Genomic DNA, 72,089 nt, shown 5'->3' on the forward strand with positions numbered 1-72,089 from the left:
CAAGATCAAAATTGGATCTTGGAATCAAAATATATTTATGAATATCAAAAGTGTATAAATCCTACTAAAAAGTACATAAAGGATATTTACATTACATGAGGAAACCCTAAAACCAAAGCTTGAACGAAATAGGAGAAAACCAAGTCAGTGGCCATTTGTGTTTTGTACTTGCAAGTTGGCCATAGGTGCTTCCTACAGTGTTGATACTGGGCGTAGGTACAAACCGCAGGTATCGGATGGAAAATTCCTATAAGTTCAGGTCTCAGGATTTTGGACTTCTGGCACTTGATTTGCCTACCTAAAGTCTGTAGGTCTTACATATTGTCCATCGGTTGACTTAGTAGGTGCCGGGAGTTATACTTTAATCTCTTCTTCAAACTTCGAACATGATTTTATCACGATTAAGTCAAAAAGTGTTTCGAACATCCATAATTTCTCCAAACTAAGGCAAAAATACATTTTCCCACCTTTTTTATGAAGTTATTCTGCAAAACAAGATTTCCTGCAATACATACCCAAAAGGCATCATATCTAACAAAATTACCTCAGAAACTTGCATCTTTTCCTCATTTTATGCATCAAAAGTGCTATATTTCTATAACACATATTCGAGTCTGATGATGCCTTATGTATGGCTATTATGTATATATGCTAATATGTAGTTAGGTATGATATTGATATTAGTGATACTAGATATAGCCCGAATATTGTAAAAATGATAATTAGTGAACTTATGAGAATTAGTGATAAATGATTATAAAATGATATAGTTGAGGATTAGTGATAATTAAGGATTAGTGGTGGATATTTTAGTGATTAATAATGAATAACTAATAAATGAGAATTAGTTGGTAAATGATGATTAGTTAATAAATGATGTTACTTGTTAAATAATGGTTATCTATTAAATAGTGATTAGTGGATATATGGTAAATAGTTGTTAAATGATGACTAGTAATGAAATGGATTAGTTAAAAGAGATGGTTAGCTATTAAATGGTGACCAGTGATTAACAATGATAAGATTGTTAAATAATGGTAATATATTGGAATGTGAGTACATTCTCAAATGTTGGTAAATTATTTACTGATTATAAATTGTGGAATGATGGTTAGATAATGAGTTATTTATTTGTAAGTGATGAATGGTTGCTTTATTCTATCCTTAATTGTACTCTCCATGCGCATGGGAGTCTATGATTAGTATTTACTTTCCACACCAATTGGGGTATGTGAGCCAATTTTATAGTTGTGATTGTTTGTGTGATGCCTTATAATTTGTTATTATTCTGGTTTGTTTACTTATATAGTACGGGAATATTTCATGTAGTGATGTCTTATGTTGTATTGTTATTAAGATTAAATTACTGATTTTGTACAATAATATTGGAGGTGATTCATGTTCATTTCTATAGCTTGACTTAGTTATGATATCTTCCATTTATCATACTTATATCATAATTTAGCTTAGTCGGCCGATGATTCCTACTGAGTACATGTTGTTTTGGTGCTCATACTATACTTTTGTAAATTTTTGGTACTGATTCGAGTACTAGTTGTCGTCATTGATCATTGATCATGTTGTGTTAATTATTAGGAGGTAAGGTAAAATCTTAGAGTTGGAGTCACGTATTTCCTTCTCACTTTATATATTTAGTCTTTTATTGTCGAGACAGATATTGTTGGCTATTCTAAGCCTTTAAGTTATATTATTATTAAATGCTTTTGTACTGGCTCTACCAGTTCATGGGATGGTATCTTTTATTGATTATTTTTATATATTTAGAACTCTTTTCTTATTTATAAGTGTTTTGTTTATTTTCGACTATGATTGGGCATTTTCCACCAAATTAACCCATTGCATTTAGCTTTAGGTTACGGCTTGGCTTACCTACTGGAAGGATGGAGTAGGTGTCATCATGACTCATAAATCGGGTCATAACAAGTATAATGTGCCATGTCAAGAAGTTAATCATGTCAGAGATAATATGGGGTTTGTATGCTGTGAAGACACAATGGGTAGACCTTAGTGGACTATGAATAGTACTGGTATGTTCACTACCAAAAGTGTTTAGGAACTACAAAGGCAAGAAGCTGATTAGAATGAAGAATTAAAGGAAATTTGGTATAAAGGTTTGCCTTTTAAATTGTGTTTCTTAACCTGGAGGATATGGCTAGGGGTGATAATAGTTGTTGCTTGGATGCATAACTCGAGCATTGAGATTACAAAGAATTTTATTTGTTGTAAGAATCTAAAAAGAGAAACAATCATCCACCTATCATGAAAAGTAAATCATTTGGGAAGTCAATGATACTATTACTAATTTCATAAAATTAGATTCAAAATGGATATAACAGGAAGAAAATAGGCTAACAAGTTAATGAGCTTAAGAAATACACAGCAAATTATTCTTATAAAATGGTTAAATGGATTTCTCCTAAACCTAGTTAGCTAAAGGGTAACACTGATGGTGCTTCTAAAGGTATTTATGGTCCTAGATATATTTCATGCTTCATAAGAAATCAAAATGGAGACGTAATAGTGGCACAAGGCTCCAGAATTAAAGATACCTGGAAAGTAGTTCTTGGACCAAGGTGCAAATTCTTAATCTACAATGGGAAGTCCCATGGAGTGTGTCAATGTTGGTCGAATCTATTAAATCATTGATGGAAAACATATTGTTAGAGTGGTGCATTACCTCTTGAAAGGTAACACTCTAGTTGGTTTTTTCTACTAACCTAGTTTTTGATTTTTACAGTTAATTTTTAGTACAATAGTTTAGAACAGGTATTAGTTAGAGGAAGTTCTATCATCAAACTAGACAAAAATAGGACCCCAAATATTACAAAAACCACACAAGATACGAATACAATAACAAAAACAACAACAAGTACAGTTGGCATACATCAGTCAAAATTAGAGGAAGAACGGAAGAAAACAGACAGGATTGCTATTTAAATGCTCAATGCTCATATACACAAATATGTAAGAGAAGTAAGGTGATACGTAGAACATGTAGATGACTAGAGTTTACTCCATCTTAAAGTACAATGAGAGTTAGGTTCTATTTAGCCTCATCTCCTAAAAATAAGAAAGTTTAAGTCGATTATAAACTAAACAAATCAGGGATTCCATAAAGAGATAATGGTACCATTTGTTGGAAATAATTTTCTTTGAATACAAAACTTGAATCCTATGAGATAATGTTGATGGTCTGAATATTCAAACAATAGCTATGTCAAATCTAAATAAAATCTCCAGAGATTGTTAGGAATAATCTAAAACACTGGCAAAGTCTCCGAAATCTAGCTAACTTTAATCTAATTTCTACCTTATGTGGTGGCATTAGCTTTTATAGAATCTCAATCCACCAAGCTAGTAGAGGGATAAAAGTAAAAAAAAGGTTAGAGACTTAACTTAAACAACATATAGGAACCTGGTGGTGACCTAAAAACCACATGAGGCGAACATGGAGTACATGGAGTTTGAAGGGTGAATGCAGTGAACATGGAAAAGATGAAAAGACAACAAGCGGCAAATGAGTAGATATTTTTTTTCCTTACTTTCCTAGTTGACCTAATAAACTCTTATGCCTCTTGATGTTGTTTTTGGATCTGGTTCAGGTCATTTTTGGGCCTGATCTGATTAATGTATAGATTTATTTATTTTTTTCAAATGGCCTTTAGCCTAGTTTATAAAACAATAGTTACTATGTGTCAGTCGGAGCATTATTTCAAATTTTCCATTTTATCCTTGAATTTAGATTACATTCTTGTAGCTTATTATGCTTTTATTATGATTTATCTTTGTTGACTGTTGATGCCTACGGAGTACCCATTGTTTTGGTACTTATGCTATATTTTTATATTTTTTCTAATTCAGATCTGAGTACTAGTTGTCACTGCTGATGTTCTATCCACCGTATACTCAGAGTTCAGAGATAGGGCGACTTTTGGAGCCAGAGCTAATTCTCTCTTCTTTTGTTATTTTAGACAGTCTTTACATTCGAGACTATATGTATATAGATAATATTAGGACTCTTATATTAATTTAACACTCCATTATTTGTATATGAATTACAAAAAATGAATTATAAATGGGAGGAAAAAAGTACTTATAGATTCAAACTTAATCGTCATACCATGACCATCACTGTCGTCAACGTTTCCACTCGATTTATAATCAGCTGCATTTGTTGATCATAGATTATCCTAATCTATAACTATGTAGGTGGTATATGCAAAACTACAAATATAATCTAATCATTTTTGTTTGTGACTTTATTATCGATCTTTTACCAGCTCCAATGGTACTAAAGTACAAATCTCTTATATTTTTAATGATAATGATATGCCCTTGAATATTTAAAAAAAACATAAAAAATACTATTGAAATAAGAAAAATAAATGAAAATAACATATTTTCAATTAAAAATTGGTTAAAGTTTGAAATCTATTAACAGGCACAGATGAATTTGCAAAATAAAAAAAAGAGTAAAAATAAGCAAAAATAATATTTATTGTAATTTTATTACAGTTTGAGATAATGATTGACCATAATTAAAACTTTGATGTATCGGGACATTGATGGGCTACTCGTTAGTCATTCATTTTCAAGTTTCTTAAAAAAGAGCATTCGTCATTATTCTAGATGAAAAAAAAATACTCCCTCTATTTTAAAAAGAATGACCTATTTTACTTGACATGGAGTTTAAGCAAATAAAGAAGACTTTTAAATCATGTGGTTCTAAACTAAAGTTATGTCAAGTATACCAAAATATCCTTTATTCTTGTGGTCTTAAACGTGCCACGTGGAAATTTGAAATTAAAGTGTTACAAAGAAAAAGGGTCATTCTTTTTCAATAGACCAAAAAGAAAAGTAAGTCATTCTTTTTAAAACGGAGGGAATAGTTGATTTTATTACTTGAAAAAAAAATCAAAAAATCACACACACATACACATGTATATAATGAAGTACTTGTCTTCTCAAATGCACAGTTAAAGAAATTGCCACTTGAATCCATATTGGTGTATGATGTTCTCAATACAACTGGATTACTATAACGACAAATGTAAGAGTTTTTTATATTGAATGTTTGAGATACTTGAGACATTGTAGTTATTTAAAATAAATAAAATAGAGATAAGGCGATAAAACAAGTTTTTCCTTTTCTTTTTTTTATACAAAAAAAACTCAAATGTTACCGTTGAAAATGTAACAACTTGTACTTTATTACCATTAAAATAGGTGAATACTTGTATTTTTTTATTGTCGAAAATAATTAATAGACCATCAATATAATCGATACATTTCAGTATCTGTAATAGATTCTAGACCAGCTATATCGACACTCTATCATTTGTAAGATATATACGAATCGATTTAATATTTCAAAAATATCCTATAAAGACCATCGATTGAGTCTACTAATGATCCTAGACTATAAGTCTAGTTTATAATATACTGGATGGGTATATAGTCTGTAACGCCCCAAAAATGGGTCCCGGGATGTCGCACGATTCTTAGGGCTACAAGTAGCCCCAAGCTAACCCTTTGAGCCTGTCACTTCTCATAATAACTCATTCAAGAAGAAATATACAAAACCCTGGCATAGTCATATCAAATGAAAGGAAATACGAAGGTAATACTTGGTCCAAATGACCATAATACTGGAAATCTCAACACAATCACAGTTTGAAACTAGTCTGACAAAGCCTCAACCACTCCATGAACTAGAGAGTCATTGGGACAAGTCCCCAACTGACTCAAACTGAACTAAAAGTAATGACATAAACACTAAAGTATTGAAATATCTAAAGATAGGCCCTCGAACCATGAGGACTCACCACTGGAGAAATATAGACAAAGGTACTCGGGAATCACTGACGAGGCTGGGAGTGAGCACCTGAACCTACATTATAAGACAATATAGCACATAGATGTAAATATGAATTAGCACTTGGGAATGTACTGAGTATATGAGGGGGTATGCATTTACATAAAACAATATCAATACTCTTTAATAAAATCATGCAGGCAAATAGGAATTACTCACATGGCTTGAATAAATATAAAATGTAAAGCTCATAAATCATATAGAATGAAGCTTGTAACACAAATCTCGTAAGTCATTATACTTTGGCTTTAAAATCTATACTCTTCTCTTATTCTCATTACTCATAGGCTGAAGGAATCTTTAAACAATACTTTCAACTTATGCATATATCTCACGAGGAGTAAAACTTCTTTAATGCTCAAGAACTTATAACTCTTTTGAACTCAAATGCTTGGAACTCGGAATCATATCAATTTCATTTGAAAACCGGTGATCAACTCGTATTAGTAGAGAAAACTAATTCATTCTTCGGAAAATACTCAAAGCAGTTCATTCATTTTAGAAAATATCACATCCCAAAGCTTTAGGAAAAATATTCTATCTCAATGGAAAATACTTTAGTTTAGGGAGGTTCTCTTATCCGACATAAACCATGCGAGCAACATGGAGTCCAACGTCTTGTCCTCCTAAGAAAAAAGCCTCACATTAGGGAGAGGAATCATACTCATGCCAAGGAGTATAACCTCAACTTAGTTATCACTTATCTCAGCCTTGGGCCCAATCATTTCAGCCTCACCCCTAAAATCTCAAACCTATAGTGGCACGTAGTTTTGGGGTAAGAAATAGTGGTAACTTACCTAAATCGATGCTAAATACTACTCCCTTAGTTTATCTCGCTTATCTCATGGAAATCCACTTTCAAAATAATATCATGGTTCATAAGAACCCAACAATCAAATCTGTAATCTAAGGTGGTAGAGTAGTTTTTAAAACTCTATGAACATTAGGTCAAAACATTTCTCAATAATCTCAAAATACTCAAATCATGAGTGCTTATAGCACAATAGTTCATGAAATTACAAGTCTCAAGTGGGGCTTAATAACCCATAATTTAATCTCAAGTTAAAACTCATCATAATGCATAATAGGTAGCATATAGATTCATAATTCATGTAGAAATCTGGAAGTTCAGCAATTTATCTCAAAATATCAATATTCTCATATGCTTCAATATTTCAAGCATTGCAACTATTAACTTCTCAAGGATTAAAATCATGGGGTATAAACCGAACTTTAATTTCTCAAGAAAATATGTAAAAATCATGCCATTAGACTCTTAATTCATGCATAACATCAAAACCTTACAACCAATAACAATGGGTGAAACCCCCAAATCAATTTCATGTAAATTCTCATAAATTACAGAAAATTATAGTTTAAATAAGCATTTGGGCACAAGGGTGAAAGGATTACCCTTGTTCAAAACCCCACATACCTTGAATTAGAAGGTTTGGATGAACTCTCTCTTTTGAGACTCTATTCGTACTCTTGAATGAGGGTTCTTGAAGCCCTTAACTTGGGAACCTTGAATTTTGACTCAATTTAGAAAATCTATGGTAGATTCTTGAGATTATTGGAAGAGGTTTTGGATACTTAGGATTTTTGTTGAGAGAAAACTTGAGAAAAACTTCATAGAATGCTTGTAAATGACTTTAAGTTGGTGTTTGTACGGTTTAAGAGGCTTGGAAAAAGTCCAAAGTTCCCTTTTTAACTTTTGTATGAAGCTGAAAAAATTAAACTGGGAACTCAATTTTATGGGCCACCACGACACGCCACTATCGTAGTGGCTCACTGAAAATTGGCAAATGGGAATATTAGAGTCACCATGATGTGGAGCCATCGTGTTGTCCCACTAGTAGGACCTGGAACATCAGCGCAACGTATCACAATTGTGCTAGGCCACTGAAAATTGACTATTCTAAAATTGGGGTCCTCCACAATGCGCCGCTATCGCGGAGTTCCGCTAGAATTTGACAATTGTCAAATATACCCTAAATAACGCTATTTTACGATTAGGATTTAAATTAGCCATAACTTCTTATCTGGGCATCAGAGTTGGGCGAATCTTATATTGACAGAAAGCTCATTAAATTTTCCATATGATAAAAAGTCAAAATTAGAGAATTTCTATATGGTTAAAATGATACTCACTTAGGAATTCACTCCTTAAACTTCTCGAGCAGAATTAAGCTTAGGAAAAATTTGGGGTATTACATAGTCATTACTAGTATATTGTAAGAAAGAGAATAATTAATTAATAATAAATTAAATTATTAAAATTTATACAATTAAAAGAGCATAATAAGTCATGATCATAAAAGAGTCCACATAATTTAGAGGTTCTGATCAAAGATGTATGAGAATGAATAATAGTTGAACAAACAACTTCCTTAGAGTAATGTTTGGCAAAACATAATTCTATTGTGAGGATTTCATATGTTAAACTATTACTCTTTCATATACATTTTTTATCACCATCCTCAGTTTACATGGACTTTTATATGATCATATGACTTGTTTGAATACCTAGAATTATATAAATTCTTACTATTTATTATTTTTAATTAATTATTTTTTAAAAAAATTATACTAGTTATGGTCTGTGAACATGTATCATAATCTATTAGGTATAGTATAGAGGTAGGTCTTTGTATAGGCTAGATTATGATAAGTCGATGATTCATCGTATAGATAATGATACATGTTTATAGATAATTACTAGTGTAGGATCTATAGTGAACTCAATCAATGATTCTTAATTCAATATATTTTATTTAATGTCACATTTTTTGCTATGTACTAACATTTTTAGATCATTATATCGACTCATACATTGAAAACCATCAATTATAATAATTGTCTAGCATTGACTATGGTACCATTCGATCATAGACTCTATAAACTGTTCATTTTGTCTAATATCTAACCATATAGTCGATGTTAGATAAGAGTCACTGTCCGTCATAATATATAAATTTGTATACACACATATATAAATATTATATATATATATAAAATATAAATAATATATATGTATATATATATCCATTAATTAATTATTAAAATAATAAACTATTTCATTCATCTTCTAAAAAAATTACAAAATTCAACAATCACATAATGAAGACTTTAACCGTTTTGCATAGTTAATTATTGAGTCATTGAATTGTTGCATTCAACTTCTAATAGATTTGGAAAATTCAAAAATCATAAAATAGAGGTATTTAACAGATTTGTAAAATTAATTACTAAAGCATATAACTACTGTATTTAAAAACTAATGTTTTCCTATGCCTTCCTATAGCATGTTCAACACTATAAATGTGATCGCTAATGTATTTGTAGATATGAAATCTACTCGAGCGATTATACTTCCTTGCCCGCCACATCTAGGCACAACTAGGAAATACATATATCATCTTGAATTATTTACTAAAACTCTTGAACGGAGAAAAATCAAAAGACGTCTTTACCTATTCTTCATCTAATAACATTTTTAGCTCTTTCTTGCTACCAAATATTTATTCTTTGTAGAAATTAGTTTTATAGAAGAAGGAATGGTTGGATTGTGATCCTGATCCACACTCCTCTTACTCTTCTTGAAAATATTTTAGATCTTCCATATTCATTGGATTATCTTTTATATCAGTTGAATGATCATCCATATTCATTGAAGAATCGTCTAAGCTCTCATGTTCAACCGAATCATTACCATGGATTAAAGTTGTGATTGTAAGGGTGGGCTGAATTCATTAGTTCTATCGGAGACCTTGTAATGATATTTATATTCAATATAAGGCTAAAGTCATCTGCAGCAATATCCAACATAGGCATAGCTACCTGCATATCATTCCATATGAATCTAAGATGTATTTTCCCTTCTCATTCATTACATAGCTAATTACCTAGTCTCTTAGCTCACAAACTAACTCCCCACTCTTAATTAGACTTGAAATCATGTTTTTGTATGAACCATTGTGACGATACATTATAATGGAAAATTTCTTCTTACTAAAAGATCTTTAATATTAATATTTGGGAGTCTCCTTCTATAGTCCTATATAATCATGACCAACAATAACAAATTCTACTACTATTATTATAGACTATATTGGTTAATCCTAGATTAAGGTCTCGATCTATATCTAGTCGATGAATGGTAAGAAATTTATACAAAAACATGAATGAATGAAATTAGGTTCTTATCAATTCTCTCCCAGTTACTGGAATTGCGATAGAAATTCATAGTGCTTCTAAACTACTGTATCTATCCAATAATGAGTTATAACGTAATTTAGAAAGCCTATCAAGCTTGTAACAATGGTAGAAAATATTTTTTGAAAATATTTGAAAGATAATAGGATAACAATGGAACCAATGAGCAAGATTATGATGATTTTTAGTTGTGAGAAGGAAAAAGTTACTAGAATCAAAGAAATTAGTTGAAAAACATGAGAATTTTTTATGGCTTCTTGGAGATTTTTTTTAGAAATTAAAAATAAGTTTTTTGTTGGAAGGGGGGGGGGGGGGGAGATAGAAATGTGTTATTGAAGATTTATGTCCTAGTTTTGTTGGTTTGAAAGTCAAGTTAATGACATCATAAATAGTATCTAACCACTACATATTTTTAAAACTTTTATCTACATGCTCAAATAAGTTTTCAAAGTGTCCATTTGGTCAACCTCCCTAGAAAGTGATGCCTTACATGTCTTCATACACATAACTTAGAAGTTTGATGAACAAACAGTTAGAAACTATAATGTCCCTCATAGTAAAATAAAAAATTTATATGTGTTGATCATTTCTTATAAAAAATTTATATGTGTTGATCATTTCTTCCTTCCCCGTGATTGCTTTATATCATTTATGAGTTATGGGGATAGTTCGCATAGTTAACAATAAGTCTGAAAGGTTTTTAAATAAGATTGTAGTTTTGAATACCCTTAAAAGGAGGCAGTTTGACTTTAGCCAATATTTTGTGATATGAGCCTCGAATGACGATTATGACAGTTCCATATTGTCTGAAAATTTGATTTTAGGTCAGTAGTGAGGTTAGTTTGGGTCTCAAGCCTTTATTTTACATGTTGATCCTTTATTTAAAAAATAGTCAAATTAGTTTAAAAGAAGACTCGGGGTTTAATTTATTGAAAATGATCATTTTTGAAAATTCAACGTCACCATTGAGCCATAATCATCGAAGATAGTCTAGTAGCATAATTTTTTTTATCCACAAAAATCCAAACAAACCTTGATGATACAGTCAGAAACTTTGCCTTTTAGCTAAGTTACTGGTGCAAGGCATTAACTAGTTCAGCTGATTAAGCAGTTAATTAGTTACTAAAGTGGAAGCCGTATAAGCGCCAATGAGTTGTTAAAGCGAACGGTGCTTTAGTTCCTAGGGGTTACTTTAGCGGTGACCTTTAAGCATTTCCTAACTACTTTAGCTGTAATTTAGCCACTAAAGCATCCAAACTGTATATATATATATTCCATTTTATAATTTTTCACCACTTTTGGACCTTTGAGCTTTGGATTTGGGCCACCTTTGAACTTGATTTCAAAATGGAATTTTAGGAGATTTTGTTGGTAAAGCATTAAATTATTTTTTTCCAATTTTTACCTCATTTTTAACTCATTTAAAATAGGGTTTCAATGGTAGACTCCTATAATCTCGACAAAATCTATTTTAAAGAAAGATTTTAATTTTACCACAATTATTTTTGAACTCATTTTTCAAATTCATTTTGGGCCTATTTTAAATATGATAAATATAGGTATCATTAGCTTTATGTTGATCGATAGATGTCATTTTTGAGTTGATTAGACATGTTTGGTGTTGATTTAATGGATTTGAGCTTCCAATTTAGGGTTTAAACGATGTTTGGATTTACGAATTATCATTTAAAGCATGTTGAGATGTAGTTGGACTTTTTCTAAAGTGTTTGTGTTGTATACTTGTTTTTTATATTTGTGTATAATTTAGGATTGGGAGTCCCACTTAGGTGAAATGGTGAGCATCTCTGTGGGCACCAGAGTCCTTGATGTATTGTAGTTATATAGTTTCTTATCCTAGTTAATCTTACTACTTACAGTTATTGTTAGAGTAGAATGCAGAAAGATAACCTAGTGATCTCGAATATTTTCTATTGAATTGCCTATTTTAGAGCTTGAAACTTGTTAGCAGACTTTATTGTGATGATTACAGTTTAGTACCTTGTTAGGGTGTAATTATGTTATTATCATTATTATTGATGGAATGATTGATCTTTTGGAGTATACATAAAGTATTAATAGACTTTCAATAGTTGATGACACTTAATATATGGAATAATCTAGGTTAGGATAGTCAATTTTATATTATTATTGGGATTTTTGTTTAGTTTTTGGTGCCTATTTAGGGCTTATGTGAACATAATTAAGAATTTGCATAATTGTTTATGTTCATATGTCCAAGTGGGGGCTTATATCCATATTGCTTTTTGATTTGAGAGGATATATTATTGTGACGCCCAGGTATGGGCTCGACTTGATATTACTGATCATATTTGTGCGTTTAATGCCTTATTTATTATTATGATACCCGAATAGGGGCTTAAATTGTTATCATAGGCCTTATTTGTGCATCAGAATGTTTTATCTATTATTGTGTCGCTCGTATTAGCGCTAGACTTGATATTGTAGGCCTTATAAGAGTATTTGATTGTATAATCATTATACTAATGCTTGAGTTGTTGAAAATGATAACATTAATGACAACATGATTAATTATTCTGATAGTGCCAAGTAGAAATTGATATCATAAAATATTAATACATGAAGTTAATTCTGAGTTTGCTTATACATGTATTCAATGGATTTCGATCTTCATACTGATTATTTAGGAGCATTACATCCTCATGTCACACATGCATATTCATGAGATATTGGTACCACAGAGAATTATAATTTTTTAAAGAAATGATGCACCTTATAAAATGCCTATATACTGAGAGATATACTGGTACGGTTTATTTGAGACATGATATTTAGATTATATGAGTATATGCATTGCGAATCTCCCATGGATCCTATCTAATAGTTGTGAGCTCAGTGCTTGTATACCTAAAGTTATGCTATACTTGCATTCTTTGGATTGCATTATTGTTCTTGTTTGATATTGTGTTAGTATTTACTCATATACTATATTTCTGTGTTAGGACCTTGTTTGTGATATTGTGTTTGAGCATTCATTTCACTTTATTACATCATCTTATATTATCATATACTAATTTGGAAGCTGAAATATTTTAGATATAAGGTATGGCTGAGGCTTGATAGGAGAAATATATATATGTATCCCCTATTAGTAATATGAGATACATTCGTATATATGTATATTATCTCTCTATTTTTATTCCTTATTACTTGGTTGATCATAATTTATTTTTGTTGTTAAATATAAATGAATAGTGGTGAATCACCTTGGTTAGTGTACCTGCCCTATTTTTAGCAAATCTATTAGTCATTGTGTTGGGTTACCTTGATTGGATGAAAGGATGTAATTTCAAGATATGTATTGATAGGTGGAAACCTTGGGTAGTTGGGATGGTGGTTCTCTCCATTGCTTTGGATTAGAGTTGGTTATCAGTGATGCTTGTTGAGTACATGTGGTTCTGTACTCACCCTTGTTTTTTTTTTTTCTTCTTATTTTCTTGCACTCCATGCAGGTATTGGACCAAGTAGTAGCTTGAAGATTGTTTCCTTCGATCATTAACATTACAAATCAAGGTAGTTCTAGCGGACTCCAAGATTATCCCAATCTCTCTTTATCTTATATTTACCCACAGTTAAGATACTTTAACTATTGTCATCATTCTATATTTAGAGGCTTATGCTAATGACAACCAAACCTGAGATTTATGTATGTACGTATGTATATATATATATATATATATGGGTTTATTCTCCATTCTTTTTCTTTTATACTTCCATAATGGTGAATTTTGGTTGGATTAGGCTTAATTGTTAGAAGGATTTGATAAGTGTCATAGCGTACATATTTTGGATTGTGATGGAAACCAATATCTATACATCAAATTAACAAAAAAATTTTTTACACCAAGATTACTTTAAAAATATAATAAAATATTCTCCATTATATAACTTCATTCCTTTCAGGTTTCTCAGTCAGTGGATTATATCATCCTAGCCATGATAATGCTAATGAAAATAACCCAAAACACAAGATAGATCATCTTCAATCTTTTCACATCATCCTCTAATTCAAAACTTTTAACAAATTATCATGATTAACATCCTTTATTTAATGCATCATTTTTGTCAAATCATTTCTTTCTTGAAAAATGATATCTAGAAGTGTTTTTAAATGGTTGATTATTACTCACCAGGCGGGAGTTCTTCTTCACACCATCCCCAATTACTATATAATAAGGTATGATTAAAAAAAATTAAAATATTCAAATTTCAAGAGATAGATCTCAATAATGTGCATACAACATTAATCTGAGTTCACGATATGAAGATATTAAAAAACAACCCTCGAAGGTACTGACACAATAATCGTTGACATCGGGAATAAATTTATTTTTTAGACATTGTAGTTCATTTTTTTCAAATATATAAAGATGAGAAAAAATAAAGGGATAAAGAACTTATTTGGAATGCACAATATGAACAGTTGAAGAAAAAATTAAGGAAGAAAGAAAAAAGAGTGAGAGCCCTACCTTGGATAAAAAAACAAAAAACAATAAGACAATGTATTTTTTAGCATAATCAGGTAATTATGGATCTTGAATTTTAGAATAGTTGAGAGATGGCTAAGATTCTTTTAAATGTGTCAAAAATTCATGGCACTGTTGTGATGTCATTTTGTTGTTAAAAAGGAAACTTTTAGACCTAAAAAGACGTTGAGGATGTTTCTACTTTAATTAATGGAAAGATATATAAACCATCAAGGTCATTTTCTTATTTTTCATTTTCCCCATTTGATCCTCTATTTAGCTTTAAAATATTGTTTGTGACTCATAAATCTGTGTGGTATGATTTTAGACCCGTTTGGATGTATTTTGGAAGAGTTATAGAGTTTTAGGAGTTTAAAATATAAGATGGTTAATCAAAGTAAATATTTGAGGTTAAAAAGGATGCTTTTGAGTTTTTTATGATTCTATTAGGTCTCAAGGGTGTTATATAACTTAGTGAGATTGTTGAGACCCCGTTGCACTCGTGAGTGATTTAGACCCTTGATTGATATTCTTAATTTTCCTATATTTGGATTGAATTTGATCAATATTTGATATAAACAATCTCAAAATAAAGTTTTTTGTCGATTCCTACAGGCCAGCAATGTTCTTTAGAACTAATTTGCTTTATTGGTTTATATTTGGGAATTTTGAGTGAGTTTTGAGTGTTTAAATCAAGTTTTGGTGATTAGATAAAACTTTTGATATCGTATGTGAGTGCAATAAAACTTTCTTAGGAAGTTTGCAATCACACTCATGCTGACTAACGTGGTCAGTGCCATTGGTGCACATGGGGAGAAATTATGTTCTATAGAAATATAGCACTTTTGTTGCTTAAAATAAGGAAATATGCAAGTTTCTTAGGGTATTTTGTTAGATATGATGCTTTTGGGGTATGTTTTGCAGGAAATCATATTTTAGATGATAGTTCATGAAATAGGTAAAAAAAGGTATTTTTGGCAACTTTTTGGAGCAATTATTAATATTTGGGATATTTTCCAGCTTATTTGTGATCAAACCATGTTCGAGAATCAAAGAAGAGATAAAAATATTACTCTCGACACTTACCAAGTCAACATATGGATGCATGTAGGACCTATGGACCGCATGTAGGCAGAGCAAGTATCAGAAGTCCAAAATCCCAAGAGCTGAACTTGCAGGATTTTACCTCCCGATACCTGCATTTTGTACATGTGCCAAGTGTTACTATCACTGGTATTACTTGTGCCCAATACTAGACCACAGGTACGACCCATATATGTCCACCGACCCTGGTTTCTCCTATCACTATTAAAAAAACTGTAAAAAGAGACCCAAAAGAGAGACCTTAAAAATAGGTCGCAAAAAAGAGACTTCATGAGGTCACTTTTCTTTTTATTTTTTTAAATGTTTTTTACAAATCAAAAACGACCTAATGAGGTTGGTTCAACAAAAAATAAATTTTACCAAATAATAATAGGAACCTCACGAAATCAGAATGAAATTCTGAAAAAAATAGCAACCTCATGAGGTCGCTAAATATTGTTTAATCAATTAAACATATATTACAAAAATATCTCACTAAAAAAAACTCTTACTAAAGATTACACTTCATTTAAAAAATCATTTTTCCTCCCACCAACCCACCCAAAAAAATACGTCAAAACCAAGCCAACCCCACCCTAACTCCACCCCCACCCATAAAAAAAACTCACTCTCTTTCCCTCTCACTCCAATGAACTTACGGCCACCATCCACCATCAATTTTTCCAGTGCCACACAATTTTAGGCTTTTTTTTAAAGAAAAGATTATTTTTTGCGAATTTCACCCCACATATCTTTAATTTGTGCTTAATGAGTTTCATATTAAAATTTAATTTTATTTTTGGCTTATAATTTTGTGATTAGGGCTGGTGTTTGCGAGTTAAATGGGAGTTTGTTAGCAAAGTGTAACAACTTGAAGTTCAATTGGTATTAATTTCCTGATCTGCATCTTTATTTCAGGTAATCTTTTTTTCTCCTATAAATGTTATTTTTCAAATATTTATTTCTTAATTATTTTGTTGTTTTGTTAAATTCTTTGAGTTTGTGCAACTAGCTAGTGAAGCAACTCATTTTTTTTTGGTTGATGAATAATAGGAATATTAGTTGAATGACATTTTTTCTGATAAACTGACAGTTTCTGCTAATGCATTTGTGTAATTTAACAAAGTAAAGTGTTTTTGGTGTGAATTTCCTTAGTTTTAATTTGTCTTGGTGTAAGTTTAATTGGGGTTTAGTTCAATTTGAGAATTGTTAATTGACTGTTATTAAAATTTGGTTCTTGAATAGGTGGATACTGATTGAAAATTCTATAAACATGTGCATTAGCATGTTTGGCTACACTTAGTTGTTTTGGTTGATAGTCTATCTGTGCTTCTACTTCATTAGTTCAATTTGTGATTTGCATGGAGAACATCACGATTACTAATTTAGTGAATTCGATGAAATTTTGGCACTGAAGCATAACTGGGAAAGTCTAGTTTAAATTACCCTCATGATCTGCAAAAAATTGAAGCATAATTTTACATGAATGAGATGAAAATAGAAAGATTATACATTTGTTTAAGAACAAGTGAACTTCATTTACTGAGAATGGTGTTTTGAAGATAGATGAGCTAGGTCTGAGAAGATATCCTAACTGTAATTTTCACACTAAAGGGCTATTGTTTTATCAAGATACAGTGAATGGTGTCAACTTGCTAAGTGTTTGTATAGATGTAGATGTAATCCAAGAAAATCTACCAATTAACAACCTGTTATCAAGTCGATATATCTCCATAATAAACAAATTTGTATCATTCAAGTAAATAATTTACATTTAATTGGTGAAGTGTTGCATCATTCAATCTAGTAAGTCATTTTCCAGTGGCACATCATTACTCTAGAGTATTAGGGGATACCATTAAAGCTTGTTCAGTTTTTTTTTTGTGTCATGCATCACACATCAGTGATTACTATCCTCGTTAGTGTCACCTTAGGCTTGAATATCCACTTTGATATTCGGATACATAAATTTGACAGAGATGTTTTCCCTATCTTCTTGAGGATATTAAAATATTTCAAGTCCTACAATCTACAAAAACTGAAACATATTAGAAAACACTAGTTCTAAAGGCATTAGTACGAGTGCAAAAATATTGTAGTGTTTTTTAAAATTGTGCCTAGATCTATGTGATTAATGGTATCTGGAGCCAAGTGTGACTTTTCGTTAGATCTTTCTTTGAGAAGGGAAGACTGGATCTTTCTTTGGTGATTTTTATTGAATTATGACTGCTTAGTGATTACCTTATCCTCAGACAACCGATAATTTTGGGGTATTTAACATGAGATGCTATAATGAACCGGTGCATTTTTATAGAGATTATATATATATCTTTTCAATAACCAAAAAATCTTGTAGTAGTGTTCAGTGTTTGAAACTTATATATGTGAAGGTATCAAGAGAAACTCAATAACTTATATACCAGAAAGGTTCTTATATATAATTGAACTAGAAAAATCCTCTATCCAGAACAACATTTACAGCTTTTCTAATAGCACATCTTTCCATTTTGTACATTTTTTCTCCTTTGGTAAGATAAAGTTATGGAGCCCTTTTGATATGTTTCTGTTTGTCATAAGTTGCTAAAAGCTTTGAGTTTTAAGCCCTATTGATAGTTCTCCCATACTAACAGTAATATAGATATCCAAAATTTTTGGTTGATCTTTTAATCCGTAGTTGAAGTTTAGGCGATAGATTTTTGGACAAATGACAGTTCGATTAAAATCAGAAATTCTTAACCAAAATGATTATTCTTATATGTTTGGTCACTTATTACATCTTCCTGCCCCTGGTTTCTTTGTCTAAGTCGTCTATCTATGGCTAAAACTGATGCATCTTTGCAAACATGCAGATGCATGCTAGTTAAACACACTTTTCTTTCCCGTTGGTCACCAATCTAGCATATCTGAACATCCATCTTAGCATTAATTTTTATTATTAACAGTGGTGTCCGGATCAGCTTGCTCCATCTCAGCACCAATATCTCTTTTACAATGTTCATCTTTTGGATATTTTATGCATTAGTGACACAATATTCACTCCCTTAAAGCATTACATATCTCAAGAATGTCATATAGGACTTCCCTTTTACTAGCATCTAGGAATCCAATGGTTTATGAAAAAAATACAGTGGAATTTTTTCTAGTGTCATATCGAAAAAGAAATGCAAAAGTTTTTGAAGAAGTCGGGAAAGTGCGATTGTTGAATTCAACTGATACCCATGGCATGCATTGCATTATATTCACTATAATGGATTTCTTAGCTGTAGCCAATGTTAAAATCCTTCCTAGCTTATTTCTACTTACTCCAAAAAAGGAGTAGTGACTAGGAAAAGATAATGACAACAGTAATATAGAGTTTAGCTATCGATCCATGCTACTTGGTACTATCTATGTAAGATAGTCAGATTTTATCTAATAAATAGAGACCTCAAAAGGTAATAGTTAATTAGGATCAAGATAATGGTTAGTAAGGGACATCCTAAGACTCAAAATAAAAAAGGTGGAGTCTGTCTACTCGTCCAAAAAACTATAGATGGTACATAACTTACTGATTCTACAAGAAAGGTATCGGGTTCGTTCAACATAGCACGATAAGCCTATGGAGTTAAGAAACCAGGGGAACACAATCCTAATATTCACCAATATTGATCATAACCTAAGATGATAGTTGATCTTTGTTTGATATTTCTATTCAAAACCCCTTGTTACTTTCCAGTTCTTGCCCGTCCATTACAATATCTAAAGTCCACGAGTCCACGTATTTCCTTAGAATTAGACCGTAACCTTTGTTGGGTTACTAATTATGATAGTGACCGTATCATCAACTGATAGGAGGTGTTGTTTTGACATCATTAAGTAACCGCATAGGCCATAAGTCTCATTGAAATCTATCTCGATGAACGTGCTATAATAACTTTAACTAAATTCTTCATCTATCTATGACTTTGTTCCACCATATCTGACCTCAAGAGCTTAATTAGAACAATTTTTGGTGTGATTTCTTTAGTATCGAAAGAAGATAAGTTAACCTCTAATTTGAAGAATTTTTTGCTATTTTCCTTGAATATTAGGATTAAATTAGTGTTTATCAATTTATGGTGATTTAATTTTCAATTTGAGTTTAACTTTTTTTTGCATAAAATTTAATATATAAGTGTCTTCTCTTAAGAGTATTGTAACTTCAAATAAATTTTCCAGCTTCATTATATGTTTTTTAGGGTTGGATTTTTGTCTCAATTTTAATCAAAGCTTTATATCCCAATATAAGTATTAGTGGACTCCTGTTCATATGTAGAGCAAGTTTTGAACAGATTAGGAATATTCTGATGGTATTCAAAAAAAGAAGAATGCTTTTTGGTCGTTGGTACATGGCTAGCAATTTAACTTTGAGGAAAATTATGACATACTCTTCTTTAAACATAGCTTAGGCTGAGACTTATAAGATAAAGTATATTATTTTGTGGGTGAATTTTTAGGTTGATAAGAGTAATAAGACTTATTGATATTGTAGTACTCAAATTGGAATTTTGTCAATGAATAACCCGATACTTGGAAAGATTAATTCATTCACAATGTTGTGGATATATTCATGCTTTATTTTGCATATGAGCAGAGATTTATCTTTTTGCACACGGTGTGCAATATAAATAAGGCGAAAATATAAGTGTGACAAATGGGCATAATTAAGAAATTTTATTAATAGTAAGGCTTGTAGTTGTGATTTGAATTGAAAAATAAATTTGTTTATGCATATTGCATTTACATTCATATTATTTTCTGCTCATGCATATGAATTTATACTAATGGATCATTGGTAAAGAATATGATAAAAAACTCTTTTAATTGATATAAAATAGTAATTTTCGCTCTGGTTCAGCACCGAGTAGCACTATCAACAAATATAATGATAGCCATTGGCATAAAAATATTTTGAGATCATAGTAGAGCATATCAAGGGGTGCATCACCAAATAAGATCATATTAAGGAAATATCACATAAGCATAAGGTTAAGACAGAAGATATGGATTATCGGCTAGAGGGAGTAGGGCCAACCTAGATGCGACAGGGTTTCATAGACACCTTTAGATTTGTAGGATGTCATGGTTCTTATCTTGAGTTTCTTAAAGGTATAACTCTAACAAGAGCTGTAACTATCACTCTTAATGGACTACATGCTAGATTTAAGGTTCATCCTTTAAAGCAAGAACTAGTTAAGGATTATTAGACTTTTGAGGCACATCTAGCTTCTGATGTGGCTCCACATAGTATTGTTTTCCCATTTGATTTGCTGCTGGACTAGTTATGGCTTATCCAGTGATGTCAATTGAGGAGCAAAACCTGTTTAATAAGTTCTTTAGGATTGGTCCTTCAAGATTTGTTGTTTCACCTGATGAAAATGCTTATGTGTTTTTTAGTGAGTTGTTAGGAGATGCTGTATAAAATAAGTTAGGTTAAATCTCAAAGTGTAGATTACACTACTTTCCAAATGGTGGGACTAATAAAGTAATTTAGATGTCTTATCTTGATCGCAGACCAGCTTAGTTGCCTCTTATAACATGAGCTTAGTTTGTCTTCCTTTCTAGGAAAGAATATTCTTCATAGTATGAGGGATAGTACATCCCAATTTGAGGATCTTAAGTAACCATCAGGTTCCAAACATTGGCTACAAATATTTTATTGAGTATACCTACATAAGAGGAGTAGGTTAGAAAGTTAAAAGGATTGATTACTTTTCTTTATTTGGCTACTAGGTAGATAGTGGCTACTAGTGGTACTATTGAGTAGGTGTTTTATCATTCTAAGAGTATTAAGGATATTAGTATTTGTGCCTACAGAGGCAGCATTAACAGTATTTGTAGATATGGTTGTTTTAGTAGTTCATCTTCTTGAGGTAGAGACTTTTCAGGTAGGGGTCATCATTTTCAGCATAGCTGACAAGTTCAAGTGGCCTTATAAACTTCTATGGGTGGATATTCTAGGAATATTAGTCATAGCATCCAAAGTTCATGACATAGACACTTTAGTTCATTAAATCTATTTAGTTATCCGATTATCAATGGTGGATAATTTAATTATGAAGAGGTCAGCCATTTTACTAAAGCATATCCCAGGTGCATGTAAGGCAGGCATCATATTGTTCTCAAGTTTAGACTTACTGTTCACCATTAGCACCAATTAGACAAGGTTCATAAAGTTGCAGAGGTGGTTCTGATCTTGATAGGGTAGAGCTTAGGAAGATCATTGAATTGGTCATGCTTGTACACAGCTTGGGGGCGAACATGGACATTTTTCTATTTTTTAGCAGACCACGAAACCTTGTATAAAGAGATTGTAGTTAATATTTTCTATTTTTCATCAGCCAATTTTTGTGTCATTTGATCAAGGATTTACTATTTGTATGTTTCTGTCTATTTTACTATGCATCTAGCTATGACTTGTTATTCCCTAACAATACCCATTCATGTTTGTACTCCTGTAGGTGATTTATTAGTAGTGGATCAAGTGTATCAATCCAAAGTTGTGACTTATTTAGGGTACGCCACGTGGATAGATCTAAATATTCTTTATATAGTGCACTTTAATGTGATTTTAGGTATGAATCAATTGTCTCCTTATCATGTTGTCTTGGATTGTCATGCCAAGATTGTTACTTTATTATACTTGGTACCCCTCATTGTTGAAGGGTGCTGTTATCCATGCATCAAAGAAGGATATTTCATTGTTGAAAGCAAAAAATATGGTAAAGAAAAGGTATTTGTCATACCTAGAACATATTTAGGATCTTAGTGTTGATACTCCCTCTCTTGAGTCAGTTTCTATTGTAAAGAGTTCATTGAGGTTGTTCCAATGGAAAAGATAGGTATTATAAAAGACTGTGACATCGAATTTGAGATTGATCTAAAGACAAACACTTAATGTGATGGCCCACTAGGTCATTTTCTCAATTTCCATGCATTTGAAAGCCTAAATCGTAGATAGAGAAACCTAGTACTAACATCAACCAATATGGCTGTTACCACCATTTGTGGGGTCATCACATCAAAGTAATTCCCTCAATTACCATCTTAGAACAACCTTAAATCTATAACCCAAACACAACATCAATCCTAAAAGAAAACCAATATGTTAATATCCTTAAACTGAAACCTCTAACCCCATCAGTATCTAGTGTACCACCAAAGCCTGTAGTAATGTTAGATAGTGAACCTAATACCACTTGGAAGAAATCCAAAGTTAGATGACTTATTATTCAGGAGAATCTACAATATGCTATTGTAGAAAAGGTTTTGCATGGAAAACCATACATTGAGAAATTAAGGAAAACTATTCTGGGGCAATGTAGAATCAAGAATGAATGCAGTCTAGGTGTCTTGGATTCAAAGCATATTAGTTTAGAGGACAATGTACATATGCTCTCTACATCAACATTTTATGTAAAGTCTAAAGAAATGTATTGGCCAATGAAGTTAAATGGGATCCATGGTTTTAACCAGATATGGAAACAACGATACGAGTAGTGTGGATCTCATTCCCAAAATTACCATTAATTTTTTTTGCCAAAGAGGCAATTTTTTCTATTGCCGCTATAGTAGGAAAACCACTCATAGTAGATATACCAATGAGGAATAAAATGAGGCCTAGCTGTGCTACGGCAAAAATTGAAGTTTACTTGGTGCCAAAGTTACCTCAAAGGGTGCGGATCAATAACGAAGATGATATAAAATGGGAGATCAAATCGAAATAGATAATGATTAGCTGTGATTACATGCCAAAATACTAAGATGAATGTTTCTTACAAGGTCATGATGAGGGGAGTTGTTGGACTATTCATTAAGAATTATTTGAGTCAATGAAAGAGGATGAGTACAATGTGAAAGCAATTGAAGAGAATAGGAAGACAACCTCTGGGACCAGCTAACCAAAGAGAAGTGCTATCTAGTAGACATGTAGTTGAAAACAATTAGTACAAGCAGGAATGGATGATCGGAAGGAGAAATAAGTACATAAAGGAAAAGTATGGATACATTCAAAGAGAAATTGAACACAAAGATGAGAATCCTTTTGAGGTACTTAAGAATGGGGAAGAAGAAATGTAGAACATTAAGCAAGATTATACGATTCTCTAGTTAAAGAGAATATAAAAGAATAGTAGGAAACAAATCCAAAGAGTATGTAGAGTCAGGGAAAGATAAAAAGAAAGATGATATAAAATCTACACAAACAGAGAGGCATTTACAGGAGACATATGATCAACACACTAAGACAAAAGATCAACATAAGACAAATAATAAGGGTGTATAAACCAAAATAGGTGGTGGTAGAACACTTGAAAGTATATAATATTAAATATCAAGGTGAAAAAATAGAGGAACGCACAATAGATGTGTCAGAAGTGGACATGAATGGTGATTAATCCCCTTACTAAAATACAGAAAATTAAGGATAACAACTCAAAGATGATGTAGAAGAGAACTACATAAATTTATTAGCTCATGCAAATTCAAGACAAACAAGAAGTACAGTTGTAAAAAATAATAAGATCTAATGAATGCACTAATATGGAAAATAAGGTCAGCGAGCACGCAAAATGAATTCACCAGACTTGTTAATATGTAGAGGTTGTACCATTTTTACTTTGTGGGACTCATGGAGACATTCCAAGACATACAAAAGTTAAGATTCTACAGGAAGAAACTAGGGCTTAAACATGCATTCAGTAATATGAGTGGAAAGATTTGGGATTTTATAGGTTAAATTATGAGGATTGATGTCTTGAGGGATGAGGAACAACAACTTACTCTTATGGTTTATAATCAAAATCAATATCTGGAAGTTATTATTTCACTAGCATATGCTAAATTTACTAAAGAGGAAATACTACACATATGGGATCTCTGTATGTTTTATAATGACTATCGAATACCCTAATTAGTTAATATGAGGAGATTTCAATATGATCACTAATGAGGAAAAAAAACTAGGGGGTTTTCCAGTTATAAAAATGGAGGCAATAGGCTTTAACCATTGCATGAATATGTGTGATCTTGTAGACATAGAATTCAAAGATAGTAATTTTACTTGTCAGAATAGAAGAACAGTTAAGGATTTAATTTTTAAGAGTCTAGATAGGGTGATATGTAATATGTTAGTAAAACCTAAACACCCTGTGTTGGATGTGGAACACTTAGTAGAGTGCGATTCAGCTCATGCGCCCCTACTTATCCCTCTAAAGAAGAGTACAAAAAAAGTGACTGTGTGTTTTAGGTTCTTCAATTTCTAGTTGAAAGAAGATTTATTTATGGAGGTAGTCAAGAAAAATTAGCAGGCAAACTTTGGAAAAAATCATTTTTATTCGTACCAATTTAAGATAAAGAAAGTTAAGAAGGCTCTCACTCAATGGTTCAAGACTTTTGGTAATTATCTTAGGAAATAGCAACACTTGAGGAGATAATAAAAGTACAGGAAATCCAATTTGAAGTAAACCCCTCAGGTGTAAACAAGGAAGGATTGCATGAAGCTTAGACTAGATTGAATAAAACCTTCATAAGGAGGAAAAGTTTTAGAAACAAAAAGCATGAATAGAGTGGTTTAAAGGTGGGTAAGGAAATAAAAAATTCTTCCTCACTAAAGTCCATGGGAGGAGTAGATTAAAGGTAAATAGGATACAAATTGATAAAGGAGAATGGATAGAGTAACAAGACGAGATTGCGGAAGCTGCAGTGAAGTTCTACAAAGAGGAATTTAAGAAACAACCAGATAATGTCAATTTTTACATGTTTGATAATTTCCTACTATAATCAGCATCAAATGAATAATGAATTACAATGAATGAAAACAAAGGAGAAGGTCTATAGAGCTGTCATGGGATAATTAGAAATAGCACTAGTGGGCCAAATGGTATGACATGAGAATTTTATTAGGGTACTTGGGAGATAATAGGGGATTATGGACATAACATTGTGCAGGCTATATATATATATATATATATATATATATATATATTTGATTATGGGCATAACATTGTGCAGGCTTTCTTTTGCGGTGCAAAATTTCCTAGATTTACAACTCATACATATTTAGTTCAGTTGTCAAAAAGTGATGGTGAATACTTTATCAGATCTAAGGCTTATATAACTTAGTGACTTTTTTAATAAAATATTCTCAAAGATAATTCATAAGAAAATAAAAATATTACTTCTACAGACATATCTACTGAATAGGCTAGTTTTGTACAAGGAAGGACCATGGCTAAGAATGTTCTGCTTTCATAGGAAATCATCACCAAAATAAGGAAGAGGGGTAAACCTCCTATTTGGTAATTAAATTGGACATGACGAAAACTTAACATCGGGTGGAATGATTTTTTTTTGTTAAAGTACTGAGGAAAATTTGCTTCAGTGAGAGAATTATTAATATGGTGTAAACACAGATTGGAAACAATTGGTACTCAATAGTATTAAATGGATATCTTAAAGGTTTTATCAGTTTATCAAGAGGTCTAAAATAAGGGATCCAATCTCTCCCACTCTTTTTATTCTAGCAGCAAAGTTAATGTCTAGAGCACTTAACTCTTTGATGAAGAAAAAGGAGTTCAAAAAGTTTGAGATGCCAAGAGAAAGTCCCATATTAAATCTATTTAGCCTTTGCAGATGACAATATAATATTGTGAAAAACATAAACTGAAATAATAAAAATTGTAGATTACACATTGGAAAGGTATGAAAAATATCTAGATAGAAAATCAATAAGGAGAAGAGTGGTATTTATGTCTATCACTGTCACGACCCAAAAACAAATGGTCATGATGGAACTTGTCATGACAAGCTTTGGCAAGTAAGTCTATCACCCAAACTGATATAACAAATGATCATGACAGAACTTGTCATGACAAGCTTTGGCAAGTAAGTCTATCACTGAAACTGATATGGCGAGGGAAATCAATGCTGAAACCCAAGACAAGGCTTCTAGAGTGAAACTAAGCCACAAAAACATGATAAAAGTAGAAATATAATCAAGGATACCATACCCAATACCAAAACCTGGTGTTACAGTATAAGAACCATTAATACAACTCAAAGTTTGAATATACATAGGATATCCAAAAAGAACAAACTCTGTCCCTGAGTACAATAAGACATAGTCAAGATAAACAAAGGAAATGGACTACTCTGGATGCATAAATAACCCACTACCTCAAACAGACTCTACATGCTACCTGAATTAGCTATCCATGTGGTGCACTCATAACTGGACCTGCACCGAAAGGGCGTAGTAGGGATGAGTATGGTCCACTTGTACTAAATAGGTATCATAGGCCAACTGAGTAAAGTAGAAAGTAAAGCATACAAACACAAACTATAGGCACGTCAGCTGCAATCAAAAAATATCCCAAATAATAGACCACACCTCTCCACTAATAGTTCTACATATATACATGTAACAAATACAAGTACAAGACGAAAACACCAAAATATATGAATAACAGGTACAAGTAGGGAAATGAATACAAATAGGAATATATCATATAAAGAACAAAAATAAAACATAGAATAAGCTCAATATATATATATATGGGGTGCATTGAAGATGATAATGATGATTATGATGATGCATGAGGCCGTCACACAATTTCCGTATACACCTTCCAAGCTATGCACCCAGGAAGGTCCCATGGTAGGTTCATCAACCCACATCTACCAAGATTAGCTCCCAGGTAGGATCCATGGGGTTTTTTAAACACATATACAACCAATATCCATAACTCCAATCCAACACATACATCGATAGAGGTGTTTTATAGATATCACATTTTGACAACTCCCAAGCGCACACACAAGTGTAAGTGGTCTACCAAGTTGTAAAGTGGCCTTTAAGAAAGCTATGTATCAATCCCATGGGGTCTTGATCTAACAACGATACAATTATAGCTTAACTTCTAAGATTAATTTGATGCAAAGGTAACCAAAAAGAGTTTGAAAAATAGTAATAGCAAGTAAAGTAGACAATGCGTAAAGTAGAGATATTAAAACAATCAATAGGAGAAAACCCAGGGTTAAAGCACTTTGAACAAGCATACTATGTTATTGAACTTCATTCGTTCACTTTCTTATCTTGGTTGTTGATTCATAAGGTTAATTGCACGATCATGGTCTCCCAGACTCTAATCCTTTACCTAAGTTGGACCTTACAACTACATCATTGAGCAGGGATGCAATAATCCAATTAACTTCTTTAAGCTATCATTATTTGATTGAATCAAGTATGGAATATAACTACATCCCTATCCTAGATATTAATTCAAATTCCCTATTTTTTAAAGAAATAAGAACCATACTTTATTTATTCCCATCTTCTATCTCCCTATTCCCTCTCCCGGGATCAAAAAGTTGACAATTGATGTATTCTAAGTGTGATAAATACTTAAAATAATTAAATGAAGAATAAAAAAACAACTAACAATGATAAAAAAATAAAACTAACTTAATTCAAAACAATAGTACTCATGTTCTTGGATTCAACCCTGGAAAGAGGGTGTTTTGCCATGCATAGTCATAATCGTAGATACGAGATTATAATTAACAACTAATAGCATGAATGAACTAAATTAAAATAATAAAAAATTAAAGATGAAGTTGTAGAAGCCCCTTAATCTTAAAAATATGTCCAAAGATATGTAAAAAATGTGCACAATTTTGTATATATAGCACAAGGTAAGCCAATGTCGTGTAGGAGTTGGAAACGTCCAAAAATTGAGCCGGGGAGTAGAGGGGGTGCTGCCCTGGGTTGAGCTCGGCTCTAGCAAAGGTTTAGCCTACTGTAGAGCACCTCCTAAGGTAAGGATGTGCGGTCTTTACAGCCCCTCTATGTCTAGGGATCCGTGGGCTCATCCCCTTGCTCCCATGGAAGTTGCTTCCATGGATTTGGTTAAGTGTTGGTCCTTTAATCTTTCATCCTTTAAATTGTGGTGTATTTCCAATAGATTTCCTGCCTTTATATCATCATAGTATCACCATATTCAGTTCACAAAGCTTCCTACACAATCACACACCATAAATTAGTAATGAAAGCAACACAATATCCATGCGATGAATCAAAAACACAAGCTAAGACTAGGCTAATTCTCATTGATTTTTAACTTTATGTTCCGACTCTTAAATTAATCAAATTGAACCTTGCACATTAACAATAAGTTATAGCACTCATAATCACACATTTAACCATAAGGAACTCACTATAAATGATAGAATCCTTTGAAACCTACTAGACAAGTACCTAGCTCAAGATAGTAGAACTAGTTTTCTCGATTGAACTCTAAATGACTAAATTTAGTACAAACTTGTTTGAAACCACTTTGAACCATTGCAAAAACATACTTGAACACTTATATGCACATTTATCCAAATATCAACCCATATAGAATATGGATTATCCTCAAAACAAGGCTAAAAAGACTAGAGTAGTGACACTAGAATGCATAAATACACCCAACATCACATTTTCCGTAAGAAAAAGCCACAATTTTCATGGTGGTACCAATGTTTCATAAATGATTATGATATGAGGATGCAATGCTCATAACTAACCAAAATAAGAGTCCAATATCCAACCAATATATCAACCATGTGAGCCAAAACCCACTCAAGTCAACCAACTATCCATGATTCAATATAGTTCATACACCATCAAGAGAAATATTCAAGGAAAAGGTCATTGATACCACATAACTCCCAAAATATAGGGTTTTTCCACCAAAAAAAGTACAATTAAAAATACATATATCAATATCAGACCAACAAAATCACACAAGACCCTACACGGTCGTACATAGTAAATAATGTCTCAAAACCATCAAATATTATCCACATAGGCCCCTAAATGGGCATCTAAATCACCTAATCACATTTTCTTTGACACAACCCCATTCCATGGCATGCTTTTACATTATTATTAACTACCCAACCCAGTCTAAAGAAAGTTAAGCCATAACCTACCTCGAGTGTCAAAGCCAAAACAAATAAGCTTTTATCATAGAGATTTCACCTTACACACGAAGTCAGAATCATGAAAAATATACAAATATAGAATCTATGCGTCAAAAGAAAACCAACGATACCCATATTGCACTTTCTGAATTGGGATCAAAATGGACCCCTAAATTGGGTTTTCAAAAAGGGTAAAATCAGAATTTTAATCCAAAAATATATTTCTCAAGATTAAAGGAACCCATAAGAGAAAACTCAAGTAAAAATGGGTTGAAATTGGGGTTTAAATCGAAGAAAATGCTAATTTGGGCCTTACAATCCAAAATCCCCAATTTTCAACTTTAAATCTAAGTTTTAAACAAGATTTGGAAGATAAAAAATAATTGAAATACGGATTTGGAGCTTACCCAAGCTTATAAATGGAAGAAAATGCCAAAAAAATTTGAACCTCATGTTCCAAGTCTCAAAAATCTCAAAAATAAGAATATATTCTACCCAGGCACTGCATAAGTGACTACCGGTTCTCTTACGTGTCCATCTCGTAAACGATCAGGTGTAACTTAAGTGGTAGGCCATCGCTTAAGAAAGTTTGGTGTCACTTAGGCAACACTTTGGTTATCAGGAAAAGTCGCTTAAGTGACCAAAGCATCGCTTAATCGAGTGCACTAGTTGATTGGTATACTAGCTGGAAACTTGGAGAATTTCAAGTCTCTGTGGACCCATCAAAATTCACCCAAAATCTCGAGAACCCAAAAACATATGCTGCTAGACTAAATTTGATGCTCCAGTTTCACTAGTGATGTCAATTTTTGAAAAAATATCATTTTTATAAAATTGACCCCCGAAACCCAATTTTAAAACTTTTCTAACCAAGGGTCAAAATGAGTAATAAAATTCATAAAACCACATCAACTATTTCACCAACCTAGAAAGGATGTTTCAAATCAGCTGGGGCAGTCCGTTTTGCCATTCAATGCACGAATCAAAAGATGTTGATGGAAGTAATCTAATAAGCTTTTAAACCACCAAAAACCACAATTTCACACAAATCACACCAAAATGCATTGGGAACTGTGACAATCATTCCACACCCTATAAATACCAAAATGTAACCACGAGGAGGGGTAAAATGGTCAAATCACATAAAAATAATATTTGACACAGATCACCAAAAAGTTAGGTCATTATATCATCCACCACTAAGAACTTAGTTCATCCTCGAACTAAGGGCAAAAGAAATACCTGGATCTGAAAAAAAGCTGGGAATAACTATTACGTATATTAGACTCGACCACCCAAGTAGACTTATCGATAGGTTGATGCCTCCACTAGACCTTAACCATTGGGATAACTCTAGAACATAATCGTCTGACATTCTTGGCTAGAGTGGAGAGAGGCTTCTCAAATAAAGACAATCGCTCATCTAACTGGACTAAATCCTAATGAATGACACTAGAATCATCTGGAATGCAATGCTGAAGCATAAAAACATGAAAAACATGATAAATGACTTATAAATATGGAGGTATTGCTAACTCTTAAGCCACATCCCCAATAGTTCGAAGGATATCAAAAGGTTCAATTTACTTGGGGCTAAGCTTGCCCCTCTTCCCAAACCTCATCACGCCCTTCATGGTGACACACGAAGAAAGACAACATCACTAGCACTGAATCTTAAAGCCTGAAGTCTATGATCCTCATAACACTTCTATCTAATCTAAGCCACTCAAAGTCTATCCTAAATGATTCGAACTCTGTCCAAAGACTCACTAAGAAAGTTTGTACCTCAAGGTCTAATCTTCAAAATATCAAAGAAACTAATTAGAGAGTGATAACGCCTACCATACAAAGCCTACAAATGAGCCATCTCAATATTAGAATGGTAGCTATTATTGTACACAAACTCTGCCATAGCTAGATGTTTCTCCCACTGACCACCAAAGTCAATCACACAAGAATGGAACATATCATCCAAAACTTAAATAGTCCATTTCGACTGACCAGTGGTTTGGGTGAAATTTTATACTAAGATTAAGGCGAGTACCTCTTAAAGTTCATCCAAAAGTGAGATTTGAACACTAAACCTCGATACAAAATGATAGATACCGACACACCATGAAGATAAACTATCTCATAAATATAGATAAATGCAAACCTCTTAGCACTGAAAGAGACCTGAACTAAAATTAAATAAGCAAATTTTGTTAATCAATCCATGATGACCCAAACACTATCAGAACCATGAAAAATACTAGGAAACCCATTCATGAAGTCCATACGGATTTGTTCCTATTTTTACTCGGGAATAGGTAACCTCTGAAGCAAACCACCATGTTTCAAACGCTTGTCCTTCACCAACTGGAAACATAGGAACCGTACTACAGAATCTTCTATATTTTTCCTTATACCACTCCACCAGTATTAATTTCTCAAATCACAATACATATTAGTCACTCCCATATGGATGAAATACTTGGAATGATAAGCCTCCTCCATAATCATTCTAATCTAATCACCCACTCTCGACAGACAACCTAAGCCACCAATCCTTAAGAAACCATATGGATCAAGTGGGGCTTCCTTAGCCTCACATCTCAACACTTTATCCCAAATCACTCTTAACCCAACATCATAAAATTTAGGAGCCAGAATATATTCCATAAGAAAGACCTAGCTCTCAAATATTAAAAGACACCCAAATGTTGAAACATCAAGCCTAACTATGTATTTAGCTAAAGACAAAACATCCAAGGCCAAATGCATCTCCTAAGTCAAAAGATGTGCCAAGCTACCCATGTTAGTCAACTTTCAGCTCAAGATATTTGTAACCACATTAGCCTTACTTATATGGTAGAAAATAGTCAATTCTTAGTCCTTAAGAAACTCAAACCAATAACGTTGCCTCATATTAAGATCTTGCCAGGTGAAGAAACACTGAAGGCTACGACGATCCCAAAAACTCTAACAACAAACTCAATATAAGTAGTGCCTCCACAACTTTAAAGCAAATACACAGGTGCACAACTTCAAATCATGGGTAGGGTAATTTCTCTTATGCGACTTTAACTGACGAAAAGCATAGGCAATTACCTTACTCTTCTACATTAACACAACACTGAACACTACACTGTAAGCATCACAAAAGATGGTAAAACCCACAACCTCATTGGGAAAAGTTAAGATAGGAGCTGATGTCAATGAATCCTTAAGCTTTTGAAAGCTCACCTCATAAGCATCAAACTACTAAAAGGAAATATTCTTCTAAGTTATCTTGGTAATTGGAGCTGCAATAGATGAAAACTCCTCAATAATGCACCGATAGTAGCCTGCTAAACCAATAAAACTCTAAATCTTGGTAGGATACGTAGCCTATCCCAATCACGAACCGTTCTTATTTTGGCCAGATCGGCCATAATACTATCCTTGGTTACCTCATGACCTAAAAAAGAAACGGACTCCAACAAAATTTCATACTTGAAGAACTTAGCATACAACTTCTCATCCCTCAACTCTAAAGCACAATCCAGAAATGCTCTTTATGATCGATCTCACTCTTGGAATAACCAAGATATCATAATGACCGTACTGAGACCGAAAGGATGTCTTTGGAATATCTAAAGACTAATACTCAACTGATGATACCTGACTCTCAAATTAATCTTTGAAATGCCAAAACACCTTAAAGCTGATAAAAAATCATCAATACAAGAAAGAGGATACTTATTCTTAACTGTCACCTTTTCAACTGTTAATAATCAATACAGATGCGCATAGACCCATCCTTTTTCTTTACAAATAACACAGGCGCACCCTAAGGTGATATATTAGGTCGAATAAATCACTTTTCCAACAACTCCTGAAGTTGATCCTTTAATTTCTTTAAAATTATTGGGGGCCATCATATTTGGTGCCTGGTTCAACATTAATAGTGAAGTCTATTTCACAATCCGAAGGCATACCAGGCAAATACATAAGAAAAATATCCATGAACTAATGAACAACATGATCAGAATCCAAAGAAAGAGGGGAACCAATATTGCTATCACAAATATGGGCCAAATAAGAAAAATACCCCATGTCGACTAAATGATTAGCCTGAATAAAAGATATAACCCTCTTAGGACCTAAATAAATAACAGCCTTCCAAGCTATCCTTGACACAATCGGTGAAACTAAGGTCACAACTTTAACATAATAGTCTGGGACAGGATGATAATGATCTAACCAACCTATACCCAAGATGACATCAAAATCTACCATATCTGAGTCATAGCTAGCTAAAGAAAAACATCTAATCCCTTCACAAACTTTTGAATCTTTTCTGACTCGGTGGCAATATTGATAAAAAAATATCTAGAAAAGGAATGGAAATATGCCTCATACTCTGCGATGTTTATGGAGCCCTGCTGCAGGCAATTGAACTCATCTTCAAAGTCCTATCAAAAAAGGCCTTTGTAAACTGATCCTAAGTTATCTCTGGCGATCTAAGAGGTCGATAACCAATAAGTTACCACAATCTTTGGTTGCATCTGTCAACTAATAATTAATATAAGCAACCCCATACGACTCAAGAAAACCACGTTTATGCAACTTCTCATGATAATCATTAATAACTCATAGACATTCTCAACTATAACACTTATGAGCTTAAGAGGACCCAAATAATTAAACCTCTCAAACCTTTTTTGATCCACAGAAAACCTAACTGTACTCACAACAATAGGAGGCATAGTAAATTTGAATAGATATGAATATATTTAAGGAGGCATAATAGAATAAAGCTAAACTCTAGATGTCAAAATACTATACTCAAATACAGGCACAGAAGGAAAAATCACACTCAAATTCTATGGAGTACCATGAGAAGATATCAGTATAATAGGTGGATCCATATGTAGAACTAGAGAAACACCATAATCAGACTATGGCATAGATGGAGATATAATACTCAGAGTTAGAGAAACACCAGGTTCACCCTTAGGAGCACCCTCTAAATAGGTCAATAATTGAATCAACAACCCATCCAAGATAGGGGAAGAAGAACTCTATGAGATTGAAGTAGGCCCCATAACTCTTACATACTTAACACAAGGCTGAGAGGAGAGCCCTCTAGTACTATCTATGGATGGGGAAAATCCTCATACCCAACCTCTACCTCGAGCTTGACCACAACTCACAACTCTCTCTCTAGACTAGGCTCTCTTCTCAGATAATGGATCTATATCTCTAACCTCATTGGATCTTGTCCTCACCTGTGGACAAAAGAGTAAAATATAACTTATAACACAAGGTATGAAATATCCGCACGATGAGGAGAAAAATAAGGAAATTTTCCTAAGGACCTCATAAAGCCTCTCATTTATAGATACAAATATCTATGTACCTATCTTTGAGATTTTATTAGACAACTCTTTCTTATAATATTAACACCAATAAACCTGGCTCAGATACCAATTTTTCATGATGCCAAAACCAAGGGTTATGATGATACTTGTTGTGGGAATCATTGCCAAGTAGTCCTATCACCCAATTGATATAATGATGGAAATCAATACTAAAACCCAAGACAAGGATTTTAGAGCAAATTCGAGCCACACAAATATGATAATTGCAAAAATATAATCAAGGATACAAAACTAAATCCCCAATTCCGGTGTCATAGTGTAAGAACCACTAATACCACTTAAAGTCAGAATATACATATGATATCAAAAAGACACAAACTCTATCTCTAAGTACAACAAGATACAGTCAACATAAGAAAAGGTAGTTGTCCAATTTTGATGCATAGATCAATTGCTACCTCAAATAGACTCCAAATATTACCTGAATCATCTATTTGTATGGTGCACTAAAACCTATATCTTTACCAAAATAACACACTAGGGATAAGTACGATCCATTTTTACTCAGTAGGTATCATAGGCCAACTGATTAAAGTAGAAAGTAAAGCATATAAAGACAAACTATGGGCATGTTACCTACTATTAAAAAAATCACAAAGGTATCCCAAATCGTCTCCACTATTATTTTTACTATATACACATGTAAAAATTATATTTACAAGAAAAAACATTAATATACACGTTAGCAGGTATATGTAAGGAAAGGAATATAAATAGGTAGATATCACATCAAGAATGGAAATAAAACACAGAATCAGCTCAATATATATACATGGGGTGAAATTAAGATGATTATGATTATATTCACGAGGTCGTCACACTACCTCCATATACACCTATAAAGCTCTACTCCCAGGTAGGACCCATGGAAAGTTAGTCAATCCATACATACCAAGATCTGCTCCCAAGTAGGACCCATGGGGGAGGGGGATTTGTCAATTAATATACAACCAATATCCAATACCGATATACATAACTCCTCTCTGACATATATATATATCGATGGGTTTTTTTTTAAAAGATGTTGCATTGTCTGTCAAAAAAGCTAGTATTCCATTATTTCCATGGTGGTATCAATATTTCATGAATGAGTTTGATATGAGAATGTAATGCTCATAACCAACCAAAATAAGAGTTTCCAATATTTAACCAATATATAAACCATGTGAGCCAAAATCCACTCAAGTCAACCAACAATCCATGATTCAATATAGTTCATAAACCATCATGAGAAATATCATGGAAAAGGGAATTGTTATCACATAAATCCTAAAATATAGGATTTTCCACAAAAAAAAGTATAACCAAAAATACATATACCAATATCAGGCCAAAAGAAATCACACAAGACCTCACACAATCACAAAAAGAAAATAATGTCTCAAAACCACCTAATATTATCCACATAGGACCCACATGGTTACTTTAATCACCTAAACCCATTTTCCGTGATACAACCGCATCTCCATAACATGATTTTACATTATTACTACCTACCTAATCCAGTCAGAAGAAAGTTAAGTCAAAACCTACCTTAAGTGTCAAATCCAAAGTAAATGAACCTTTATTACAAAGCTTTAACCTAACATATGGACTTGAAATTAGATAAAATATACAAATATTGAATCTATGCATCAAAAAAGCCTATGATACCCATATTGGCCATTCTTAATTGGGTCAAAATGGGCCCTTAAAAAATTTTTCAAAAAAAGAAGGGCAAAACTAGAATATTAGTTCAAAACCATTTTTTACGATATTAAAGGAACCCATAGGAGAAAACCCAAGTTAAAATTGGTTGAAATTGAGGTTTAAATCAAAGAAAATGCTAATTTGGGACTTTTGGGCCAAAATCCCCAATTTTCAACTTTAAATTCGAGTTTCAAATAAGATTTGGATGATCAAACTAAAAGAAAAATAATTGAAATAGGGATTTGGAGCTTACCTAAATATAGAGATGAAAGAAAATGCCCAAAAATTCAAAACCCAAGCTCCAAGTATTAAAAATGGTGTAAATATCTTGAAAATGAGGGTTCATATACCCAGGCATTCGCTAAGTGACTACCAGGACACCTAAGTGGCCATCACTTAAGTGACCAAGCATCTCTTTAGCAAAGCCCACCTCATCACATAAGCGACATTGGCTATCTCTTATGCAATAAACATCTGACATGTTAGTCTCTTAACAGAAGCTGATCTTACTTAAGTGACACTTTGACTGCAAGGCTAATCTAATCATCGCGACACCTTAGAAATACATAGATACAACCATGAGGAGGGGTAAAATAGTCAAATCACATAAAAATAAATATTTTATACAAATTATCAAAAAATTAGGTTATTACAATCATTGTGATTTTCGAAGGGATATTGTACTTGCTGGTAGCAACTAGTATATTATGGAAAGAGTTTACTTTTACTTATCAGGATGTCCAATATTTTACAAGGGGAATAAAAGAAGTTATTACAAACAGATGATTCAAAGGATAAGTTCTAAGGTGCAGGCAAGGAAAGGGAAGTTGCTATCTTAAGGGAGAAGTTCAATAATGATCAAGCATGTTCTTCAGAGTATTCCTATTCACTATTTATTAATGATAAATCCTTCCCTCAATAGGTTCAACCAAATTTAGCAGATGATGGCATAGGTTTTTTGGATTAGTTGTATGGAAGGGAGAGGTAGGCATTATATAAAATGGAGAAACTTACGTCTACCATTAGATTAGGGTATCCTAGGCTTTAGATTACTAAAACATATTTTGATGGTACTGTTCTGTAATTTATGGTCGAATTTTAGAACCATGCAATCCATCTAGAGTGAGTATATAAATAATAAATATTGTAGAACGATTAAATATAATTTGGTAATATAGAAACAAATATGTGGTGGGTGTTAATATTGGAAGAAGATTTTAAAAGAAAAAGACTAAATTGAGAACCAAATTTTGGGGAACACAAAAAGAGAATCAATAATGGTGTAGTATGACAATTGGACAGATTTGGGGGACCTTTATATTTACACAGGAGAATGTTGACACCCAATTTTATCCTTCTTTTCTACCAATTCAATCTCTTAATATAACACCCTGAATCTGGTACCCAAAATATTACACGGTGCTCATGACCCCAAAAGACCATAAGCAAACCTATGACTGATATCTGTAACTGAGCACGGAATAATTTACTATCAATATACTGAATATAAGCTGTAAGGCCATAAGGTTTAAAACTAAAATAATACTAAATATAAAACAATGTCTCTAATGGGGTATATACCCAAAATTGAAATAAACTATCTGAAACATGTTGTAGTCTGAAAGCCTCTAAACTGTCTAAAATCTATGGAGTTGATGGGACGCTTCCCCAACTAACTCCAAAATACTGGAATAATAAAGTAATAAAATAATCATGCTATCCTCGAATAATGAGGACTCACTACTAGTCTGGCTACTGAATGTCTGATCTACTAAGGATGCTCGGGAGCTTGTTCTTCTAAACCTATGGTATAAAACACTATAGCACAAATGCATTAGTACATTGAAAGTACTGGTATGCAAGTAAGGTAGGCTAAATGCAAAGGGTTCAAATGCATGAACAATGCTAACTAACTGTATAACATGAATATGAAAATACATACATAAGTAAGTGACTGTGACTGAGATCATGATAACGCTGAATCATGAATACTGATAATGTGACTTTTTTAATATCTGAGTACTAATACTAGGATACTGAATGACTAAGTCGATTGAGTGATGAGGAACTAATGTCGTATTACTTATAAAGGAATGACTTTTTCTGACAGTTCTGATTATGAAGAACTGGTCTGATTGATTGTATCTGACAGTCCTAAAATTGGAATATTGGTAACATGAATTTAGTATAATTAATATACTATTAACTAGGTGACTGTGTCTGACAATCCTGAAATCTAATGGAACTAGCTGACTTTCTTACTGTACTGAGTGACTGTATTTGATAATCCTGATTCTATAACTAAAACTGTGGGAGAATTCATCTAACCGATATGCCGCTAAGGAGATATTATAACTGATTTGGGGTCCAATCTATAACCCCAATTAGAAGAGTGTCAATACCATGCCACTAGTAAGGACAAGCTTTAAGTAAATCCTCATATAGCAGGTACTTAAAGGAGAATAATGGGACCCTTATATAATAGGTTAATCCACTTCATCTATCCTTAAAATAGCAGGTTTGATATCTCAACCTATGTTGGCTACATAGTTTAGGAGTGCAAGGACTGCTTCTAAGAATCATACCCTCTAATAATAGGTGAGTTCCCATCCTTGGGCTTCTTCGGTGCTAACTCCTACTCTCATCTAAATAGACACTGAACATGATTAACTGAACTAAAATGGACTGAGTTCATAGAGTTCTATTGACTGACGGAATACTATTGAGATTACTGAATTATTGAGCTTTCTGAGATTTATCGGGATTACTAAGGTAATTGAATTTTTTTGAGCACATGACTGGATGAATTCTACTGAAGAAGGCTTGATTGAGGATATCATGAAAATATGACACTGGCTCTAGGAACACAACTAAATTGTCGGGTATAAGTGCCCTCAGGACTCGATAACATGAAACTAACAAAACTTGACACTTTTGAACACATGAACAATATCACAAATTCATAATACAATAAGTTGGGGATTTTATAAAGTACATGGTTATCATAATCTTGTACATGAAAGGAATGCACATACTCAATGTCATAATTCCATATTCTTGCATCATGAGCATTTCAACAAACGTCTACATTACACATCAATAGCATGGGAGTAATTTGAACCGAAGGGTAAAACATGAATCCATCACTTAAGTCACAATTGAGCTATATTACATAATTTCTAGTCTCTTAGGAATTTTATCAAACACTTAGGGTGCATGGCTTATGGTATGGCATAATTCATCTAATTAGCATGTCATAACCAACTAAAATTCATGGTTTTCAACTCACATGCTAACATATTCTTATAAAAACACATACAGAGTCAAAATTTGGAATCATACAACAATAACAACATGAACATAATCAACACATAGCATGAATATCATAATTCATAGTTTAAAACTTGATTCTTGGGCTTCTTGGATGAAAAGAATCCATGAATGAACACTTTGCATACCCGAGTTAAATAATTTGGAAGGATTGATGGAGAGTTCTTGTGATTTAGCCCTTGAATTTTAGAGCTAGTGGTCCTGTTATTGAGAGCCTGAAAGCCTAAAATAAACTATCTGAAACATGCTATAGTCTGAAAGCCTCTAAACTGTATGAAATCTTTGGAGTTGATGGGACATGTCCCTAACTAACTTTGAACTACCGAAATAATAAAGTGATAAAATAATCATGCTATCCTTGAATGATGAGGACTCACTGCTAGTCTGGATACTGAACGTCTAATCTACTAAAGATGCTTAGGAGCTTGTGCTTCTAAAAGTATGGTATAAAACACATTAGTGCAAATGTATTAGTACGTTGAATTTACTGGTATGCAAATAAGGTAGGTTGAATACAAAGAGTTCAAATGCATGAACAATGCTAACTGATTGTATAACATGAATATGAGAATACATATATGAGTAAGTAACTGTGATTAAGATTGTGATAATACTAACTCATGAATTCTGATAACATGGATTTTTTGATATCTGAGTACTAATATTGGGATACTAAATGACTAAGTATATTGAGTGCTGAGGAACAGATGTCATATTACTTATAAATGAATGACTATTTCTAATAGTTCTGATTATGAAGAACTGGTCTGATTGACTGTATCTGATAATCCTGAAATGCGAATATTAGTAACATGAATTTTCTATAATTAATATACTTTTAACTAGGTGACTGTGTCTGACAGTCCTGAAATCTGATGGAACTAGATGAGTTCTATACTATATAAGTGACTGTATCTGATAGTCCTAATTCTATAACTGAAACTGTGGGAGAATTTATCTAACTGACAAGCCCTTAATAAGCTATTATAGCTAAGTTGGGGTCCAATCTGTAACTGCAATTGGAAGAGTGTCAATACCGCGCCACTAGTAAGGACAAGCTGTGAGTGATCCCTCATATAGCAGGTACTCAAACGAGAACGGTGGCACCCTCATATAATAGGTTTATCCACCTTATCCACCCTCAAAATAGTAGGTTTGATGTCTGAAACTATGCTAGCTATGTAGCTCTAGAGTGCAACAACTGCTTCTAAGAATCACACCCTCTAATAACACGTGAATTCCCATCCTTGGGTTCACTCGGTGCTAACTCTTATTCCCATCTGAATAGACACTGAACATGATTAAATGAACTAAACTGGAGTGAGTTCATAGAGTTTCATTGACTAAAAGAATGCTACTGAGATTACTGAATTACTAAGCTTTCTAAGATTTACTGGGATTACTAAGTTTGCTGAATTTTCCTGTGTCACATGACTGGCTGAATTCTACTAAACATGGATTGACTGAGGATATCGTGAAACTATGACATTGGCTCTAGGCACATAACTAATTTACTGGGTACAAGTACCCCCCGGAATCGATAGCATGAAACTGACAAGACTTGACACTTCTTGAACACATGACCAATATCAACAATTTATAATATAATAGATAGGGATTTCATGAAGTGCATGGTTATCATAATCTTGTACTGGAAGGAATGCGCATAATCAATGTCCTAATTCTATATTTTAGCAACCTTGTGCCATTTTATCAACCTTGGACAACTAGATTGAGGGTCTTTAATGATCTTTTTTAGCTAAAGCAGACGTCACTTTAAGGACTAAGGTATCGCTTAAGCTGTCCCTACTTATCCTTAATAGTCTCTTTAGCACTCAGTTTTACATTTAAGCAGTGGTTACTTAAGTCAATTAGTTTCCACTTAAGCAATCACAGATGGTATTAAAGTTTGCTCTTCACCTGATTGTCAGTTTTATATTTAAGTAGTGGTCACTTAAGTGACTAAGTAGCCACTTAAGCAATCACATATGGTATTAAAGTTTGCTCTTTACCTGATTGTCCCCCTATTTCTAGGGCATTTTTCCTCAATTATTGGATATTGGGAAATTATGGGAAATCATCTGTTGAGGCTAATGTAAGGTAATTCAACACCACTTTGTCATTTCCCATTGTTTCTCCTTATCAGATTCCATCCTTTTTTCTTGAAAATTACTAGAAATTTGTCTTTAATTCCTCTACTTTGTGGGCTGGTTTACTCCTCAATTTTTTCTTTATTTGGTCTCATCTTTTGAGCAAATATTCCTTGTCCTTTAAGGGACTTGGTGATAGATTCAATATTGGGATTCTGTTAGTGTTCCCACAAGCCTATATTTGACCAAAATTTTGGTAAGAAGTTTTATATTGCAATATGGTATCATTTTACTTGATTTAACATCTAGATGATTATTTTGATAGTGTAGCGATATGTTGGTATCATGAAATAAAGATGATCAGTTTGTGGATGGTTTGTGAATGTGATTAGGCATCAAGGTAGGCTTCGATCTACTTTTCTCTACAAGATTGTGTATTGTATAACTTGCATACTAGGTAGGGATAATAAAGTATGGGGTTATGACTAGTATATGATGACATAACCTATTGAGGGAATTTAGGATAGAAATGTGACCCGAACCTTAGTATAAAATACTTGTTATGGTCGTATAATTCTATTAATTATAGGTATGTTAACCACAAATTAGTGTTAAGGATCCTTTAGTTTAAGACATACCATTTGACTTAGTGATTTGGATCGTAGTTTCCAAGTTTATGGTGTTATTTTTATGCTAGTTATGTATTATTTGTCCCAAGGTCGTGGTTATGATACTGGTTGGACTCCAGGGGAGTATTTTATCCTTAAAAAAGACATGATTCTAGTTTATAGAATCTTAGGCACTTATGACTGTATTTTTTAGATATTGGTGATGGCATCCGTACATCTAGGCACATTTATATTCACTTAATGGTATGATTCCAATCAAAATCTTGGTTTGCTATTATTTTCTAAAAAAAGGGATTTATTCTTACTTTTCACTTTTAAAAAAGATTCTTTTACAATAGGAATCATACCACCTTATTTAATGAATAATGATCTTTTGAAACTAAATATGTTATTTTGGAAATTAGACAGAGGTTAATTATAGATCTTTATTAATCCACTCTTTTACCACTGCTATTTTTTCAGTCATGGGAGTTTGTAACCCTCTATATATTATTTTGCTGATATAGTCCCAAATTAAATCTCCGATAATAGATTTTTAGAGTTATACTTATTTAGCCTTGATTCAAGTTCGAGAATTTATTATACCTTATGTATCTCTCTATTACTAGACAGGGTAGATTAATTATGATGGTTACTGAAAGTCCTGGTTCGAGATCAAGAAGTGTATACAGATATACCGAGTCCCTTATGGGTCCCTTTATTCATGAGCCATTGTACTAGGGAAGGACTATCAGCGAAGGTCCTGCCTCAGTGAGCAACTGTACTGGAGGATGTGTAGACCCTTAGTACGTTATGGCAATTGATTGGTTGATAGTACTAGATTGTAGTTTTATTCTCTTATTCAAATGAATCGTCTATTACAAGTAAAATTGTCTTGCACTTATATGTATTAGTATAAGGGAGGGTTGCATAAGTATAAGTAATGGTTACTGGTTGTTGACTGCTTGCTTGAACCTTTTGGGCTTATGCGGTGTAATTAGGTTATTCTTTGTCCATACTAGTTGGTTACTTTATTGTTAGTTATTATGGTTAGTTTATGGTAGGATGATTATGGTCTAGTAACCGGGATTGGCAGTACGCTTCTGATTTCTCTTTTTGTTATGGTATTATTGTTATATTACATCATGATTAATAGCACTTTTGTTAGAGGACTTGAGTATGCTAGTATTAGATCCTTACTTAGTTATGATCCTTGAGATATTAGTTTGGTTCCCTCAAGTTATTACCCTTGAGTTTAGTCCTATGTATGTATACATATATATATATATATACATATATATACAAATATATATATGCATATATATATATATGCATATATATATATATATGTATATATATATATATGGTGTTACTGTATATTCCTCTCTTTTCTTATCTATTCGTATTGTATATGAATCATTTGACCTTGTATTACTACTATATATTCTTGTTTCACACTTCAATTGTATATTGGATAGTGATAGACGGTATTGCACTTTAGTTCTTGACTACTGTTAGAATAGGAAAGTTTACCCTTATTGCTTCATTAGAATTATTATGTTTAGTTTCCTGAATATTTTTCTGTAGTTATATTCCTACTTTACATGTTATTTATGCTTACATTATTTTTGAATCTCAGTTGGCTGATGCCAACTGAGTACCACGTGTTTGGTATTCATACTACACTCTTGTAACCTAGAAATCATAGTACAAGTTCTTATCTTTGACGTGTGCATTGCAGGAAGAATATCTGGATAAAAGATTCGGGTTGAGCTATTAACTACTGGAGCATTCCTGTTCTCCCTCATATTACTAATTTGATCTCAATTTTGTATTTTAGAGACAAATTTGTATATATATATATTGACTATGTATTTCTCCTTTTCTCTTGCTCTATTTGAAGCTCTTATATGTACTTCACTAGAGTTTGGTATTTCATTTTTATGTTAGCCTCTTTATTAGATTTCTTTCAGTCGCTTTATTAATTTCTCTTGATATCCTTTTACTAGCTGTTTCGATCACGAGTTGGATTGCCTACGGTGGGTCATAGTACGTGTCATCATGACATGAGAAATCGGATCGTGACACACAACCTAATTCAATTCCACCTTACATGTCATGATCCGATTTACGAGTCATGATGGCACCTACTTTATCCCCTAGTGGGTACGCCAAACTATAGTCTGGAGCCATAAGAGATGGGCTAATTTGGTGGAAAATGGCCTGAAAGCTGGAAATCAATAATTTAAGATTTATAAAAAAATAATAAGGAATCAATGATAGTCTAAGAGATAGATAAAACATCAATAACCATCCCACAACCTAATAGTTTTAGTACAAGAGATACTACAAGTAGAACATAAGTACTAAAATAGTCAAATACAAATCCATTTCAAATAGTGATAGACTATACATAGATAATAGAAGTGAAAAAGGGAAACTGAGACTCTGATTGCTCACCCTATCTCCAAAATCAACTCAATATAATCATAACGTTAGTAGCGACCACTAGTACTCAAAACTAAAACAAAAAGGTATAGAAGTGTAGTATGACTACCAAAACCATGGATACTCAGTAGACATCATCAATCGGATAATCTAAATCATGATTTAACTATGATAATGGTGTGAGATAAATAAGCTAAGTCAATGTAAAAGGGAAAACCTGGAAATAAGTTCCAACACTAGAAATAAATAATCGAAACAAACATAGTATGAAGAAAGCATAATTAATACTACAAGACTGGCCCCCATAAGCCAGTAAGTGTAGAAAAGTATGTAAGTTAATGCGGTCCACAATGAGACCAGAAGGTACATTCAAAGAAAAGTAAATAACATAAGTTTCACAAATTTACCGAATATCAAGCCATAACCATGAGTCCATCCATGTTGTTTCATATCATAAATAAACTCTTAATGTCAAACTCGAACCAACACTCATATAATAATAAATTCTTGATGCCAGACTCGAACCAAAGATCACGTCATCAACATCATCATCAATTACCGGAATTGAACTGAAACTCAAATCAATAAACCATTCAGTTTAGTCTGAAATTTACACCAACTCTCCAAGTACCAAACTAGTATAAATATCATGTATCCAATGTCCTTAAACTCCAAAATAAGTATTTCAAAGGGTATAACATGCATATAGAAGTCCACAAAAGCTAATTAAAATCTTGGCCTAAGGTGGAACGGAGGGGCCTATTTCTAATCCCCGAGATCTGTTCTAAGGAAAATTCTACACCGCACTAGAATAAGGTATCTATATTCACTTCTAGATGTACACAAGCCACAATTAGTCCTATGATGGAAATTCCACCTAAATCATAAGCATCTAAGTCAATTTCACCTAATTTATGGTTCCTTAGAAGTCTAAACAATCAAAATAACACTAGTTAATCAATCGTACCTCCAATACCCAAATGCCATCACATATATAGAATAATATCATAATTATACTATAAATTAGCTCAATCTATGAAGGAGGTAAACCTAGCCAACCTGGATGACAAAGAAAAGCCTGAAAAATCAGCTAAATCGATTATTTTCCTTTCCAAGAAGCTTTCGCAAGATGCCACAATATCAAAATCATAATCTACTCATCAAAACAAAAAAAATGATACTCCTATTGCACTATTATGCTCCAGGTCCAAAATCATGAAAAAATTTCACGTGGGTCCCGCTTGCAAGTCACACTTTTGAAATCGATAATACATCCCTGTATGATCGAGGAATATTTACCCTCAATAATGGGTGAATTATGATCTCTAATGGTGATACAGTCAACCCACCAATATTCTTGTGATTTTGAAAAAAATAAAGGATTTAATCATGAAATTGATGGAAGCTTACCATGAATTGGAAAAAGAAACATGTGATTCAAGCTTACAAACACTCCAACATGACCCACTAGTAGTTCACCCAAGTTTTCACACTTTTTAGGGTTGTACACTCTTAGAAATGGGTGAAAATAGAAGAAAATGGGATAAGTGGAGAAGTTATAGTGTTCCCAGGTGTACAATTGTTACTTAAGTGACCAAGTGTTGTTTGAACGATACTTTCTACTACTATGTATGCCGCTTTAGTGCCAAAGGAATTGCTTAAGCAAGACTTGCTGGGCAAGCTAGGTTTCTTAAGAACCATCTCCTAAGTGACCTAATGTGCACTTAAGCGATGCACCAACACCAGCTAAGACTTGGAATTATTCTAAGTGTCCACCAACTCCTCGGGTTTCATCTAAAATACCGTATACATTGATGAAATCTGCTACCCTATCAAATTTTACATTTCCAACTCAATGGTGTAGTCTAAATTTTTATTCCAGGTTGTTTTGACAATAATGGGTCCCATACCCATGTGTTATTTTTCTTAACTTTTGGCCACTTGCTTGAAATGAGTCTGGGAACCTCAGGACCCAGACCAGGGTCCTGCTTGCCTAAATTCAACATTATAGAGTTGTTGAAACTATCAGAATTGGCGTACGAGGGTCATTGAAGTTCTTGCCCGATAGCCCTTTTTAACCAGTGAAGACTTTAAATAAGAAATTGGCTCTAACAACCAAATGAACTGTCCGGTAACTGAACTATCTTCTCCAATAAGTTAAAAGTGAGGTGGGGTAGATATAGGAATGCTCTAAATGACAAAAATAAGTGGAAATATGAAAAATGACTTGGAGGGTCATTATAATATCCACTACTAAAAGAACTTTTTTCTAAAAAAGTAAAGGATTAGGATGTGCCTACAACCACGAATAGATGAGGATTATTGGGTCTGTATCTCGCTCTTGATATCACAAGTAGCCTACTCTACTAAGCAGTGCCTCCACTGAACCTTAACTACTTGAATCTTTCTAGTGTGTAACCACCTGACATCATTTGCTAATATGAGCATCAGCTCCTCCACGAATGTCAACTGCTTATCCAAGTTAACTGAGTCCCATCTAAGCATATGAGATGCATTAGGAATATACAACTACAACATAGAAACCTGAAAAACTGAATGGACAATAGCAAAATCTGGGGGTAAAACTAACTCATAAGCCACCTTACCAACTGTGCCAAGAATCTCAAATGGTCCAATATATCTGGGGCTTAGCTTGCCCTTCCTCTAGAACCTCATCACACCCTTCATGGGTGATACTCGAAGGAATTCTTGGTCACCAACTCCAAAACTCAAGGCACAATGTTTACGATCTACATAAGCCTTCTGCCTACTCTAAGCTACTCACAAACTTTCCTGAATCACTTTGACTCTATCCAACAACTCCTAAAATATGTCAATACCACCGGGTCTAATCTCAGAGATCTCAACCCACCCTATTGGATATGAAATACCATATTAAGCCTCAAAAGGCACCATTTCAATATTCGAATGGTAACAGTTATTTTATGCAAACTCTAAAAAATTCAAGTGTTGCTCCTGCTAACCTCCAAACTCCATTACACAGGCTCGGAGCATATCCTAGAGAACTTGAAAAGTCTGTTTTAACCACATATCAATTTGAGGATGAAAGGTTGTACTAAGATCCACCTGTGCACCCAACTTCTCCTGAATTGCACTCCAAAATCTAGAAGTGAACACCAAACCTAGTCTGAAATAATTGATATACGCACACTATGAAAATGAACTATCTTATGAACATAAATATGGGATAACCTCTAAATGCTAAAGGACATTAGAATAGAAACAAAATGTGCTGATTTATTCACCGATCCATAATGACCAAAATAAAATCGATACCATGGGAGGTGCAAGGCAAACCACTAAAAATGTCCATGGTAATCTTCTCCCACTTCTACTCGGGAATGGCAACCTCTAAATAAGGGCACCAAGTCTCTGATTCTCGACTTTCACCTGCTAGCAACATATGAAATGAGCTATAAAGTCTATCACATCTATCTTCACACAACTCCACCAATAATATTTCCTTAAATATCTACACAGCTTAGCTGCAGTAGAGTGAATAGAATATCTAGAGCTTCGAGCCTCACATAAGATCAACTAAATCAAGTCACTAACCCTTGAAACACAAAAACAACTATTAAATCTCTAGACAACCTTAGAATCTATGGTAGATTTCTTAGATTTATCACTCAACACCTGATCATGGATGATGTAAAGTCTTATATCATTAAACTAACGACTTTGAATTTTCTTGACTAGAGAAGACCTCACCTCAATGCTAGTAAGAATCCTCCTAGGGACTAAAATAGCAAGTCACACTATCAAATTAGCTAATGACTGTACGTCCTATGACAACAACCTTTAAGAAATAGAGATAGAAGCGAAACTACCCATACTCACTTTTTTCCTACTCAAGGCGTCAACCATCATGTTCACCTTGCCCAAATGATACAAAATAGATATGTCATAATCCTTAAGCAACTCCATCCATCTACACTGCATAGAAATAAGCTGTCTCTGGGTCATAAGATGCTAAAGACTATGATGAACCATGAAGATATGACAATGCACACCATAAAGATAATGCCTCCAAGTCATAAGCGTGAAAACTAACGCCGCCAAACCCAAATCATTAGTGAGGTAGTTGTACTCATACACCTTTAGCTACCTTAATGCATAAGTAATAAATTGAACCTATTGTATCAACACAAAACACAAATCTACACCAGAAGCATCACAATATATAGTGAATCTCTCCCCTTTAATAGAAAAAAACAATATAGTATCTAAAGTGTAAAATCCCTTGAGCTTACAAAAGGTAGATTCACACTACTCATATAACTAGAAAGGAATCTCATTCTGTGTCAATCTAGTCATCGGTTCTGCAATACTAGCAAAACCCTTAATAAACCACTTGTAGTAACTAACCAAATGAATAAAGCTACAAACCTCAGACAGAGATATATGAATAGCCCAATAATGAATATCATAAATATTTCTTGGGTCCAGCACAATCCCATCCTTAGACACCAGATGTCCTACAAATATCACTGACTCAAGACAAAACTCACAATTTGAGAATTTGGCAAAAAACTATGATCTCTCAAAATCCAAAGCACAATCATCTAATAATGCATATGCTCCTCCCTAATCCTTGAATACATAAGGATATCATTAATGAAAACAATCACGAAGGAATCCAAATAACGCCTGATACACAGTTCATTAACTACATTAATGTGGTTGGGGTATTGGCCAACTCAAAAGGCATCACTAGGAACTCATAATGACATGCCAGGTCATATATATATATATATATAGATATATATATATATATATATATAACCACACTTTGAGCTTGGTCAAACAAATCATCAATACGAGGTATAGGGTACCGGTTCTTCTCTATCACCTTACTAAGTTATCTATTATCAATACACATACATAAGGAACCATCTTTCTTCTTCATGAACAAGACACGAGCTCCACTAGGAGACACACTTGGTTAATGAAACCCTTTCCTAGAATAGATTAAAAATGAGAATTTAGCTGCTTAAGCTCGGCATGTGCCATACAGTAAGGAGTCATAGAAATAGGCCATATTCCTAGATTAAGATCTATCACGACCTAATTTATGAGTCATGATGGAACCTACTTTATCCCACTAGTAGGTAAGAAAAACCTTAGGTAAGAGCTATACGCAATGGTATAACTCGGCTAAAAGGACCTAAATTGGACGAAAACTAATCCTTAAAGATTAAACAATAAATAATCAATCATAAAAGTTTAATACATAGATAAAAGAGCAAGAACATCCTGAAACTCTGTAATGCTGGTACACAACTAATACAAGAAAATATAGGTATTAAATAGTCAAATATAATTTGACTTGAAAATAAAAGAATGGAAATTGATACATAGAAGGAAATGGGTACCTCTAACTCCAAAAGCTCACCCAATCTCCAAAATTACTCATCAGTATAGCCAGAGTTGTGATGACAAAAAGTACTCTAATATGCACCAAAAAATTATAAAAGTATGGTATGAGTACCAAAACCATGGGTACTTAGTAGGAATCATAGCCCAACTTAACTAAAATATGGTATAAATATGATATGATAAAAGATAAAATAATGTAAGCCAAGGTAAGAGGGGCAAACCTGGAAATATGCTCTAATACTATTGTACATAAATAAGTGAATAAATATGGAAAAGAAACATAAAGATCACACCATTATAACTACTAAATTGGAACCCATAAGCCAATAAGTAAGGGAATGTAAAAAAACCAATACAGGTCCCCATAAACTTGGAGGGGACAATCAAGGAAAGTAAATAACCCAATAACAATGAATTACTAATTACCATGCTATAACTAGGGATCTATCCAAACCATATCATATCATGAATAACTCCCAAAATGTAAGACTTGAACTGGAACTCAATAGTATTGTCATGACACAATTTCTCAAGTCATGATGGCACCTAATATAATCCACCAGTAGTAATGCCAACCTCGTAGTTTGAACTGGCTAGTAATGAACTACCCAAATATATATAAAAAAGAATGCGGAATAAATAGAATAAGAAAATCAAATACATAATAAAGTCCCAAAACCTGGTGGTATCAGTACAAGAGATTCTAATATATCAAGAGTACCAAAAGAAAAATAATAAGCGAATTACACTTATATAACTTATATCAAAATACAACATGAAAACTAGTCTTGTACATAAGAAGGAGGCAAGCAATACTCCAAATGTCAGGGCTCACTCTAAATCTCCAAACCATGGCTTCTCCGCATGATGCACAAATCAATGAGAATACCCTATACTATAATCTGCAGGCCGCAGAAGTGTAGTATGAGTACCAAATATGTGCTACCCAGTAGGAAACTGCCAATTGAGCTCCAATGATAATGCATATTCATATAACATATAAACAGAATGGAAAGTACACCTAAGAGTCAAATAATCATATAACAAGTCAATGTGATAATAAGGATAGCCTATCCTATTTATGTCCAAGAGACTAACATAATAAGGCTAAGAATGTATCAAGGGTGAATTATTCTATTCCATCCATACTCAGAAATCTCAACACTATATTATATATCCCTAACCTTATACGAATAAATAACGAAAAAAGATTATATCAATATACAAGGCCAAGGAAAGAATATACAATATTACTAATGAAGGACGGGATATAAAATAATACCAAAGCTACATATAGCTAGATATACATATATATAGATGTGAGGTCAACTCACAACCTACATTATCATATATTCATTTATGGCCTCATTATAATCCTATCAGGATTTAGTACTAACATACTCAGTGTTTTTAATCCATTTGTATCATCATGAATTTATCTTGCATAATAATGAAACCATAACATAGAAGAGGCCAAAATCATACCTCAAATATCGATATCGAATCAATGACCAATCTTTCTTAAACTAGACATAAAAATGATCATAACAATGACAACACTAAAACAAGACAAGTAACTGACTATTTTAGACAAGAAAATACCTAGCTGAGCCTATGCTCACCCCTACCACCCTAGGATCAGATTGATCAATCAACATAAAATAACATAAGACATAGTCATTATCCATATCTATGCAACCCTCCTACACGAGTTGATAAATATATGCATATATTGGTGATATGTGATACACATGCAAGAATGAATGTAACATATTTCCCAATACCACAAACACCATCATCATCATCATAACCATCATCATCCTTATAACCATCCTCATTATCCCAATCATAATTAATCTCCAACTTTGCTGGGTATATATATATATTTTTTCATACATAGGGCTAATCGGACTTGAACCGATAAATATAAACATAAGCACATAATTATAACCATCCTCTGGCCTTGAAGGTTATCAATGCATCATCATAATTCCTCTGGCCTTGTCTTGTATCATCACACTATTATAATATCCTCTAACCTTGCTAGGTATCATCATATCATCATAATATCCTTCGGCCTTACCGGGTATCATCATACAATAATAATATCTTTGAGATTTGTCGGGCATCATTACATCATTATAATATCCAAATCAATGTCAATAATAGAGAGTGATCCCTACGAGGGCTAAGGTAAAGTGCAAGCCCCAGGTGGACTAAAGTAAAGAATAAGCCCCATGAGGGCTAAAGTAAATAGACATATAAGGAGAAGCAAGGTAGAGTATATTTCCATAATTCAACATTTATCATCAATATCACATTGTCATAGGCGATTATACGTAACATAAATATTATAACTTTCATCAGGTTTTACAATGTATTTATATTATCAATCCAACATTTTCCTCTATCTCATACTAGAGTGATATGTATCTGAATATGATAAGTGCATGGGCTCAAGCCGTTGCTAAAAGGGTGTAATCGTAAGTTTTTTTTCTAAGTGAATTTTGGGACTAAATCATTATAAAAGTGTAGAAAGGGTCGGAATCTATCACGACCAGGTTACTTAGTAACATCAAATAATAGACCGAAACATATCTCCATCAAGTCTTTATAACATCATTAGTAATCTCTTTTACATATAAATTTATACATTAAAATAAGCATTTATTATTTTGAAGACATCCATTTTAAGTTAGAAAGTAGGCATTAACCCTTACTCAGTGATAATAACAATAATATTATAATCTAATAAAAAATGTATCAATCATTGATGAAACGATAATGAATGTACAAAATCTATGCTTGCCATCACCAGCATCCGTACGATGGAACCATAAGCATTAATATATCAATAAACTACAATCATATTCTTTACAAGGATAGGCACTTCTCGAATGGTCAACACATATCATAACACGGCCTTAGGCCAAATAATGTGTCTTAAATAATTATAACATCATATTTATGACCTTTGGCTAACATACATATCCAAAACCCATATCAAATCATCTTTATAAATAATCTCATTGTCAATAAGCCATAGAGTATTTATGAGGCATAACATCTCTATAAGCCATAAGGCAAAACTATAATTGTCTCACACATAGAAGGTATCTCACATCTAGGTGGCATAATGCATCAATAGGGCATAACTCATAAATATGAGTAATATCATCTTTATAGGAAAATTATCAAATCTAAGAGGAATATCATCTCTATAGTCTATTAATCATAATCCAGGAAAGTCATCACCATTTACCAAGCCATAAAGTAAACTTATTCTAAAGGATCATTAGTCTTAACTAAGCCTAATATCCGTAACTAAGTTCATAGGGGCTAACACAAATCTTAGCCTAAGGTGGGTTTGAGGAACCCACTTCTAATCCTCAATGACCATATCTGGGTAATCTATTCCCCAAATTAGTCTAAGGTGTCTAGTTCAACTTTGAGATATCAAGTAGTCATAACCAATCCTAAGATAAAAATTTTGTCTATAAATAAGGGCATTTAAGTCAACTCTACTCAAATTATGGTTTCAAGTTCACTAGTCTAGCCCAACAATGGCTAATCATACAAATCATGATCCCAACACTTAAAACTATATCACAAACCTAGCATCGTATCATTTCAATGCTATAAATTAGATCAATCTAAGGAGAATACAATAGGATTAAAAAAGGATATTAACCATTTTAACTTATAGGTCAAAACCCTTATCTAATACCTAACATTAATATTCAATACTAAGTCATTCTACCCATAATAAAACTTAGCATTCATATTCATATGTAATATGCAACATGCATCATCTTACAAAGAAGAGTAGACAAAAGCCTATCTCAAATCGAACTGCAAATCCTTACATCATTCACTAAAAGCTAGTCTTCATTTTACAATCCAAAAATGCCATCACACTATCAAAATCATAATCTACTCATCAATATGAGAATAACGATACCCATATTTCACTATTGTGCTTCGGATCCAAAAATGACACCAAAAATCCTAAGTGGATCCCACTTATAGAAATCATATTTGCAAGGTCAACCCAATGTTCATAGATGATCAAGGAATCATAACCCAAAGAAATGGGTAAAAAATAAGAAAAGCTTGGGCTAAATTCAAGCCCTTATTGAATTTGAGGTTTTGGGATAAAAACCAAGAAACTCATCAAGATGGTGATAAAATATTACATTAATTCGGATTATAATCATGATGAAAGATATTAATAAAACTGCTATGTCACCCTAAAGACTCAATTTTAAGTCACGATACCTATTTATGGTTTTTAGGTCTCAAGGATGAAGAGAAAATGGCCAAAATTATGATGTTGGGGTCTATTTATACCCTTAAAGGTAAAGAGATGCTTTTATCACCATCCCTTGGACCGTAATTTTCCATGTGTGATCACGATAGGCCTCTTGCATTCGTCGTAGTTCAATAATGATGGCCCTTATGCGATCACCAAGCACCAGCCCAGCAAACTTGGAATGTTTTTCAAGTTTCCAATAACTCTTCAAGACTCATTTGGAATCAAATTTTTTAAAATGAACTATGTAAACAACTAAATTAGACTTTCCAAATATAATAGCAAAGTTAGATTTTCCATTCGAGCTCTTTTGATCAAATGTGGGCCCTATGCCCATATTTACAATTTTTTAATTTTTCAACCAATAGGTCAAAATAAGTTTAGGTGCATTGGGACCCGAGCCAAAGTTCTACCTAGACTAAAACTGATATTCTAGATTTGTTGGCTAAGTTGGAATTTGCAGATCATTTTCCTAAAGTTTTTGTTCGGTGGCCATTTAGAACCAGCAAAGAATTCTAAACAGGGAATTGGCTTTAAAAATCAAATGAATATTCCAGTAACCAAATGGTTAGTCCCAGCAAATTATAAATGACTTGTGGCGGCTATAAGAAAGCTCTAACTATGAAAATAAATGAAAATATTAAAAATGACCTGATGGGTCATTACAAATATCATTATCATTACCTTTATTTGCTGAACTTGAATTGAAAATCATATTATCAACATCATCATCAAATGTCGGACTTGAACTGAAACTCATATACCAACGTAATCATTAATTGTTGAACTCAAAAAAGAACTCATGTATCATTAGACAACATCTATAGACCATGTAAATAATTCATAATCATAACTCATATCCCTAAATTACATTAATTATCCACCAGAACTTACCTGTAATTAGAACTAACTTTCAAATTACCTAACTAGCATAATCAATAAGAACCTAATATATTCAAAGTCATAAAATAAGCATTAACAAGGGTATATCATGCATAAATATGTCTATAATACCAACACAAGTCTTGGCCTAAGGTGGGTCAAAGGGGCTTACTTCTAATCCCAAAAATCTATTTTAGCTAAATTCTACCCATAGAGTAGGCTAAGGTATCTAAATTTGTTTCTATATGTTAAATAAGCCCTAAATAACCCTAAGAGAGCAATTTATCCTAAAACATGAGAAACTATGTTGATTATGCTTAAATTACTGTTTCAAGAAAGCCTAAATTGTCTAACTAACCCAAATATTTTTAATTATACGTCCAATACGTAAATCTTGCCCTATATCTAGCATAATATCATACTAATACTATGAAATAACTCAATCTATAAAGAGGGTAAGACTATCCTACCATAGGACACTTTAGCTTTAGTTGCTAAAGTGGATCATGGGTTGCTTTAGCTTTAACCGCTAAAGCACTCAGGTTCTGCTAGAGAGGTACCTATTGGCTAAGCTAGGGGTCCTAAATTATATGTCGCCCTAGAAGACACACCATATTTCATGAACTAACTGCAGACTTAGAATATTTCTAAGTCTCTACCAGCCCCTCAGTATTCATCCGAATCTTGTATTCATAAATAGACTATAAACCCTATAAAATTAAATGTTCTAGACTCAATGACATAGTTAAAATTTCTATTCGAGGTTGTTTTGATGAAAAGTGAGTCCCACACCTACATGCCATTTTTCTTAACTTTCATACAATAGCCCAAAATAAGTTTGGGAGCATCAAGAGCTAAATCAAGGGTCCACCTAACCTAAAAATCAATGTTCTAGGGCTATTGGAACAGTTAAAATTGGCATATCAGGTCATTTAACTAAGTTTTTATAGCCAATTTGAACTAAAAAATGCTTCAAAATAGGGAAATAGAACTAAAAACAAAATGAAATAGCCAATAATCGACCTGTCAGTTCCAATAAGTCATAAATAACTTGGGGAAACAATGGGAAAGCTCTAAATGATAAAAATAAGCAGAAATATAGAAAATGACCTAAAAGGTCATTATTATATTCACTCCTAAAAGAAATTTCAGCTTAAAACTAAAGGATTAGAATATACATGAAGCCTCAAACAGGCGAGGATATTTTGTCTACATCTTGCTCTTAATCTCCCAAGTAGCCTCCTCTACTAGGAGGTTCCTCCACTAAACCTTAACTACTGGAATCTCTCTAGTGCACAACCATCTAACATCACTAGATAATATGAGTACTGAATCCTCCACAAAGTTTAATCTCTTATCCATCTGAATAGCTTATGTGTGAAAAGAGTCAGGACTGTATCGCCATAACCTGGAAATATGGAAACCAAATGAAAAATAGCAAAATCTAGGGATAAGGAAAACTCATAAGCTGCTTCACCAACTATGTGAGGGGTTTCAAAAGGTCTAATAAATTTGGGGTTGTGCTTGACTTTCCTCTTAAACTTCATCATACTCTTTGTTAGAATAGGTTGTATGTTTTGGCATCCCAACAAGAATCTGAGGCATCACCTGATGTCATTATTGATATGTTACAACTTTTCTCTCGCGATGTATATTGTTTGCTTGATCTGAGGTCCACTCTTTCTTATGTTACTCCATGTGTGTCTGTCTCTTTTGGTTTCGATCCAAAAATTATCTCGGATCCTCTTTTTGTTTCTACCCTAGTAGGTGACTTAGTTATTGCTAAGAGAGTCTATAGGGGATGTGCGATATTTGTTGGTAGCAACCAGACCTTGGTGGATCTATTTGAGTTGGATATAGTAGATTTTAATGTAATTCTAGGTATGGATTGATTGCATTCTTGTTATTCATTTGTAGATTTTCAGATCCATAGGGTTATCTTTAAATTTCCTAGTGAACCGATTATAGAATGGGAAGATAGTTCCTTAGCTACTAAAGGGTGTTTTATTTCTTATCTTAGATCTTAGAGGTTAGTCTCTAAGGGTTTTATTTATCACTTGGTATGTGTTAAAGATTCTAACTTGAAAGGTCCTTCTTTGTTTTCGATCCCTATGGTTAATAAGTTTCCAAAAGTCTTTTTGCATGATCTTCCTAGTGTTCCTCCGATTAGAGAAATAGAGTTTGGTATTGATATGCTTTTGGACACTAATCTAATATCTCTTCCTTCATATAGAATGGCTCTGACTGAGTTGAGAGAACTCAAGGAGAAACTTAGGGATATTCTTAATAAGGGGTTTATTCATCATAGTGTTTCTCCATGGGGTGCATCGGTGTTGTTTGTGCGCAAGAAGGATGGTTCCATTCGAATGTGCATTGACTATAGGTAGTTGAACAAGGTGACAGTCAAGAAAAGTATCCTTTTCCTCAAATATATGACTTATTTGGCTAGTTACAGGGTGCCAAGTTCTTATCTAAGATTAATCTTTGGTATTGGTACCATAAGCTAAAGATTAGAGAGGTGGATGTCCCTAAAATGGCTTTTTGTACTCTATATGGGAATTTTGAGTTATTGGTGATATCATGTAGGTTGACTAATGCTACACCAATATTTATGGACTTGATGAATAGGGTGTTCAGGTAGTATTTGGATTTATTCATCATTGTGTTTATTGATGATATTCTAGTTTATTTGAAGAGCGAGGTTGATCATACTAATCATTTTCGTATGGTATTGCAGACCTTAATGGGACAACAGTTGTATGCCAAGTTATCTAAGTGTGAGTTTTGGTTGAACGTTGTAAATTTCTTAGGCCATATTATTTCTATTGAAGGGTTCATAATGGATCCGCAGAAGGTTACTATAGTGAAGAGGTAGCCTAGGCCCATAAATCTATTTAATATTCTGAGCTTGTTAGGTTAAGCTGGGTATAATAGGCTATTTGTTAAAGGCATTTCTTCAACAGCTGCTCCTTTGACTAAGTTGACTCAGAAGAAGGTTATTCCTTGGTCAGATGCTTGTGAAGGATGTTTTGAGAAGTTAAAGTATAAGTTGACTTCAGCTCTAATCCAGAATTTTCTGGAATAAAATAATGGGTCTGTAGTTTATTATGACACATATTAGGTAGGGCTTGGTTGTGTTTTGATGCAGCAAGGGAAGGTAATTTCCTATGCTTCCATACAGTTGAAGGTACATGACATAAATTATCCTACTCATGATTTAGTGTTGTTGGTGGTTTTGTTTGCTTTGAAAATATGGCAGCATTATCTGTATGGTGTTCACATGGATATCTTTTCTTATCACAAGAGTCTTCAATACGTGTTCACTCAGAAAGAGTTTAATCTCAGGAAGAGGAGGTGTCTTACACTTCTCAAAGATTATGATATGAGTTTTCACTACCACCTAGGTAAGGCTAATATGGTTACTAATGGTCTTAGCAGGTTATCAATAGAGAGTTTAGCTCATATTAAGAAAGAAAAGCAGGAATTGGAAAAGGATATTCACCGCTTGACTAATCTTGGAGTTTGTATGTTAGACTTTAAGGATTGTGGTGTGATGGTTCAAGAAGTGGTTCAATTATCTCTTGGTGTAGAAATTAAAGAGAAGCAAGTGTTAGATCCTATCTTGATTAAAATCAAGGGTGACATTGGTGGGAAGAAGGTAGTGGTGATGGTACTTTATGGTACCAAAAGAGGTTGTTTGTTCCTGATATGGACGGGCTGCGGCAATGGGTTTAGGCTGAGGGAACATGAGTCGCGCTATGTTGTTCATCCCATCTTGACTTATATGTGTTATGATCTCAAGGAGGTCTATTGGTTGAATGTCATGGAGAGGGATGTAGCTAATTTCATGGCTAAGTGTATGGTGTGTCAATAGGTTAAGGTTGAGCACATAAGGCCAAGATAGTTGTATCAATAAATTGATTTACCCGAATAAAAGTGGGAAGGGAAAAATAAGGATTTTATTACCGATTGTCCTATGAATTAGAATCAGAATGATTTGATTTTCGTCATTGTGGATAGGATGACCAAGTTTGTTAATTTCTTTCAGGTGTAGAATACGTTTTCGGTAGAGGATTATGCGCTATTGTATCTATAGGATATTTTAAAGCTTCATTGGGTACCTATTTCGATTATCTCTGATTGTGGTACACAGTTTAGGTCTCATTTTTGGCGTTCTTTCCATAAAGGGTTGGGGAATAAAGTTAGTGTGCGTACTACTTTTCATCCATAGCCGGATGGGCAAGCATAGAGAACTGTTCAGACATTAAAAGATATGCTTCGAGCCTATATGGTTGACTAAGGTGGCAATTCGGTTAAGCGTCTACCTTTGGTAGAGTTTGCTTACAACAATATCTATCATTCGAGTATTGGTGTGGCTCCTATCGAGGCATTGTATGGTAGGAGGCATTGATCTCCTATTGGTTGGTTTTAACTTAGAAAAGTAGACATGTTGGTCAATATTTGGTTTATGAGGCAGTAAAGATGGTATAAGATGATTATGGATAAGATTAAAGCTGCCTAAAGTTGCCAAAAGTCTTATGCTGATATTAGGTATAGAGACTTGGAGTTTGAGGTCGGGTATAGGGTGGTCCTCAAGGTGTCTCCCATTAAGGGAGTAGTACGATTTGGCAAAAATGGGAAACACAGTCCTCGGCATGTTGGTCCTTATGTGATTTTATAGAGAGTTGGCAATATTGCTTATGAGTTGGATTTTCCATCTAGGTTAAATTTTGTTCATCCAGTGACTCATGTTTCTAGGTTGAGGAAGTGTCTTGGTGATCCTTATTCCGTTTTTCCTTTAGAAGGATTGGGTATTTTGGATTGTTTGGCTTTTGAAAAGGTCGTAGTTGAGATATTTGATAGGCAAGTTCGTCAATTGTGGACCAAGGATATGGCTTCAGTTAAGGTTCTACGGAGGAATCATAAGGTGGAAGAAGCTACTTGGGAAGTAAAAGAGGACATAAAGTCCAAGTATCAACATTTGTTTTCTGCTCCTAGGATTCGTGTGAAAGGTATATGTCTTGAACACATCTTTATTTTTTGAGTTTGTTATAGGAAAGACTAATATCTTTGTCTCTTTATTTTCAAACTTTGTTGAAAGGATGTTTGATAATGCAAATGACTCTGTGTGTGGTTACCCCTACCTTGTCCGCCATTTGGGGATGAATGTTTATAGTGGGGGAGACTGAAATATCTTGGGTTTCGACCCTTAGAAAATTTCCTAGAAATCCATTCTCCAGACCTAATACAACTTATAGGTACGAGCCGTATGTTGGGGTACGAGTGGTATGGTCCTATCGTATGCTAACCAGTGTTAGTTGGTGGGATGATTTTTGTTACTAAAATGGGTATGACTTAAGGGTATGAGTCGTATGGATTGGTACAAGTCATATTAAGGACTCATATGGTGGGCAGTGTTTGATCCTATTGGTTATTTCACTACGCCAAGGATACAGGGTGTGGATACGGATCATAACTTTGTTGGATGAGTCATATACTGGAATGTTTGATCCAAGGTTAAGTCATCGATTCTAGTGATGAATACCGATCCTACAGGAGGGTTATTTACCATATTATTCTCTTCATTAATACTTAGAAACTATTCCAAAACATCTCATAATTCTCTCAAGAGCTTTTGGGGGAAAGAAGGCTAGGGTTTCATCTTACGGATTGCTTTGGGGCTTACTTTGGTGATTTCTTTCTGTCAATTCTTTGCTATAAGTCATGATTCTATTCCATCATTTTAATTTCAACTATAGGCATGTTTTATGTTATTGATTTCATGGTTTCACTACTTCATGATTTTGGTTTTCAACTATTATTTGGGGGTTTTGATATTAAATGCTTGATTATGAATTCCTATGGTTTTATATGTATTAATGTTGGTTTTTGACAATTGGATTGCATGGGAATGGTTTAATGGTCTTTGAAATTGGTTTTGGTTATATTATTCACCCAAGGCGTTTGATAAAATGCTTATAAATATATGTTCATTGTATTGACTTCTTTTAATTGAATTCTTTTATGTTTTAAAATGGATAAAGGATTTATGCATAGTTTAAATAGTTTGAAAAGGCTAAATGGTTATGCTTTTGGAGAATATGGAACTCTCCCAAGTGGATTTAATATGGAAAATGAAAGCACACCTAAGGTCCCCTAATCTAAATTATTTGGTTATGGATATTACTTGCAAGTAATGGGGTGGTATGAAGATACCACCAATACTGGCCTTAGTTAATAAATGGTAAGTGGATTGTTTGGACATGGTTTTAATGGGCAATTAATCGTGGTGTGTGTAGCTAAGCCATGGAAGGTGGCGTTCTGGCGGAGAATAAAACTAAAAACGCATAGTTATTGATATGAAGGGTATTTATGACCTTGTGCATGTGCCACATTTTATATTGGGGGATGTACTAGTCATCCCAGGGGATATTCCCTGGTCGTGCGGCTACACGCACTGGAACCCTTTCAGCAGTGGGAGCTGAATCCATATTGCCCGTGGATGGTTAGGACAGCAAAGCTACACAACCCAAGTAAAGGTTTTAAAGGCTTGCTAAACCCGATTCCCTTTACTGGCACTTATATATGTATGGTTGTATACAATATAGATGGTTTCACTTGGTTTATTACTGTCATTAATTTATCCTTATCCTAAGATTCATGTTGGCGATCATTCGGTAACCCCATTTACTAGCGGTTGTACCCACGCTATGCAGGAACCATCCATTCTACTCTTCTTATTTAGCATGCTGATTTTGTATCAGTATTTGTACTGATGTGGTGAGCTTCCATCCTTTTGGAAGACATCATTTCATCTTATGTATTTATTTAGACATTTTTTTTACTTATGGATATTGGTTTTTCCATTATTGGGGATATGTCCCAACCAAATTTTTTTACTCATTCTACTAGAGGTTTTGTGGTACTTCTGCGAGTTTGTATGGATGGGATTGATAGAGGTGTCCACCTTAGCATTAGTATAGATATTGAGGTTGGCATTATGAAACATAATTTCTCACTATTTCATCATACTACATTTTGGGATTAATTTTCATATTTTGTCTTGGATTCCCTTTTGGTTTATGATCTGTGTTTTTATTGGTATGGTTGGGCGGTTTTTGTGGTATGATTGGACGTGGTTGGGTCGGTCACAGTTGTGACCCAATCCTAGAGTTTTAATGAGAACAATAACGCTATCTTATTATATGTTCAAAATTCAACCCATCTAAGGCTGGATATAGGTGATTGGGTTGGGAAATAGGGGGCAGTCATGATCCTAGTTTGACTTGGGATGCCCATTACGACAAGGCTTGAGGTCAAGTCATTTCACTAAGGCATGTTACTCTTGCTTCATTTTTATTTCCATCTAAAGGCATGTTTTATGAATTGTTTTTATGGAATAAATGTTCTACAGATTTGGGTTTCCAAATGCATATTGGGGGTTTTTGTTATTGTAGTTGGTTATGGTTTTCCCATGTCTTTTCCTTATGGTTGTCATATTAATATGGTGGTTTGAACATTTAGTTACCTAGGAATGGTTAATTGGTACTTGGTTTTGGCTTTGGAAACACTATGCTACCAACTTGTTTGATAAAATGCCTATGAGAATGTTTTTGGTTTAATTGTTAGACTTTAATTGAACTATGCATGGTATAACATAGTAATGGAATGCTAAATGGTTTTAATTATTTTAAATTGTTGAATGATAAGGTCTTAGTGGTTATGGTTGGTCTATTTAAAAACCTTATAGGGTATAAAGGAATCCCCTAAGAAAACATAATAATGATCACTTATGGGGCAGATGGGATTCCCATAATTCAACTTAATAATGTAATGTATGGGTTTATAGGAATTTCTTCTTCTTAAAAAGGTTGTCTAAGGACATTACTTTCAAGCCATAGTCGGGATGACGATACTACTACTTATAGACTTGGTTAATAATAAATGGAATGGTGGTTTGGTTGTGTGGTAATCATTTTAATTGGGCAATAATTGTGGGGTATGATATCTAACTATGAAGGTATGAGTCAAATGAAAGGACAGTGGAAACTCATGTTTGCTGACATAAGGATTGGTCATGGAGACCATATATGATACTTATAGGGTACATGGGAATCCCATAAGTACAGTTGTGTATATGTATCATGGAGAATAAAGGGTGTTTGGGAGTCACCTATTTCTAAGGTAGCTCAGGTTTGTACAGCTACATGATTGGGACCCGTTTAGTGGGTTACAGTTGACCTATATAATTCGTGGGTATTTCTAGGACAGTTAAGCTACACATACCCAGGTTAATGGTTTTAAAGATATGCTAAATCCGGTTCCTTTTCCCAGGATTGTTATATATGTGTATGTATGGTTGTGAATGTATATGGTTGGTTTATTTATTTTAAAAGTTGGCATTATTTTTTCCTTATCTTGAGTGCATGCTAGCATTCACCCACTAACTCATGTTCGAGTATTGTATCCCAATAAGATGCAGGAACCGACCATTCTACTTCTCCTGCTTAGTGATTGAATTGGAGATTAACTCAGTTGGATTGAAGTGGTGAGCTTCCATATTCCAAAAGGCTCCATTTCATGTAATGGATGTTTTTTCATATTTTGGTCATTATATAGACTATAGTTTTTGCTTTAGTCAGGGGCATGTCCCAAATGGATATTGTTTTACTTTTGGTTAGAGGCTTTGTGGGACTACTATAGGTTGGTATGGGCGGTGTCGATAATTGTGTCAATCTTTGCATTTGTATTGGAATTATGGATGATACAATTTGACTATATTTATGATTGTTCCATCCTATTATGTCATGGACTTGTTCTTGGTTATTGTTTTTGTTTTGGTATGGTCTTTCGTTTGGTTTTGGATGGTTGGACTTACTTGGATTTGTCATGGTTATGAGCCTATCCCAGTGTTTGGAATTGTACAAAATGCTAACTTATTATATATTCAAAATTCATCCAACTCAGGATACGTGTTTGGAGGTTGGGTTGGGTAACGAGGGTGGTTTTCGTTCCTGTTGGACTTAGGTTGCCCATTACTACAAGGCCCTAGTTTGGATCTTGTCAAGCTGGCATCAAAGCTTTAGGTACATGGTCAATTGGGATTACACAAAGTCATGCCGAGTAAAATCTTTTTTAAGGGTGTGTAGCGCGCCATACTCATAAAGGAAAGGCTATAAGGCATTTTGGAATGTTTTAGTTTCTTCGTCTTCTATTTTCAAGCTTGGACTCTATATCCTAGAATATTTTCTAATTACTATTTGTTTCCCTTCTAGATTATGCCTCGATGATCTGACGTGCGTGAAAACTCCTTTATCCTAACTGGGGAAAAATTTGATGGGGCATGCTCTTCTTGTGGGATCCATATTCGGTCTAGGGGTCCAGTTCCTGATATTTCTAGATTTGCACTAGTTCCTTCTATTCCTCCTCTGGCTCCTCTGGAAGATATAATGAATCCAGAGTTTCATTAGTCAAACCATATAATTACTTAGTCAGTAGCTTCTCAGTATAAGAGTGGTGCATCTGGTATTGTATCTTCTGAAGCCACAAGGGTTTTCCAGTTTATGAGGTTGAGTCCTTCGACTTTTACTAGTGTTAAGGTAGAGAAGGATCCCCAGGGTTTTTTAGATGAGAAAGAAAAGATCTTCAGGGTCATGCAAGCCATGGATATGGAAGGAATAAATTTGTTGCATATTACCTAAAGGATGTAGCGTGCCAATGGTATGATCAATGGGATCAGGAAAGGGGTGAGGGTGATAAGTCATCTCTATGGGAGACTTTTCCTTATGCATTTCTAGATAAATTCTTTCCTTAGGAGTTGAGGAAAGCAAAGGCAAAGGAATTTGTTAATCTAATATAGGGAAAGATATTGGTCAAGGAGTATGACTTAAAGTTTCAACAGTTGTTTAGGTATGCTTCAGAATTAGTATTTGATAAAAGAGCCAGGATAAGAAAGTTCACTTCAGGATTGTCTTGTGAGTTAATTCTTGAAAGCAAAAATATGTTGCTGATCAAGAGAGGAAAAGAGAAAGCATGTTGAGGTAAGTGAAAGACAGGGCATGAAGTTTAGATTCACTGACCATGATGCTGGTCAACATTAAAGTGGTTAGAGTGGTGGTAAGTGGCTAAAGAAGAATTGGGAGAGTTTTGGTTCTTTCCCTACAGCTAGTACTCCTTACCCGAAGCCATCGGGAAACAGGCATTAGAAGGGTAGCAATAACTTCAGGGCACAGGGTGCCCAGCCTAAGACTAGTGGGGCTTAGTTGACCTCATAATGTTCTTCTTACAGGTTCTTTGGTCAGTTGCATTGGGGCTTCTGTGATGAGGGGAGTGAAAGGTGCTTTAAATATGGTCATCCTTTCTATATGCTTAGAAAAGTTCCAGTTGGTAAGGTTGCTTTGGGAGTGAACAAGGTTTTGGTTGCCTCTTCATCTACTCTGGCACCTAAGGGTGCTGCTTCTGCAACTATTTCTTTTTCTGGTGCTAATACAAGCCAAAATAGGCTATATGCTCTGGTATCTCGATAGGAGTTTGAGGCATCGCCTGATGTCATGATAGGTATGTTGCAACTCTTTTCTCATGACGTGTATTGATTACATAATTTGAGGTCCACTTTCCCTTATGGGGCCCTATTTATGGCTGTGTATTTTGGGTTTTATCCTGATGTTATTTCAGATTCTTTTTTCTATTTCTACCCTGGTAGGTAAATCTGTTGTTGCTAAAGGAGTCTATATGGGATATGTGGTATCTATTAGTAATAAGGAGTCTTTGATTGATTTGTTCAAATTTAATATTACGGATTATGATATCATTTTGGGGATGGATTGGTTACACTACTGCTATGGGTCCTTAGATTGTTGGATCCATACGTTTGTCTTTAAGTTCCCTGATGAACCGGTTATTGAATGGGAGGGTGGTTCCCTAGCTCCTAAGGAGAAGTTTATATCATATCTTAGAGCGCAGAGGTTAATCTCTAAAAGTTATCTTTATTATTTTGTCTGGGTTTAATTCTCTAACTTAGAAGGTCCTTTTTTGCATCTGGTTCTGGTGGTGAATGATTTTCTTGAGGTCTTTCCGGATGATCTTCATATTCTTCCTCCATATATGGAGATTGAGTTTGGGATTGATTTAGTTCCGGACACTCGTCCATTATCTATTCCTTCTTATAGAATGGCTCCGGCTGAGGTGAAAGAACTCAAGGAGCAACTTAAGGATCTTTTAGCTAAGGGTTTCATCCATCTTAGTGTGTCCCCATTGGGTGCACCGGTGTTATTCGTGTGTTTAAAGGATGGATCCATTCAGATGTGTATTGATTATCAGGAGTTGAAAAGGTGATAGTTAAGAACAATTATCCTCTTCCTAGAATAGATGACTTGTTTCATCAGTTGCAAGGTGCCAACTCTTTTTCAAAGATAGATCTTCGATCTTGGTATCAATAACTTAAGTTTAGGGAGGTGGATATCCCTAATATGGTATTTCATACTTAGTATGGACACTTTGAGCTCTTGGTTATGTCATTTGGTTTGACCAATGCCTCGACAGAATTCATGTATTTGATGAGTAGGGTATTCTGTCAGTTTTTGTATCTATTTTCCATTGTGTTCATTAATGACATTTTGGTGTACTGTAAGAGTGAGGTGGATCTTGAAAATCACCTTTGTGTGGTGTTGCATACCTTGAAAGAGCAATATTTGTATGGAAAATTCTCAAATGTGAATTTTGGTTGAACGCTATCACTTTTTTTGTTATATTTTTTCTAGTGAGAGGATCATGGTGGATCCACAAAAGGTGGTGGTAGTTAATAAGTGTCCTAGACCCATGCCTACAATCGAACATTCGGAGCTTCTTGGGTTTGGCTGGGTACTATAGGAGGTTTGTGGAGAGTTTTTCGATGATAGCTGCCCCATAGACTAAGTTGACTTAGAAGAAGGTAAAGTTCCTGCAGTTTGATACTTGTGAGGGTAGTTTTGAGAAGCTGAAGGATAAGCTAACTTTGGCTCTTGTTTTGACCTTTCTTGAAGGCAATTAGGGGTTTGTGGTTTACTATGATGCTACTAGGTAGTTGAAGGTGAATAATAGAAATTATCCAACTCATGGTTTGAAATGTTTAGGTGTGGTATTTGCATTGAGAATATGTCTGCACTATTTACATAGAGTGCATGTGGACATCTTCTCGGATCATAAGAGTATGCAGTATGTGTTCACTCAGAAAGAGCTTAAACTTAGGCAGAGAAGATGTCTTGAGCTTCTCAAGGACTATGACATGATTCTTCACTACCATCCAAGTAAGGCAAATTTTTTTGTTGTTGCTCTTAGATGATTGTCCATGGGGAGTTTAGCTCATGTGGATAAGGAGAGGCGGGAGTTGTTGAAGGATATTCACCACTTGGCAAATCTTTGAGTTTGCCTTTTGGACTATGATAATGGTGGTGTGTTGGTACTGAAAGTTACTGGTCATGTCTTAGTGCAGAGTTTAAGGAGAAGCAAATACTAGATCATGTCTTGATGAAAATCAAGGGTGATGTAGATGGGCAAAAGGTAATGGTATTTGAGATCAATAGGGATGGTACCTTCCAGTACCAAGGGAGGTTATGTGTTCCTAACATCTACTATTTGCGATAAAGGGTATTGGCTGAGGCGTATGAATCGCTCTACGTTGTTTATCCTAGTTCGATTAAAATGTATCATGATCTCAAGGAGATCTATTGGTTGAATGGTATGAAGAGGGATGTGGCTAATCTTGGGGACAAATATTTTGTGTGTCAACAAGTGAAAGTTGAGCACATGAGGCCTGGAGGCTTGTATCAGGAAATTAAATTTCCTGAATGGAAATGGGAAGTGATCAACATGGATTTCATTACCAGTATTCCTCGGTCTCAGAACCAACTTGATTGGGTTTGGGTCTTCATGGATAGGATGACAAAGTTGGCTCACTTCTTTCCAGTGAGGACTAACTTTTCTACTGAGGATTATGCGAGGTTGTATCTTCATGAGATTCTGAACCTGTATGGGGTACCTTTTTTGATTATATTTGATTGTGGTACGCAGTTTTCATCTCACTTTTGGTGGTTATTTTATAAGAGGTTGGGATGGGTACTAAGGTTCTTCTGAGTACTATTTTTTCATATGGTCAAGCAAAAAGACTATACAAATATTGGAAGATATGGTTTGTGCATGTATGATTGATATGGTGGTAATTGGGTTGAGCATCTACCTCTTGTAGAGTTTGCTTACAACAATTGCTATCATTCTTGCATTGGGATGGCTCTTTTTGAGGTATTGTATGGTAGGAGGTGTAGATCTCCTATTGGGTTATTCGATCTTGGTGAGAGATATATTTGGCAAAGATTTGGTTTATCAGGCTATGGAGAAGGTAAAGGTGATTTAGGATAGGCTTAAGGCTACCCCAAATCACCAAAATTCCTATATAGATATAAGGCGTAGGGAATTGGATTTTAAGGTTGGGGATAGGGTATTCCTAAAGGTGTCTCCCATGATGGGAGTAATATGGTTTAGGAAAAAGTAGAAGCTTAGTCGCTAATATGTTGGTCCTTATACATTTTTTAGGAGGGTTGGTAATGTTGCACATTAGTTATAGTTGCCTTCTAGTTCGAGCTACATTCATCCAGTATTCCTTGTCTCTATGTTGAGAAAGTGTATAGGTGATCCTTTATCGGTTGTTCCTTTGGAAGGACTGGGTATCTCAAATTCTCTGTCTTATGAAGATATCTCCATTGAGATCTTAGATTAGTAGGTTCGACAATTGCGAATGGAGGATGTAGCTTCGTTAAGGTTCTAGGGCGAAACCACAAGGTGGAAGAATCTACTTGGGAAATGAAAGAGGACATGAAGTCCAAGTATCTGCATTTGTTTTCTTCTCTAGATACTCGTGTAGAGGTATGTGTTCTTGATCACATCTTTGTTTTCTAACTTATTTAAAGGTCGGAATAGTTATGTTTGGGTATAATTCATGATTTTTCTATCTTGTCCATTATTCGGGGATGAATGATCCTAGTGGGGTAGACTAAAACACAATGGGCTTTGACCCTAAGAAAATTTCTCAAATTTTTCGCTCCTGGACAACATACAACTTCAGGTACTCGTCATACGATATGGTACAGTTTGGTGGGTCATGGCCATATGGTCACCAGTGTGGGTTGGATGGTTTATGTCCAAGGTATGGCTGGAACATAAAAGTTATATGTAAGGGTATGAATGGTGAGGTGTCAATCGTATGTTTCCCTATGTTTAGTATGGGTGATTATATTCTTGCTAGGGTACGTTTTCATGGTACTAGTGATATGATTAGGTACGGTTTGTCTTGTTAGGTATTATGTTGGACAGTGTTTGGCTCAAAGGAGAGTCCTAGAGTACGAGTTAAGGGTACAACTCGTTCCCTAGGGTACGGTTGGGGTAGGGAGGTCTTACCATCCTGTGGAAATTTTAAGTAGTTTAAGTTGGGGGTAATCTGGACATTTCCCCTCTTAACCTCTTAAGATCCCTCGACTTATAACACTCTTGGGACATTAGTTCACCTATTTGCAATCACTCAAATTCTCTTAAAAGACTCAAATTCTCTCACAGCGCTTGGCTCAAAGAAGGCTAGGATTTCATCTGTCGGATTAATTTGGGGTTTACAAGGGTGATTTCACTCCGTCATCTTCTTAATTAACAACATGTTAGTCCTCCCTCATGGTTAGTTCCAACTAATGAGATGTTTTATGAATTGTTTTCATGGCACGTTGTATGGTTTTGGGTTTTCAGATACATGTTAGGGGTTTTGGTTATAATGGTTGGCTATGGTTTTCCGATGTTTACTTGTGTTTTCATATTATTATGGTGGTTGGACCATTTGGATGCATGGTAATAGTCAATTGGTACTTGGCTTTTGCTTTGGAAACAATATTCCCCCAACTTATTTGATAAAATGCCTATGAGAATGTTGTTGGTTAAATTGTTGGACTTTCATTGAACTATGCATGGTATAACTTGGTAATGGAACACTGAATGGTATAAATAGTGTAAATGGTTCTGAATGGCAAATTGGTAAGGTCTTAGTGGTTATGGTTGGTCCAATTGAAAGCCTTTTGGAGTAAAAGGGAATCCCCCAAGAAATCATAATAATGTTCACTTGGGGGCTACATGGGATTCCCCCAAGTCAACTTAACAATGTAATATATGGGTACGTAGGAAACCCTTCTTCTTTAAAAGAACGGCTAAGGACATTGCTTGTAAGCTGTAGTCAGTATGGCGATACACTCCTTATAGCCTTGGTTAATAATAAATGGAATGGTGGTTTGGTTTTGTGGTAGTGTTTTTAATTTGGCAATAATGGAGAGGTGTGATAACTAACCGTGAAGGTGTGAGTCGAATGGACGGACACTAGAAACTCATGTTTCCCGGCATTAGGATTATTCATGGCAACCATATATGATACTTATGAGGTACATTGGAATCCCCTAAGTAAAATTTTACATATGTATCATGGAGAGCGAAGGGTACTATGGAATCCCCTACTCCTATGGAATCTCTGGTTCGTTCGCTACATGCATTGGGTCCCATTCAGGGGGTTACACTAGACCCATCTATCCCATGGGTGGTTCTAGGATGGTTATGCTACACATACCCGGGTTAATGGTTTTAAAGGCATGCTAAACTCAGTTCCCTTCCCCATCAAGGTTTTATATATATATATATACATATATATATATGTATGTATGTATGGTTGTGAATGCATATGGTTGGTTTACTTTGTTTTAAAGGTAGGAGTTATTTGATCCTAATCTTGTGTTCATGCTAGCGTTCACTCCCTAACCCGCATTAAGGCACTATATCCCTACGTAATGTAGAAACCAACCATTCTACTCCTCTTTCTTAGTGATTGTATTCGGGATCAGCTCAGTTGGATTGAAGTCGTGAGCTTCCTTATTTTGAAAAGCTCCATTTCATGTCATTGATTTTTTTTACATATTTTGGTCATTATATAGACTCTGGTTTTGGTAATGGTCAAGGGCATGTCCCTACCAGATATTGTTTCACTTTTGGTTCGAGGCTTTATGGGACTACTATAGGTTGGTATATGCGGTATCGGTAGTGGTTTCAGCATTGGTATTGGTATTGGTATTATGGGTGATACAATTTGACTATATTTATGATTGTTCCATCCTATTATGTTATGGACTCGTACTTGGTTATTGTTTTGCTTTTGGTTTGATTATTAGTTGAGTTTTTGATAGTTGGACTT

The 72,089-nt window shown here is 34.0% G+C and overlaps 1 long non-coding RNA gene across 3 annotated transcripts; it reads left to right on the forward strand.

Annotated features, from left to right (window-relative positions):
* The first annotated feature begins 16,069 nt into the window (after positions 1-16,069).
* On the forward strand, positions 16,070-44,776 carry LOC107848544. 3 transcript variants are annotated; one of them, XR_001668080.2, is made up of 4 exons: positions 16,070-16,617; positions 22,179-22,233; positions 42,141-42,206; positions 44,546-44,776. It is a non-coding gene; the product is annotated as an uncharacterized LOC107848544 (long non-coding RNA). The 3 variants fall into 3 exon arrangements; XR_007046691.1 differs by having other exon boundaries at positions 42,141-42,201; XR_007046690.1 differs by lacking the exon at positions 42,141-42,206.
* The last annotated feature ends 27,313 nt before the right edge of the window (positions 44,777-72,089 follow it).

This window comes from Capsicum annuum, chromosome 11 (assembly GCF_002878395.1).
Source record: "Capsicum annuum cultivar UCD-10X-F1 chromosome 11, UCD10Xv1.1, whole genome shotgun sequence".
NCBI lineage: Eukaryota > Viridiplantae > Streptophyta > Magnoliopsida > Solanales > Solanaceae > Capsicum > Capsicum annuum.